Source organism: Procambarus clarkii, chromosome 75 (genome assembly GCF_040958095.1).
Source record: "Procambarus clarkii isolate CNS0578487 chromosome 75, FALCON_Pclarkii_2.0, whole genome shotgun sequence".
Taxonomy (NCBI): Eukaryota; Metazoa; Arthropoda; class Malacostraca; order Decapoda; family Cambaridae; genus Procambarus; species Procambarus clarkii.
Genome location: NC_091224.1, coordinates 24,729,943 through 24,802,031, shown reverse-complemented (window position 1 = coordinate 24,802,031; position 72,089 = coordinate 24,729,943). Strand labels below are relative to the sequence as shown.

The 72,089-nt window shown below is 40.9% G+C and overlaps 3 protein-coding genes and 1 long non-coding RNA gene across 7 annotated transcripts in view; 3 read left to right on the top strand and 1 right to left on the bottom strand.

Moving 5' to 3' along the window:
* LOC123771832 (uncharacterized) overlaps positions 1 to 6,516 on the top strand; it is a 6,861-nt gene extending 345 nt beyond the window's left edge. Inside the window, exons 2-4 of the mRNA XM_069313497.1 lie at positions 217 to 300; positions 3,871 to 4,000; positions 6,212 to 6,516. Of these exons, the coding sequence (XP_069169598.1) occupies positions 217 to 300; positions 3,871 to 4,000; positions 6,212 to 6,288 (291 nt within the window). The 3' untranslated portion in view covers positions 6,289 to 6,516. The remainder of the gene's footprint in view (positions 1 to 216; positions 301 to 3,870; positions 4,001 to 6,211) is intronic.
* An 11,392-nt stretch (positions 6,517 to 17,908) lies between these two features.
* On the bottom strand, positions 17,909 to 31,058 carry LOC123771673 (calcineurin B homologous protein 1). Of its 2 annotated transcripts, none has more exons than XR_011224704.1 (5): positions 30,756 to 31,000; positions 28,410 to 28,558; positions 25,694 to 25,808; positions 22,297 to 23,138; positions 17,909 to 21,985 (listed from the first exon to the last, which is right to left on the bottom strand). XR_011224704.1 is itself a non-coding variant. In XM_045764309.2 (5 exons), exons 1-5 carry the CDS (start codon positions 30,820 to 30,822, stop codon positions 19,362 to 19,364), a joined length of 570 nt encoding a protein of 189 aa, XP_045620265.1. In that variant the 5' UTR covers positions 30,823 to 31,058; the 3' UTR covers positions 17,909 to 19,361. The 2 variants fall into 2 exon arrangements, 1 of the variants encoding a protein (XP_045620265.1); XM_045764309.2 differs by having other exon boundaries at positions 17,909 to 19,506; positions 23,045 to 23,138; positions 30,756 to 31,058.
* A 5,769-nt stretch (positions 31,059 to 36,827) lies between these two features.
* LOC138356901 (uncharacterized) lies at positions 36,828 to 41,812 on the top strand. 2 transcript variants are annotated; one of them, XR_011224703.1, is made up of 2 exons: positions 36,828 to 37,774; positions 40,258 to 41,812. It is a non-coding gene; the product is annotated as an uncharacterized lncRNA (long non-coding RNA). The 2 variants fall into 2 exon arrangements; XR_011224702.1 differs by having other exon boundaries at positions 36,828 to 37,996.
* Positions 41,813 to 50,936: 9,124 nt separating this feature from the next.
* Positions 50,937 to 72,089, top strand: part of LOC123771678 (uncharacterized) — a 32,834-nt gene continuing 11,681 nt past the window's right edge. For both annotated transcript variants that reach the window (XM_069313382.1, XM_045764317.2), the window contains exons 1-9: positions 50,937 to 51,144; positions 60,574 to 62,094; positions 62,261 to 62,432; positions 63,731 to 63,934; positions 64,513 to 64,656; positions 66,572 to 66,666; positions 69,228 to 69,402; positions 70,769 to 70,825; positions 71,555 to 71,656. In XM_069313382.1, the coding sequence (XP_069169483.1) occupies positions 61,139 to 62,094; positions 62,261 to 62,432; positions 63,731 to 63,934; positions 64,513 to 64,656; positions 66,572 to 66,666; positions 69,228 to 69,402; positions 70,769 to 70,825; positions 71,555 to 71,656 (1,905 nt within the window). In that variant the 5' untranslated portion in view covers positions 50,937 to 51,144; positions 60,574 to 61,138. The remainder of the gene's footprint in view (positions 51,145 to 60,573; positions 62,095 to 62,260; positions 62,433 to 63,730; positions 63,935 to 64,512; positions 64,657 to 66,571; positions 66,667 to 69,227; positions 69,403 to 70,768; positions 70,826 to 71,554; positions 71,657 to 72,089) is intronic.

Genomic DNA, 72,089 nt, shown 5'->3' with positions numbered 1-72,089 from the left:
GGCAGTAAGGCAGGTCTGGGTGACCCTTGAGGGCACTAAGGTAGGTCTGGGTGGTCCTTGAGGGTACTAAGGTAGGTCTGGGTGATCCTTGAGGGCCAGGCGCTCCATAGACCTGAGCGAGTGCAGCACTATAGGGACTGGGCCCCGGGAAGTAAGGGTTCCCCGGCACGTGTACTCAGTGGCAGCCAGTCAGGTAACGTGTGTCTCTCCCTACAGGTGGGACCTCAGTGGACCAAGCCGTATGGCGCCTCACACCACGGGGGCCACTATGGTCTGTCTCTCCATGTCCCGGGCCAGCAGGTGAGTCACTATGGTCCCTGGTGAGTCAGCTAACAAATATCTACGTTTTCTATGCATGGTCCGTTAGGTTAGGTGGGTGGCTTGGGTTCTGACGTTTATGGTTACATTAGCACTTTGTGCTGGTTGTGGCAGATGAAGAGAAGGGGCTGGTTACCTGGTTGATACCTGGTTGATGGGGTTCTGGGAGTTCTTCTACTCCCCAAGCCCGGCCCGAGGCCAGACTTGACTTGTGAGAGTTTGGTCCACCAGGCTGTTGCTTGGAGCGGCCCGCAGGCCCACCACAGCCCGGGTATGGGCTGACCGGCTCCAGTATGTGTACAACAACTTACTGTTTACAAAGGTTTGGTTCACCCTCCAACACAACAGTTGTACAAATGTGCAGCACTTGTGCTGGGACCTTCCCGGTTATGTGCCTCTGTAAACCTTTACACCACCGCTCACGGGATGGGTATGGGGTGCATAATAAAGAAATTGAACCGGTCCATCCACTTCTCCCTGGCCCTCTTGACTAATGTTATCTTTAATAATGTATTATATTGCTTTTGTTAATTTCATTTATACATACAAGAGTTCTTACAGTCTTGTACCGTACATTCTAATTACATCACTTACGTAATTACTTATGTAATGACATTCTAATTACTAACTTATATTCTAATGTCACCATAACCATGTTTTAGGCTCCCCGTGGTGCAGTCGCCTTCGTTCTCGACTCATAATTGTGAATTCCGGGTTCGAATCCCGAGCGGAACAGAAATGATTGGGCACGTTTCTATTACATAATGCACCTGTTCACCTTGTAGCAAATATAGGTACCCAACAGGTATATATAGTCACCTTGTTGTGGGGCTGTATCCTGGAGTCTGTAATATGACCTTGGGGGGGGGGGAGAGGGGAAATCTATATAAGCCTAAGGTATAAAATATACACTGGCTGCCTGTCCCCCGACATAATAAATTATTATTATAACAAAACTACACAACATTTCTATCACAATCTGACCAATGAGACGAAGTAAAATATTGGTGTTTTCTTCAAGCCGCTCTTCTCTCTTGCTCAGTCAACTCTATAAAAATAATTATATAGAACAAATACCGAAGTGGTTGAGAGTGTAAGTTGGCCCCGGGCTCCTACTCGGGCCTGTCTGTACCTCCTCCCTCTCTCGCCCAAACTATCATACCCACAACGCCACACAAATCAATTTCATTTGAATGGCGTTTTGGTATCCATCCCTCGGGTCCCGTAGAGACTGGCGGCCTGTGAAGGTGTCCGTCATTGACCGCCTTTTGTCTCGTCTCGTGGTAATTTACCCGTGGTATTATTTCCACGATAGCAACACACTCAGCTGATTGCATCCGGCCGGAGCAAATAGTTGAATATGGGTTACGACCTGACGTCGGTGTTTTCTATGAAGCTTTTCAAGGTAAACTAAAATATTCACAATCAATTAGTATGTCGCCTTACATTGAGGTTACCTTGAGGTGTTTCCGGGGCTTAGCGTCCCCGCGGCCCGGTCGTCGACCAGGCACACATGCACAGTCACATATGCACTTATTAAATAAGCCAATATTGACTATAAGCAAGTGCGAGAACGGTTTGGAGAAAAGTATATACCCTTTACGTCGTCACTACTCTATGAAACAAATCTAACCTAACTTAAGGAAAATAAGAGATAACATGTTGTGGGCGAAGTATATAATGTCATCATGTTCATTGTGGCACAGTTTTAGGCCCTCCTGGGGAAGATACGCAGGTGAGAAGTTTGTGAAATGTCATGATTTTTGGTGTGACAAAGTTCTTCCTGGGAAGTAAAGTGAGGAAATCCGCTAGAAGAAAACGGGACAGTGAACCTTATCTTGAGACTCTGATGTCTGTAACGAAAATGGGAATCTTTACTCTTATATCGAAGAAAACGGGATGTTATATCGAACTTAAAGCAAGACTAATGTATTAGTAATAACACTCTCGTTATTACTATAATTATGTACAAGAATATATAATATATATAAATCAATAAAACATATAAGCATAAAAACGTACAATTAATATTAACTTAGAATGAATGAATCTTATTAATAATTAAATAGTAAATATTTATAAAAGTAGATATTGAGTTGAAGGAATGTATAGAGGAAGAGACAGCCATCTTATTGGTGGTGTGCCACACCTGCAGGTCTTGACCTGCAGTTCCTACTAGCCTCCTGGCAGGTTCCTCCTAGCATGCTAGCAGGTTCCTCCTAGCCTCCTAGCAGGTTCCTCCTAGCCTGCTAGCAGGTTCCTCCTAGCCTCCTGGCAGGTTCCTCCTAGCCTGCTAGCAGGTTCCTCCTAGCCTCCTAGCAGGTTCCTCCTAGCCTCCTGGCAGGTTCCTCCTAGCCTGCTAGCAGGTTGCTCCTAGCCTCCTAGCCCTGGTCTCAAGCACGGGATAAAATCCTTCATGAATACCTGGGATAATCCCCGGGACGGAGCACCGGAGCTGAGAGCTCCTGCATAAATTTCAACTGGTTATATTTCCATCTGTTGTGTGTGGGGGAGGTGGGTGTAGGTGTGGGTGTAGGTGTAGGTGTGGGTGTAGGTGTGGGTGTGGGTGTAGGTGTGGGTGTAGGTGTGGGTGTGGGTGTGAGGGAGGTCGTGTGACAGTGTCGGCGCCATCTGTTGAGCACACCCGATCCCAATTATTTTAAAAAGATTCGAGAGAATAGAACGAGCCTATTCTCTCTGGGAGATCATTTACATATATCAGAAACAGTATAGGTCCAAGGACTGATCCCTATGGGACTCCACTGGTGACGCCTCGACACTCCTAGACCTCACCCCTCACAGTGACTCGCTGTCTTCTGTTGCTTAGGTACTCCCTTATCCAGTGGAGTACCTTCCCTTTCACTCCTGCCTGCATCTCCAGCTTGTGCATTAGTATCTTATGTGGTACTGTGTCAAAGGCTTTCTGGCAATCCAAAAATATGCAGTCTGCCCACCCCTCTCTTTCTTGCCTGATTTTTGTTGCCTGGTCGTAGAATTAAATTAATCCTGTGAGGCATGATTTGCCATCCCTGAGTATGTGTATACTCACCTAGTTGTGCTTGCGGTGGGGGGGGGGGGTTGAGCTCTGGCTCTTTGGTCCCGCCTCTCAACCACCCTTTGGTCCCTGTACTCCATTGTGTGTGTGTGTGTTAAACTTAGACACAGACCGAGAGAATGGAGGTTAATGGAAAGAACAGACCAGACTACCCCCTCCCCCCCCTTTCTCTCAGACAGACAGGGGGCTCCATCACACACAGCTCACACCAAGAGGTAAGACAGGTCACGTCACAATAGGACAGACAGGTGATGGACAGGTACGAGAGACATTAGCCAGGTGTTGACAGCAGATAAAATTTTAGCTTGTGACTTCTAGTTCTGGAATGTCTGCCCTTTCTTCCCATACACTTGTTTTAGTAATTGTTTATTTTATACTTCTCTTGCAGGTATTATCACCACTGTTCCTGCTGCTGCTTCTACTGCTGGTGGTGGTGGAGGTGTGCGGGTGGTGGAGTACAACAGTCTGCTTGTACTAAAGTGTCCACCACTCCTCAGGTAGCGTCTGCTGGCGGGAGTGTGGAGGCGGAGTGTCGCCTTAGTCTGGGGCCCCACCACACCAGCACCTTCAAGACTCTTCGTGTCAGGGTCAGAATGATATCCTACGTCGACAACTACCATTCTGCAGGTGAGTGGTTGTTCTCAGGGGTTGTGAGTGGTGTAGATGGTGGGGGTGTGGGGGGGGGGGTGTCTCCACCAGGTAACTGTTCCCTCTCTTCCAGTTAATGTTATTTCAATGGCAAGTCTGCTCACTCTTTATAGAGTTACTGCCAGTCTGTGGCCAGTTGGCAGCCAAGCAGTGAGTGCTGACCCACCACCTGGCCAGTGAGTGCTGACTCACCTCCTGGCCAGTGAGTGTTGACTCACCTCCTGGCCTCATAACTCAGTGTACTCATCCCATGCCTGCACGCGGGCTCCCTTAGGTGGCCACATCAGTGCTGGCGCCGAGAACGATAGATTTTCAATATTGTTATGTTGTGGCGAGGTTAGTGTGTTGGAGGTGGTGGAGGAGGAGGTGTTGGAGGTGGTGGAGGAGGAGGAGGAGGTGGTGTTGGAGGAAGACTCATTTTACCAGTGAAGTCTTTAGAGGAGACACTGTGGTTCCTGTGGAGTCAAGTGAGAGGTCAAGTTTTCGTCCCATCCATTCCCTGACCTCCGCCAGAGCCAATCTCACGGTCTTTACAACAAATCTATAAAAGAGAGAACAGAATTTCCTGTGTGTATGGGGGCTGATGTCAAGCTCCTGGGACCCGTCTTTAAGGTGTGGGGTAAGACTTCACCCGACGGCTTATGTCTACGTTTGAAGCTGTGAATGAAATGAACTTCCTCTGATCCGGTGTCATCTGTGTAGCGCATTAAACCTACTCACAACTCCAGTGTGTGTCAAGCGTATCAAGGCAGCCAATCACATTGTCGAGCGTGCGCCCCCAGCCACTCGGGAAAGACTACAGAGTCGCCCCACGTTGAGTGCCGTGGCTATCTTGAGAGATCTTGAGATGATTTCGGGGCTTTTTTTTTAGAGTCCCCGCGGCCCGGTCCTCGACCAGGCCTCCACCCCCAGGAAGCAGCCCGTGACAGCTGACTAACACCCAGGTACCTATTTTACTGCTAGGTAACAGGGGCATAGGGTGAGAGAAACTCTGCCCATTGTTTCTCGCCGGCGCCTGGGATCGAACCCAGGACCACAGGATCACAAGTCCAGCGTGCTGTCCGCTCGGCCGACCGGGTCCCACGGTGGCGGTGCCAGCACCACCACCGACGTCGGCCCATCATCATGAAGCAGCTCTGGGCTGACTGACGTAGTGTGTGATCGCCTAGCCCACACAATGCCACTAGTAAAGTCAGTATTTACAGCAACTGATGTCACTCATTGAACTAACATCATTGAGTGATGATGCTTCTAATTAGCGGTTTTGTTAGTGATCTTAGGTAATTCTGAGCCTAAATAGGTTTAGTACTGAGTGACTGTCGGTATGTGCAAGGAGGCTGGTCATACGAGACGTGCCATTCTTGCACCGAAGCATCCCTTATCTGCTCCCCAAAAGAAGGTAAACAGTCAACAATTATGCAAATGTCTGGTTAGTTCCCGGTAGTCTGGGGGTATACCGCACCTGTCTGTGTAAACATGTACACTGTAGACTGCTTGGAGAGGAGGGGGGGGGGGTAATGGACCTGACCTCCCCCCTCCTCCTCCCACACCACCACACCACGCTATATAGGGCGGGGGGGGGGGGGGGGGGGTAGGGGCCCGGATCTCCCCCACACTTTGCAGGGGAGAAGTATGCTCTGGTCCCTCCAGACCACACCTGGTCCCTCCAGACCACACCTGGTCCCTCCAGACCACACCTGGTCCCTCCAGACCACACCTGGTCCACCCAGACCACACCTGGTCCCTCCAGACCACACCTGGTCCCTCCAGACCACACCTGGTCCACCCAGACCACACCTGGTCCCTCCAGACCACACCTGGTCCCACCAGACCACACCTGGTCCCTCCAGACCACACCTGGTCCCTCCAGACCACACCTGGTCCACCCAGACCACACCTGGTCCCTCCAGACCACACCTGGTCCACCCAGACCACACCTGGTCCACCCAGACCACACCTGGTCCACCCAGACCACACCTGGTCCCTCCAGACCACACCTGGTCCCTCCAGACCACACCTGGTCCCTCCAGACCACACCTGGTCCCTCCAGACCACACCTGGTTCACCCAGACCACACCTGGTCCCTCCAGACCACACCTGGTCCACCCAGACCACACCTGGTCCATCCAGACCATCACCATTGCTAATGGCAGTTTAACCAAGCCTAACATTGTCTCTCTCTCCCTACAGGTCCCAAAGCCCTGATCAGAGACCGAAGGCTCCTCGCCATAGTGACTGCTGCCATAGTCTTTCTGGTGACTATGTAGTCACACAACTCTTCTCACCTTAAATATAAATATACTGTAATATGTGACAGAAATCAAGAAAAATATATTATGTACAATTTCAGAAGCAAGTTTTGTCACTGGTGTGTGTGTGTGTGTACTCACCTATTTATGTTTGCGGGGGTTGAGCTCTGGCTCTTTGGTCCCGGTTCTCAACAGTCAATCAACTGATGTACAGGTTCCTGAGACTACTGGGCTCTATCATATCTACATTTGAAACTGTGTATGAAGTGTGTGTGTGTGTGTGTGTGTGTGTGTGTGTGTGTGTGTGTGTGTGTGTGTGTGTGTGTGTGTGTGTGTGTGTATTAATGGTCACTATTGTATTTCTTTATAATTTACCTACGTACAAGTTTTGTATATGTTTGAAGGGGAATTTAAAGAACAGTGTGTACAAATAATAGATAATTAATTGTTAGTGTAATTTCTTTATAAATTCACCACAGCAGGTGTATATCTTATCATGTTGGATACAATTTTGCTGAGTTGTATTTTTTAACCGTAGTTCACTCAAAGTCCTAACATACATACGTGTATATGAATGTACACACACACTTATATATATATATATATATATATATATATATATATATATATATATATATATATATATATATATATATATATATATATTATTGTACAGTTGTGTCAAGAATTGTATGATTCTGCAATTTAAAAGTAATTTAGTCCCGGTTTATCCTGTGTATGTTTTTCAGCGCAAGTATTTTGTATTAAAATACGTATTTATAACAGCATATGTATTTCACATGGTGTATATTGTGTATATATTGTGGTGTGTACATTTCATGTCGTATTATTTACTTGTATAAGTTACAGCATGTGTGTGTCTCGGTGGACATTCATTTTTTACACTGCGATTACCAGTCTCTTTTCAAGGTACAATATTTGTATATATATCGTGTATATCTGTCTATTTTTATTTACAGATGTATTCTTCACGTCTTATGTAGACATACATTTCATTGCCTGCTGAATATATCTATCAAACTTGTAGATATATTCCTGTTTCGTGTGTGTGTGTGTGTGTGTGTGTGTGTGTGTGTGTGTGTGTGTGTGTGTGTGTGTGTGTGTGTGTGTGTGTGTGTGTGTGTGGATCATACATGTAGTCGTGTCTGGCTGTCTTTGTATGTATGTATGTGTACTTTTATTTGTAAAACCACAGATACATGTTTCCTGGGTACTGTATTCATATGTAGGGCTGGCCATGTGTCTTCTATCACGTGTGTATTCTTTGAAACATGTGACTCCCCACAGGTACACCAGACTCCCCACAGGTACACCAGATTACCCACAGGTATACCTAAGTATGCTTAAGTATAACTATGTATATTATATATATATATATATATATATATATATATATATATATATATATATATATATATATATATATATATATAAGAAGGTACATTGGGTTTGTGAGAGTATATAGTGTGATGTGTTTACATTCTGAATTTGAATCTTGTGGAGCCACTAGTACGCACAGCGTTTCCGGCAGGTCCTTAATCTAACAGATAATATTAAGTAGGTAAATTGTAGCAAAATTTATAAAACGTTAACAGATGCATTGTAAGAAAACTTTGAGAGAGATTAGTGGGTATATTAAAGCACATTGATAACTTTGATAGCATTGATGGCTAGATTGATAATTTGAAAGATTAGTAGGCACAATAAAGCATATTGATAGCATATAAAAGATGACAGTAATGATCACAATGGTAAAGTTGAATGGCTTAGGTGCATATATTGGGGGATTGGGCAGCACTAGATACAGTGCGAGTTTAGAGCACTGGGTAGGAAACAATGAAGATGAAATTAGGCAATTTTTGTTTTTGAATAAGGCAAAAGTTGTACAGCTTTTCTCTATATTTTCTATAGACGCATCAGGTCCTTCTGATTCATTGTGTATAAATGGACATGTTTCTTGTGTGTTGGATAGTGTTGAAATGTTTTAATTAAGTATAATAAATGCCAGATGCTACTTCTCCTTCTGCTGCTGAACACCACTGTAAAGTCTCTCTCTCTCTCTCTCTAGAGAGAGAGAGAGAGAGATACTTTTTTAATAGCACGTTATAAACGCTGTCCTGCACACTGTTCGTCTATACCTCCTGCGGCATAGAGTACAATAACACAATAAAGAACACAGTAAAATATCCGTTACAACTGCAAGAAAAATTACAGGTTAGATAACAAGAACCTTTCAAACAAGAGATACTGTACCAGTGATGATACTTTTCAAGACGCTATCGGTTTCTAGGGTGGAATTCTGTTGCTCAATGACAGCCCCTTTCAAAGCTGAATAAATTGCTGATCTGCTAGAGAGCATGCAGAGATCATTTACTGCTAGAATCCACTCAATAAACCATCTAACTTATTGGGACAGGCTAAAATGCCTAAATCTGTATTCTCTTGAGCGCAGGCGGGAGAGATACATAATAATTTACACGTGGAAAATAGTAGAGGGGCTGATTCCCAAACCTGCACACAGAAATAACATCACATGAGACCAGAAGGCATGGCAGGATGTGCAGAATACCCCTGTTGAAAAGCAGAGGCGCAACAGGTACTCTGAGAAAACTCTATCAACATCAGAGGCCCGAGACTGTTCAACACGCTTCCACTACACATAAGGGGTATAACTGGCCGACCCCTCAGTGTTCGAGACGGCTTGAACACTGTGAGGGGTTCAAGCCGTCAAGCACATCCAAGGGGTTCAAGAAGGTTCAAGCACGTTCAAGGGGTTAAAGGTTGATAAGCTTCCAAAGGATACCGGATCAACCAGGCTGTGAGTCATACGTCACCCTAGTTGACCAGTCCATCAACCAGGAGCCCTGATCAGATACAGGGCAGTGGGATCTTTACCCCCGGAATCAAAGCAAGGCAACCTGCCTTTCAGTATTTGCTGAATATATATACGTAACCATATTTGGGAGACATTAGTCCCCGAGGACCGCCTTGAGGTGTTGTAGTGGGCCAGCAATCATGGTTTATGTGTAAGACTTGATATAACTTTTACGTGAAAGTGTCATTCCTCATCCCCCCATTGTCACTTATGGTAATTCCCTTCTGTATAAAGATATTGCTAAACGTTTGGTGATGTTTCACACCTGTTTAGGTTCAGCCTTAGCCCTGGTGCCTTTATTTCGTCCCCCACCCAGAGCTTATATGTTGAAAACGGCATTCTTTTTCTACATGATCGTCGCAATTGTTATCCTGACTGCCCTTGCTACCTCTCAAGCTAGGGCTATGCCACATACTCTTATGCTACTCTTTGACTGTTAACCCCCATGTCACTTTCCCACTCTTGCCACTTTCCTTTTCCCTGTAAGGATAACTTGTTTGCAAAATTCCCTCTCTGTTCACATTTGCAATGTGAACATTTGTTCACATTTTTCTAAATCAGTTGCAGGTGTATAACCATCCATGGAGAGTTTTATCTGATTATGTGAGTGTTGTTTAGTTCCTAGGATGTTAGAGATGGCTTTCCATGTGCTTTTTATGTTGCATTTTGCTTCTTTGAATCTTCTCTCATAATAGGAAAGTTTTGCTTTTCTTATTATACTAGTAAGCATTGATGGGTACCTCTTAACTACAGTACAGTACTTCCTTTTAACTAGGCCAATCCTAAGTTTTTTGCTATAAAACTCTTTATAGTTTACTTACTGAGAATCGGGGGACATCTTTAATTCAGAATGGAAGTGGAGAACCACAGGGAAACTTCCAAAACATAACATGTAATGAGAGTTAATTGACAGAATTAATTAGAGGGAAAAATTAGCTAAACACTAAAATAATTAATGTTGACTTCTTATTTAATGTACCTACTAATCTTTATCAAATTTTCTTGCAATGTACCTGTAAACATTTTTTTCAATTTTGCTAGAAATTACCTACTTAAAATTATCTGTTAGATTAAAGATAATTAATCCTTAATTATACATGCATAGCCCAAATCGCTATGTGTGCTTGTGGCTTTACAAGAAGGTAAAAACATCAATGCTATGTACTCTCATAAACCCAATGTACCTTCTTGTATATAAATAAATATAAATAAAATAATAGATGTCACTACTGCTGAATTTACTTTTTTTTTTAACAAGCTTAGGTATACACAGCAATGTGCTGCTACCCTATTCTATATGAAAGATTACAGTGTAGATAAAAAACTAGCTATAAGTTCATCTAATATTCCCATCTCACAAGATGGTTAGTCATTCATGGAATCAGGAGAGAAAATACCTGCCTCGATACAAAAACAAACCAGCTCTTGACTAAAAATCGGGTGAGAACATAAAATGTAAGGCTGATCTATTAGCCTCCACTAGAAAAATCTGAGTACAGCACAAGAATATCTTCCAATATTCCTGAGTATATGAAGTGATTGCAGAGCTCAAAGTACCTCATACCATTTGGTCTGAAGTCACTTATAACAGGGCAATCACAGATATAGTGTTGGAGAGTATGTCCCAGCTCTTATTCACATAGTTTACAATTGGAATGTTCACCATTAGGGGATTCATTGCCTGCAGCCACCTGTCGTAGATATCGATACCCCAGCCTAATTCTGGCAATTACAATGTCGCACTGTCTAGTGGATGTTTTATGCTGCCTATACATGTAATTCTCAGTTCTAAACATGTCATAGCTCTTTATCCTCGTTCTTTCTGGCCTTTGTAAGTCAGTGACTGCTCCTCTGTCTTCCCTAATTTCCTGAAATATTGCGGCTTTCACAGCAGAGATTGGAATGCTCATATCCAACTCAATTTTAAGCTTATCACATGCAGTTTTAGCTGCCTTGTCTGTGTCGTCATGCTGGACAACGCCTATGAGAGATGGTACCCATACAAATGAGACTGAAACTCTTGCTCTTTGCATTAATAATGTCGTTTATAATGGATGTTACAACATTCCTAGTGTCTATTTTGCATGTTGGGGTTTTAAGGGCCTGAAGAGCTGACTTTTAATCATAAAAAATTACTCCTCCACTGTTCTTCAGTGTATTAGTGGCAAGTTGTAGTGCACCTAATTTTGCATGTACAGTAATTACCTAAGTGTAGTTACAGGATGAGAGCTACGCTCGTGGTGTCCCGTCTCCCCAGCACTCTTTGTCATATAACGCTTTGAAATTACTGACGGTTTTGGCCTCCACCACCTTCTCACCTAACTTTATCCAGCTGTCTACCACTCTGTTTACAAAAGTGAATTTTCTTATATTTCTCCAGCAGCTTTGTTTCATTAGTTTAAATCTATGACCTCTTGTTCTTGAAGTTCCGGGTCTCAGGAATTCTTCCCTATCAATTTTATCGATTCCTGTTACTATTTTGTACGTAGTGATCATATCGCCTCTTTTTCTTCCATCTTCTAGTTTTTGCATATTTAATGCCTCTAACCTCTCCTCGTAGCTCTTGCCCTTCAGTTCTGGGAGCCACTTAGTGGCATGTCTTAGCACCTTTTCCAGTTTGTTGATGTGCTTCTTAAGATATGGGCATCATACAACCACTGCATATCCCAGCTTTGGTCTAACAAAAGTCGTGAACAATTTCTTTAGTATTTCTCCATCCATATATTTAAAAGCAATTCTAAAGTTAGAAACTGTAACATAGGCTCCTCGCACAATGTTCTTAATGTGGTCCTCAGGTGACAGTTTTCTATCTAGAACCACCCCTAGACCTTTCTTTGTTAGAATTCTTTAAAGATTTCTCACATAATTTATAAGTTGTGGGGTCTATGCTCTCCAATTCCACATTCCATAACATGGCATTTATTCACATTAAATTCCATTTGCCAAGTGGTGCTCCATATACTTATTTTGTCCAGGTCTTCTTGAAGGGCATGACAATCATCTAAGTTTCTTATCTTCCCTATTATTATAGCATCATCAGCAAACATGTTCATATAATTCTGTATTCCACACGGAAGATCATTTATGTAGACATTGAAAATTACCAGTGCAAGAACTGAACTCTGTGGTACTGCACTCTTGACATTCCTCCAGTCCGACACATTGCCTCTGATTACGGCCCTCATTTTCTGTTAGGAAATTTTTCATCCATGTTAGAAGCTTTTTCATCCATGTTAGAAGCTTACCTGTCACCCCTCCAACATGTTCCAGTTTCCAGAACAATCTCTTATGTGGAACTCTGTCAAAAGCCATTTTTAGGTTCAGATAGATGCTGTCAACCCAACCATCTCTTTCCTGTAAAATCTCTGTGGCTCGATCATAGAAACTAAGTAAATTCATTACACAGGATCTTCCAGCTCGAAACCCATACTGACTATTTGTTATTATATCGTTTTTCTCCAGGTGTTCTACGCATTTAGTTTTAATTGTTTTTTCCAATATTTTGACTATTACACTTGTCAATGATACAGGTCTATAATTGAGGGGGTCTTCCCTGCTGCCACTTTTGTAGAGTGGAACTGTTAGCCTTTTTCCACACATCAGCTACAACTCCTGTACACAGGGATGCCTGAAAAATCAGTTGAAGTGGAATGCTGAGCTCAGTTGCACATTCTCTCAGAACCCATGGTGAAACTCCATCTGGACCAACTGCTTTGTAAAATATGAATGAACAAATCCACAAGGGCCATGATGAGGGTCCGAACCTACGTTCCGAGATGATCCCAGACGCGCCTTAATCAATTGCGCCACGACATGGTAAGATGTCGTGGAGCTAAGATGTAATGTGTGGAGCTAAGCCAATTATTCAGTCACACTTGTAGTCTGTGTACATATGTTGTCTTTGTATATTTTACAGGCTGCTGCAGTGTGACCTGTTAACATTTGTACAGACCCATCAGTATAAGCATAGTGCTCATGAGGCCGTTAGTTATTTATAAAGGAATCTATTGTTTCAAGTGTTGTTGCTTTTAGGAGTGCTGGGTTTTCCTTGCTCTTTTTGCTGATGGACTTATAAGACACTTGTATTTTGGGGTACAGATACTGTATAATGGAATATCATTGGCTAGTACTTGCTTAGACTCAATTACAAGTATCTGGGAATTCTCATTATCTGCTGATGTACATCTGACCAAATGTAAACTGTGTTCAAAAAATTATTCACACACCCTCCATCACTGTGCAATGGAGTGTAAAAAGATACATGAATTCAGAGTCAATTCTAGTAATAAATGTTCCAGAGATGTGTAAATATGTAATTCAAAATGATCATGTTACCAGAAATCTTAGCCAAATATCCCCAGTTTGCTAACTGTAGATAGTAACTAAGTGATTGTAACCTATCCACTGCTGCCCATTGGATGGGGGGGGCAGTTTGCAGGGCAAACATATCAATTGTGACACTAGCTCTCCACATATGTCAGTTGCTTAATTTATAAACTATACTTGTGGTCGGTCTCGAACATATTGATGATGTGTATTGAATTTTGTAACTAGCTCATCAAGATTGTAAATTGCTTAACTAAATGAATTGTGTGGTTCAGTCCCTAAGCCCATTATGTGCCTCTGTAACCCTTTCCACTACCGCCCACAAGATGGGTATGGGGTGCATAATAAATGAACTAAACTAAGAAACTAACTTCAGTAGTAGTCAGGGAAAAGTAAAAAATTCCAGTTTGACAGCAGGATGCTACTTCTGGAAACTTGCCTTATTAAAATGGCTCATAGCCCAGTCGATAGAGCTATGGCCTCACACGTGGGCTCCACGGGTCGAGACTCATACAATCCAGGTGAATTGAATGTTTATTTCCATCGAAGTGTAGATGGCAATTTTTATGAAATTGGGTAATTTTTGGTTTTACTTTTGAATAAGGCAGCGGTGCAGTCCTTGCACCGCTGCTTTTCCTTATTCTCATATCAGATATAGACAAAAATACAAGTCACAGCTTCGTATCATCCTTTGCAGATGACACAAAAATCAATATGAAAATTACCTCGGCTGAGGACATTGAAAAACTTCAAGCTGATATTAATAAAGTTTTCGACTGGGCATCAGAAAATAACATGATGTTTAACAGTGATAAATTCCAGGTACTCAGGTACGGTAAAAATGAGGACCTTAAACATAATACAGAGTACAAAACACAATCAAATGTACCCATAGTAGGAAAACAGCATGTAAAGGATTTGGGAATAATAATGTCTGACGACCTAACGTTTAAGGAGCATAACCAAGCAAATATTGTGACAGCCAGAAAAATGATAGGATGGATTACGAGAACTTTCAAATCCAGGGATCCCATCACAATGGTTGTACTCTTCAAGTCACTTGTGTTGTCCCGTCTTGAGTACTGCTCAGTACTCACTTCCCCCTTCAGAGCAGGAGAGATTACTGAAATAGAGGGAATACAGAGAACATATACGGCACGCATAGACGCAATAAAGCACCTAAATTATTGGGATCGTCTCAAAGCCCTCCAAATGTACTCACTAGAAAGAAGACGAGAGAGATATCAAATAATATACACCTGGAAGATACTGGAGGGCCAAGTACCAAATCTACACAGTAAAATAACAACGTACTGGAATGAACGACATGGAAGAAAATGTAGAATAGAACCAGTGAAGAGCAGAGGTGCCATAGGCACAATCAGAGAACACTGTATAAACATCAGAGGTCCGCGGTTGTTCAACGTCCTCCCAGCAAGCATAAGAAATATTGCCGGAACAACCGTGGACATTTTCAAGAGGAAACTAGATTTATTCCTCCAAGGAGTGCCGGACCAACCAGGCTGTGGTGGGTATGTGGGCCTGCGGGCCGCTCCAAGCAACAGCCTGGTGGACCAAACTCTCACAAGTCGAGCCTGGCCTCGGGCCGGGCTTGGGGAGTAGAAGAACTCCCAGAACCCCATCAACCAGGTATCAACCAGGTATCACCCAGGCATAGGTTGGATAATTTTGTTAATTCATTAGGGAGTGAGTTCCATAGACTGGGTCCTTTTATTTGCATGGAGTGTTTGTACAGACTTAGTTTGACTTTGGGGATATTAAAGATATATTTATTTCTGGTGTGGTGCTCATGGGGTCTGTTACATCAATCAAGGAAAAATTTCAGATCAAGATTAGTATTTAGGAACAAGGTTTTGTACATGTAAATAGCACAAGAGAATGTGTGGAGTGAATTTGTTTAGCATGTTTAGGGCTTTAAACAGAGGGGCAGTGTGTTGTCTGAGGACAGTTTGTTATAGTTCTGATAGCAGATTTTTTGCCGAGTGATGATGGGTTTGAGGTAATTTGCAGTGGTTGAACCCCATGCACAGATACCGTATGTAAGATAGGGATACCTTAGCACATAGTAGAATGAGAGGAGAGCAGAGTGGGGAACATAATACCTAATTTTAGAAAGTACAGTATATAGTGAAAGGTATGTTTGATTATTCCAAGGGTTTGGTTAGCTTTTTTTGACAGCTGCTCCTACTATGCAACTTTCAGTGAATGGTGGATTTTGACTCTAAGGTCCTTTTCTTAATCAATCTGTTGCAATGTAATGTTATTAATTTGGTAGTTGTGATGCGAGTTGCTATGCCCAACATGTAAGGTTACATGTTTTACATTTGCCAGTCTTATGATCATTTGTGGAGTACATATAGATCTCTTTGTAAGGCTTTAATATCATTTTCATTTCCCACTTTACCATAAATCTTTGTGTCATCTGCAAATCTGATGATGTGGTTTGTGATATTCTCATCTATGTCATTGATGTATATGACAAAGAGGGTTGGCCCCAAAATGGTACTCTGTGGCACCCAACTTACCACATTTCTCCAGTCAGATTCATTCCCGTTTAGCACGACCCTTTGCTTTCCTTGTTTTAACCATTGTTTTACCCCCATTCTATTATTCTTCCATTTATTCCATGTGCTTGTAATTTCCTTGCTAGTCTTTCATATGTTACATATCAAAGGCTTTATCAAAATTCATGTATACTACATCAACTAGAAGTCCTTTCTCTGAGTAGCTAGTTACTGTTTCCAAAAATGTGAGCAAGTGTGTAAGGCAGGAACTATTTTTAGCAAACCCATGTTGTCGATTTTACAAGGATCCTAACAGTCCCTGTGGTGCAGTGGTAAAACACTCGCCCGGCGCTTTGACCTGGGTTTGTATCTTTGCGGGGAGGATTGACTGGGTGCCAGTCCTTAACTGTAGCCTCTGTTCACCCAGCAGTAAATACCTAAGTGTAGTTACAGGATGAGAGAGATACGCTTGTGGTGTCCCGTCTTCCCAGCACGCTTTGTCATATAACGCTTTGAAACTACTGATGGTTTTGGCCTCCTCCACCTTCTCGCCTAATTCTTTCCAACCATCTACCACTCTGTTTGGAAAAGTGAATTTTCTTATATTTCTTCAGCATCTTTGTTTAGTTAGTTTAAATCTATGACCTCTTGTTCTTGAAGTTCCAGGTCTCGGGAAATCATCCCTATTAATTTTTATAAATTCCAGTTACTATTTTATATATAGGATCATATCACCTCTTTTTCTTCTATCTTCTATTTTTGGCATACAATATTTAATGCCTCTAACCTCTTCACGTAGCTCTTGTCCTTCAGTTCTGGGAACCACTTAGTAACATGTCTTTGCACCTTTTCCAGTTTGTTGATGTGCTTCTTTAGATATGGGCACCATACAACCACTGCATATTTCAGCTTTGGTCTAACAAAAGTCGTGAACAATTTCTTTAGTACAGTATTTCGCCATCCATGTATTTAAAAGCAATTCTGAAGTTAGAAAGTGTAGCATAGGATCCCTCGCACAATGAGAGTGCGAAGTAAAATGTTAAAGGAAAACACATTTCAGAACAAGAGGAGGGTTGGAAGCCTTTATCACATAGGTCAAAGACTTGCAAAAGTTCACAAGTGGGAACCTGCCAAGGAGGTCAGGATGGAATGACACTAGGAGAGACATTGCTAACACAAACTGAAAGGAAGGCTTTTAAGCGAGACATCTGAACAGAAAAAGGAAGGTGGTGAAATGGAACACTATGCACTGGAAGGGCAACAGCCAAAGCATGGCAAAAGTGAGAATGAGAGTGCTGCAGAGACCTAGCGAGGTAATGAAGGCAGTAACGATCTTGACAATCCTGGAGCGACAAGGCATCTATTTCAATATACATGCTCTGGATAGGGGGACGAATTTAAATCACAAGAACTGAGGTGAAACCCAACACGGTGCAAAGCATCAAGATGATAAAGAACCGAAGGAGAGGCAGAGAAGTAGGCAGGGCAGCCATAATCCAGTTTAGATAGTACAAGAGAAGAGTGTAAATAGTGTGTGCATCTACCAACTCCTCAGGAAGTACGAAACAAAGATTAAATAAGGGTAAGCGGTTTAGAGCATTTAACTTGGAGGTAAGAGATATGGGGCAACCAAGACAAATGAGTGTCAAAGATTAACTCCCAAAAGCTTAGCAGAATCTTTATACGAAAGGGGACTACCATAGAGCGACAAAGGGGACGAAGAATGACCTGGTTCTGATTAAGTCATAGCACAGGTCTTAGTCAAAGAGAATTTGAAACCATTATTAGTGGCCCAGGATGACATGGCATCAATCACAAGTTGAAGCTGATGTTGGAGATTATTGCTGATGTCACAGCAATAATGCTAGACAAAAGGGTAAATTAAAAACAATTTATACACTAACCCTTTACAGTTCTACTACATGCTCATTCAGTTGCTTGATAATGGGCAACTGATGCTGAGGTTATCACAAGGTACCTGACTAGGAAATATTGTATTATCCACCACACATAATATTACACACATGCCTTCTCTCCATCTTATCACAACAAAATTATTTCCTTTTGGCCTTATAAATTAGCACAGTTTAAATGCTAAATTTCCAAGATTTTTCCCTTGTGTATTTAAATTTAGGTTTGAGAGATATTAAGAGGGTTTAAAATAGGTGAACAAACAATAAATTCTCACCACATAAGCTGGTAGTAGGCAATGCATGAAACGGTGAATACAGTAATTCTAAACAATACATTATAGTACAGTATATCAAAATGTATAACAAAGTATATTCTATCAGAACATATAACAATTTAAGTCATTGCTCATATTTATAGTGAGCCATGTAGATTTTATCTGAACTCTAATATACAATACACATCTGCAGTTGACTTTTTTTTTCAAAGACCAGATTAAAGCCATGATATTTTGTAATACTTTAAATTCCAAGAATAGCTTTCAGCATCTATAAAAAGATATACAGCAGGATCACTTTTTATTTAGTATGGCATAAATAAACACTACCTGTTCCAAGGCTTAAATATTAAGCGAACTTTGAACGTCGCTCCCAAACCACTGATTAAGTAAAATATGAAAAAAAAATACCGATTTTAACATAGTATTAAACATGAAACATTTCATTATTATTGTATATGGAATGGCATATATCATGGCATCACTTTACTACTAAGAGCAATTAAATGTCTAAACCCTCACCCCAACAGAATGAAGTTCTGTATTTGCAGATTTAGGACAGCCTTGCAAGTTATCACATTGATATCATGGACTCGAGTGAAATGTTTGAATTTAAATGTTTACCTGCAAAATACAGAAAACTGAATATATTTTTACTATATAGCATTGTATTTTTAGGTACATATATGAAAAGAAATTAATACCAAAGTACTAAATTAAGACAGCTTTGCTATAAATACTGTGTAGCAGTTTCAGCTGCTATGTAACTTACACTGGAACTTACAAACAACTTTACAACAAGTGCTTGATTTCTCCAGATTTGTTCCACTCATCTAAATCTAGCCACCTTGCATTGTGATTGCTTTTAAGAAAATAAGCCTCTGAAAAGTAAGAAACTGCATCCCCTCACAAAATTAGTTATCGATGTTCAAATACCCCATGAAATTTTAGAACTGCAGCTGAGCAAACTTTTAAATAACTAAATAGTAGTACTATACTTATTTCAGAAAGTATCACAGAGAAAAAAATTCTTCTCGATTATAATCAATTTTAAATTACCAATGAATCCTTTTCATAATTACCTTTTAGCAATTAGTACTAACTATTTTTGGAGAGAGCTTGAACATTAAAAAGTTAATTGAAAGGCATTTGCTTCTTATTTAAGGAACTTTATGGACATCTTCTGTTCAACATCCGTACGCTCCAATGCATCACAAAATTCTTCAAAGCTTATCATCTGGTCACCATCACGATCAGCCTCGATAATAGTACGTTCTGCAATGCTGTTGAGTTGTTCATCACTGTAACACAAATAAAACTTTATTGTATCAAATAAATGTTACAGTACAAAACACAGTACAGCATTGTACTGTATTACATATTCATTTAATTTGTAGAAGGATTGTATAACAAACTGTGGAACAGGGTGACAATACTTTCAAAATGTTTCAAGGAATTCTTTTTCCATGACACGAAAAGTAAATAAAAATACTGTAGTGAAAGTTAATCAATGTCATAAAAAACCAGCATTGATTGCAATTAATCACTAATTTCTGAGCGAGTCTCCCATTGCTCCCTGAAGCTAGCTTACTGATTATAAGTGCCATATTAGTTAGAGTCATCAGTTGCAGAGTTCTTGTTGCCTACTGGGGACCACGAGTCAGAACCTGACCCCCCTCAAAGGGGCACAGGGAGCAATGGCTCATGAACACTTTAAATGTAAAGTTTATCATCATGCCATTGACCAAGGAAGCACCCAGAAAAGTAAGCAAATCAAAATAGTACTGCATGGTTAAAAAATGCAACCAATGCCCTCAAAATATCAAAAGAACCCCTCCAACAAGAAAACAAATGACCAAAATATTGTCCAACCAGCCCCATGCTAGTTAGCTCCACCTCCCCTTTCATTGAGGGGGAGCTGGCCCAGGAGAGCTGGGCCGTCATCAACAAGTTCTTGAATGAAAAAAAAAAAAAAAAAAAAAAACGCCAACCGTAGGGAGGGTGTCAGGGAGCCTCTGGGGGCTCGCCCAGAAATTGGCATTTCATTATGAGGCCAGGTTCTGGTGCTAGTCTCTGGTCGGCCAATGGAATTCTGTGGCTGATATAATCTAGTGGATGGTACACTGTCAGTATGTGATAGCTTCAGGGAGCTACAAGGGGTTCCCCCTAGAAAGGCAATATCAATAGGAAGATGCAAGTCCTTGGGGAAGAAGGGGCCAGGACAATTGAGAAGGGCTGGAACTTGGCAGAAGCACTCATATGGAAGCTAAAATGATGACATGGCCCACAAAGTACTTCAACACAGGAGGAAGCTAGCCCATGGGAAGAAGAAGAGAGAAGTCAACCACCCCAAGGCAAGTTAAAATAAGCCTTCCTTAAATGCCACACAATCCAAAAATAACACCTCTCAAAGATAGAAAGCCACTGGATCCGCACTTGGGCAAACAGGCCAAGTTTGCCCAAATTGTTGGGAAATTGACTGCAGTTGACTGACCAGCTCTCAAATTCACAGGAAGGAGTTCTCATCTATCACCTATTCCATTGAAATATAGAAAGGCAAGAGATTAATTGTGAGAATGCTTTTCAACACTCCCTTCTACACATATGAAGCATAACTAGCCAACCTCTCACAGTATTCAAAAGATAAGTTTATAAACGCCTACAAAGGATATCTAATCAACTAGGCTGTGGCTCAAATATCAGGTTGCGAGCAGCGATGTCGAATGGCCAGGTTGACTAGCAACCCGGCTGTTCGATGCAGGAGGCCTATTGTTCAAGGTTATGTAGAAAACATTACCTTATTTTCTACACACTTTGCAATTAATCCTTACTGATGGCCTTTAGGATTAATTGCATTAGTTGGAGGAGACTTTTTGCATAAATCTAGTCAGAGACCAGGCAACAGGGACAGTGATCACCATCAAAAGGTATACATGACATCAATAAGGGTTAATTGCAAGATGTACAGAAAACAACGTAATGAGTCATATTCAGCTTGTGCAACTCCTGCAGCAATATTAGCTGTATTACCTCTTAAAATAACATGGTTCTTATTATGTATAAGGAATATTAAATCGATTCATGGTGTCTTTCAGGCATTTGCTTAATATTGTGTGCCATATAAAACGTTAAATGGCGAGTCTCTCAGATTAGCACTCCTTAGTTCATAGTTACTAGTGATCCAATGAGCTGTTAGGCTTAAAAATTATCTATTTCCTTCTGTATCTTTTTTTTTCTAATGCTCATTCAGTATATATATCCTGCACAATATATTCTATTAATACTGTCTGAAAAGAATTTGACAATTGGAGCAGGTACAGTTCACAAGTCTTATAAACCCAATATCTTTCGCAATAGAGAAAGGTCGCAAGTCTACTATCATTTCTCCAATAGATTCATGAATTTTGTGTGCTCCGTGGTCATTCATATCCCAAAATTTGACGTTTATTAACGACATCTTTTTAAAGTCAGTTCCTTAGAAAATTCTATGACAACTTTTTTTGGGGCATTAGTTAATATTAGAAAAGTGTATTAGAAAAATTTGGAAGTACTGTACTGCAGTGTTATTTTCTTTTTACTCGTACTTCTTTGCTATGATTTATACTAAAGTGTTTTAGAGCAGACTGTATTAGTTGTTGTAAAGTAACCAACTTTGGTCCTCTGGATATTGTTAAGTCACAGTTGACATATTGCCTTAGATGGGTTGTTATCTGCAATTTTGAATAACTTCTGTGCTAAGCTTTTATGCTCGAGACCAGAATCACTTGCCATAGCTGGGTTCTGAAAATAAAGAAAAATATAATACTATACTGTATTATAATTATAAAAACAAATACAATATAATCATACTACAGTAATATTAGGCTATGTATATTTATATATTAAATTGTTATGGTAAATAATTCTACAGTAAAAAGTGCTTCATATTAACTAAATTTAATGAGGAAAAGTCAGAAAAATGTTTACATGATATAACTTCCCTATTTCATCTAGTTGTTATACTGTATTTACTCTATTGATGACAATGTGAAACAAAACCTAAAATGATTGCAGGGTGTAGTCTGTATGTTTACACAAGTGATACAACTCACCTGATCCAGCAGCAGTGGAGCGCACTACCTGCTCTGTCCCAGAGCTGGCAACACAATAGCGCTAACCATGTAGTTACTTGCAGGGTTGCCCCAGTCATAAAAGCAATACAAAATAAATTTATTCTTAACTTTTAGTGAACAAAATACAACTTGAAGAGTGTAATACTTGATTGTTAATGATAATTTAAACAATTTAATTATTTACCCAAAACTAAAAATTAATTTTTTTATTAAATGTTAAAGAATCATTAAGAATTAGAAATCATTATAAATTTCTCTAGATTTCTGTTACTGAAAAATTCAGATTTTTCAGATTCTCAATTCCAATTAATTGTCCCATCACTTAATTTTTTCAAAGTGAAAAGCATAGTTACCTTGTGAATCAGGATTTTATAGGTGCAATGTGGGAGAAAAAAAAAAAAAAAAAAAAAAAAAAAAAAAAAAAATTGGATACAGATAGCTGCAAGGGTACAAATTGTTTCCTCCTGTCCACATTCATTTGACCCGGGAAAATGATTTTGTCAGGTATCTGTAGTCGACAGATTTAATACAAAAAGACCAAGAAAAATAAGAAACTTAAAACATTATATTTAAGTGTGTTTCAACTTATTGTAAATATCAAATCCACAGGTCCACATAATTTGAGACTATTGGCTATCATTATGGATACTATATACAGTACAATACTAATGGAGCTAATATATACATGAACACACTGCAGAAGGGCAACAAAAACTTTCTTACATACCTAATGTTCTCTCCAACCATCATATGGAGAACAGCAAGAAGTTCTTCCCGAGAGATGCGCTCATCGTCATCAAGATCATACATTTTGAAGGCAACTGGAGGAGTGCTCCAAAAACATTAATACATACAGTATAAAATACATACAGTATTGCAATTCTCAAAACATAATACATCTAAAAGCACATAAATCTATAAGAGATATTGTCTGTCTCGTATCCAAAGTGGGAGGTCAAATACTTCACCCAAATTTGCAGAGGGGAATGGTTTTGGGTAAGAGACAGACATAGCTGGTTGGAGTAGGCCAAAGTTAAATGCTTTAAGAAATATTTGCAATTATAAACACTACCATGCCATTTTCATGGAATCAAATGTGATATATGTAGTGTGATTAATGTGTAATTTTAATAATGATTATAAGAAAAGAAAAAAAAAAAAAAGAAAAATGCCATTCAAGACCCATACAGCTGTTTCAGTGCTGCTTGAGGGAGGAAAACAGGGGGGAAGACCAAGGGAATGTGGTGAGGAGTGGTGAAGAAACCATGAAAAAGGACAGGGGTGTATGAGTGCAAGGACCAACAGGGGAAAGAGACCTGGGTACAGCTGGGTATCCCTTCTATGTAAATGGAAATGTCTGACTGTCAGAGTCAAATGGGAGAGTGGGTAGGCTAGGGAAATAGAAAGTGGGTGGGAAAGAGGGAGGGGAGGGGGAAGGATGGGGAGGAGATACAGACTATCCCAGTCACTGCCAGGTGACTGGGATAGTCCTAGAATTCTCATACAGTTGTACATACATCTATTTTAAAATATGAACATATGGATAGGCTAAAGGTAATTGACACTTTAGGAAAGAGAAAAAGGGAAACTACAGTATAGCATTGGATAATAACTTAAAAACTGTCAAAAAATCTGAATATACCGAACAATTATTAAATGTTGACTAACTGAAGTCGTCTTACAATGAATAAATGAAGCCAAAATTTAACATCTTTTATGTTTGTTTATGCTAACCAAAATATTAAGACATTTTATACAGGTGTATTCATAAATTATATTTTATTTTAGTGTGTTTTCAAGCATATACAGGATCTTTAGGATGTACAATTTGGTTATGTTCCATGATGATCCTTTCAAGCAAGGTACCAGTATCAACAGCATGCAGATATGATAAATCACTTTTTGCAAAAAACAAAACAAAATATATTTCTTAACCTCAGCACTGCACCGCCTTAATTGTGACAAAGCTGTGCTGCGCCAAAATTAAAGTATTCCCTCCAAATTTTATTTTTCTTATATTTTGTTAAAATGAGTTCTATGATCACAGAAAACTAGAAAAAAAGGAGCGTTGTATGTAATGGAATGCCCTTTTCTAGGCGAGCCCCGGAGGTTCCCCGAAGCTAACCAAACTGATGTGTGCTATACGAGGTTGGGGTCATTAGTCACAGGAATCCTTATGCCTAATGGGGCCCACGAGCCAAAACCTGGCCCCATCAAAGAGGTGCAGAGAGCAATGGCCTATGAGCACTTTACATTTAAAGTACTGTACTGTATGTCATACTTGCCATCGACCAGGAAAAAGACCCAAAAAGGTAGATAAATTAAAATAGACCACTGTCTGGCTAACCTGTACAATCTACAACGTAAAAGATCAAAATAACTCCCCGAGAAAGAAACCAAACAAGCAAAACTCCATGCAACTAGCAATCACGTTTGTTAGTGCTACCCTCCAGTGGGGAGGGGGGAAGAAAGGGTAGTGTAAAGACAATAACAATAGTGTACACAATCCAATGTAAAATAATCTTGTATTGTTAAATAAAACCATGTAAAATTGTACCCCGAAAGGTGTAATTCTTGTCCCATGCAGAGCTGGTTATTTTCGCTCCAGCGATTTTGCCAATAACATATGTATACTGTACATATATATTCCTCCCATTATTTATAGGAGAGTAAGAGAGGGTGGTTTTATAAGTACTCTAGGGTACGGTTTTCAATCTTGTACCTTACAAGATGCAGGAGCTCAAGCAGCTGGGACAGAGTTGTCCCAACTTCAGGACAACTCCAGAAGTTGGAGACAACTTCTCCAATAAAAAATCTGCAACTTCTGAAGGCCACTATAGCTAAACTACAAGAGATATAGATTTTTTTATTTGAATTTTTGTGCTTCCTAGGTGCTAATTAACAATATCAAAGCAACAAATAATGTTTTTAGAACAGTTTATTTTTGGCGCACCACAGGAATAATTTATAATTCACTGTTGGGAACAGGAAGCCAGAGTGTATTCATACACTTTAGGGTTTTATCGAGGTTTCCCCCCTTTCCCCCAAGAGTTGAATTACCGACCCCGCCCAGGATGCAACCCCACAACAAGCTGACTAACTCCTGAGTACCCCTACTTTACTTGCTACTAGGTGAACAGGTACATTAAGTGAAAGGAAATGTGCCCAAGCATTTGTCCTGCTCAGGATTTGAACCTGGAATTCTCAATTGTGTGTTGAGAACAAACAACTGTATTACTGGGAATGTCATTATAAAAGATGCGCAGTGCAGGGGTTAACTTGTTCCAACCGTCTACCACTCTGCAAAAACACTTGTGTATGCATGTTACCTTTTTAATTTTACAGGCTAAAAGTTATATTATAAATCATTACTTACATCGCAGCTTTTCTTCTCTGGCATTAAGCTTATTGTCTTGGTTGCGTTTAATTGGCCGGAAGCGAGCTAAGACCCGCACAAACTGACGAAAGTTCACATGATCATCATCACTTTCCTGAAAAAGAAATTCAAATTGCATTTTATATACCATCAAAACTTGTAAGTTATATTGTAAATTAAATGTGTTCTACACTTTTCAGCAAAAATATAATACACAATTAAGTGAAGTCCATCATATTTGGGATATACAGTACAATGATACAAAAATATATTCAGACCATTGGAATACTGTATATCCAATGATCAAGACATATGATTAAATACAAGAACATAGTACTGTATGTATGGTAACCCTACACAATGATAAGAATGCAGTTGACTAGCAAATTTGCACAGGTGATACTAGCAAATCAGCACTGAATCCACTTAGAAAACTGGCAAAATTCACCTGTGTATTTCAATACTTTGTTTAAAAATGCTTACTTGCATTAGTGTTTTGGCAATCTCTAATACTCAGCAAATTGAGGGTTGTCTGTACACAGATATATCTGTGCAGTATCTCTATGATTTTACTTACAGTAGTTTTATTCTCTAATACTGTATTGGAAATCACTATATTTTTTTGGTTGTTACTTTTAATTGGTTATCCATTATGGTTACTTGTTACACAGATCAACAAAATATTTCAGTAGCTTATTTGATAAACAGAGCCATTTATTGCTAGCAGATGTAACCCTTTGCAACCCGTGTACATACCATAAATAACTTGCCACATGTTACTAGTACTCTCACCATCCCATGCAGGGCTCACTTGCCAGATACTGCATATTGCACTGTACTTTTAAGAGTGAACTGTGAGTTAAAAACAAATTAATCAGGAACTATGAATGCACAAGAATTGGCAAATTAATATGATCAAAAGACCAATTTATTGAGCAGGGCACACCTTTAGTACATTCTGTATAGAGAGTGGGTGGAAAGGTTTAACACTTATCAGAGGTAATACCTGTACTATACATACAATATAGCAATAAAATCTGATAATCTTAAAAATACAGTGTGCCAAAAAATAAACAAATAAAAATGTTAAAAATAATATACAGAACTACTGGTACATTGAAAAAGTATTTAATGCCAGTCCTAAAGAGACCATATTTAATATTAGATAAAGTTAGCTGATATATTATCTTATCATTCACCTTCCTTGACACTCATGTGCTGTGATTACAACTGTACTATAACCAACACACAGTATTCCACTTTCATATTATCAATGTAAACTTCATATTTTCAGAGAAAAACATAATATCATTGTATAACTTTAGCTAAACATTACAGTACTAGTGTCATATTAGCTGTGGATATTACTGTATTAGGTATAGTTATTTTAGATTTAAGTTATTTTTTTTCCATACACTCCTACTGTTCGTGCAATATAATGTTAAAGTACAGTATTGTTAAAATGTATAATGTAAAAAATATTATGTTTTAAGTATTTTTACTTCATATATATCTCAAATACTTTACAATGTATTACTTGGAGCATAGTAAAGTATTTGAGATATATATGAAGTAAAAATACTTTAACATAATATTTTTACATTATACATTTTTACAATACTGAACTTTAACATTATATTGCACGAAATGTAGGAGTTTATGAAAAAAAAATAACTAATCTAAAATAACTATACGTAATAGATCCACTACCAATATAACACTAGTACTGTACTGTTTAGCTAAAGTTATACAATGCTATTATCTTTTTCTCTGAAAATATGAAGTTTACATTGATAATATGAAAGCAGAATACTGTTGGTTATAATACAGTTGTAATCACAGCACACGAGCGTCAAGGAAGGTGAATGTATTACCTGGAGCACTTGGCAATGGTCATCATTTTCTTATTAAGGCCCTAGAAGGAAAGTGAGGGGACAAGATTTTTTTTCAAGACAGGGGATGGTTACTGGTGGTCTGAGGAAGCAAATGCAAGCTCTATGTATGTGCAGGACTATTTTAAATATGCAAATCAATAATATATGATGTGCACCATTCCGTGACAGTTACTCCCAACATACATATATGTTTTGCACTGTTTAAGGGTTAACCACTGCACTGCTCTGCATTAAAATACGATACACCCGTGGTGCGTCAAAAATAAATTCTTTCCAAAAAAATATTTTCTTATATTGTTAAAATGCAGTCTCTGATCATGGGAAACTAAAAAAAAAATATTGTATGTGACATCCTTTAGCCCCAATGGAGTTGGGAAGTTGAGCAAATTATGAGCAGTGGAGCACTCAAGGTCTCTAGGCCCCGCCATCCCGTGGGGTGGCAGTTGGCACGAATATAATGTTTCACAATTATTTTGACGTTTCTCATTCGTTTCTTCTCTGTTTTTTGCTGTAATATTATTTAAAAGTGTGTAGTTTGTGGAATTGATATAGTTCAATGTGTGGAACATCGCTATGCTCAAAATTATGGGGCTCATATATGTGACATGTATATTATATTATAAATCAGTTCCCTGCAGTGCCAGTGCAGAATGTCATTTTGCCTGACTATACTGTACACATTTCTGGTTTAATGACACTGGATACTTATCTTGGGGAATAACTTAATAATTCTGCTCTGAAATGTGCCTTTCATATTCATATGAAGCTTTATTTACACTCTGAATATCTAATTTATATAAAACAAAAACAAAATTACTTGCCTTAAAGAAAGCATGAACAATGCGGTCACCAAGAGGGTTAATTGCTAACTCAGGAATGCGGAGGAAATCTTCACGAGACAACGAGCCATTGTCCCCTTTATCCAAACTTGTGAAACGACTGTAGAGTCGTTCTATTTGACTTGGCAAAACTGTTAAAATGAAAAAGAAAAACTTGAAAAAGAGTTAGAGTAGCTCAAAATCTTGTAGACCAAGTAAATCAAAGAATAAAATACTTGCTAAGTTTTAGAATTAAATATAGTGTATAGAATTAAATTTTTTCATATAATACCGGTGTTTACATATATATAATTGTATATATAAATACTGTATATAATTACATACAGTGGGGCTTTCGATTTATGATGGTAATCCGCTCCCAGAGACGTATCGCAAGTTGAAATATCGTAAGTCGGAATTATTTTTCCCATAAGAAGTAAAGGGATTCGAATTAAATCATTATAATTATCAGAATTATTCCTTTATTTTGTTTTTTGGGGGTTATTTTTTCTTTACTTCATTTCAACACATATTGACTCAACTTTTACATATTCGAGTGCGAATGCTAAACAATGTTAATAAAAACATACAAGAATATTAATGAATTAGAACTACCTTATTCATTGTCGATAACTTCAACTTTCAATTATCTCTAAAACTAGAGTTTCAACTTGGCTGTTGCTTTCAGTGGTCTGCAGGCCCACATTCTTGAGGTTAAATGTGTAATTACCCAAGTGTAATTACCTAAATGTAGTTACAGGATGAGAACTACGCTCGTGGTGTCCCGTCTTCCCAGCACTCTGTCATATAACGCTTTGAAACTACTGACTTTTTTGTGCGGTAACTCTCAAGCATCTGTACTGAAGTTAACTGAACCACTGTTGAAATTATACTGCTGATTACTCGCTGTTGTTTAGGATTCAGCTATTCAGAACAAAATGTTTCAAGTAGCATGAGCCATGGTGAGCCCGTAGTGGACTTACCTGGCACAGGAGCGGGGCTGTATCTGTAGATTAATCGATTGATGAAGATTGAGCCACCCACCCACCTATTCATGGCACGAGCATGAATAGCCCATAATGTAGATATACTCCATTCTCGATTGCTTACATAATCGGACCACACCTCACCTAATAGGCTGAGATGAGTGTTAACTGTAATTAGGGAAGATGTATGATCTGTCATTTGTGGATTAAGTAGACTTAGCAAACCCATTTCATTAAGCTAATGAGAGTTTGGAGCGAGTACATTAACATAATACACTCACTACAAGTGAAAGGAGAGCAGTGTGGATAACATAATATTTTATTTTATTTGAGACTTGTTTTGAGTTCAGTTTTTGAGACTTGTTGACTATGTGTTGTATGTAGGTGCTAAAGTTTAGTCTCTTGTCTATGTACAAGCCAAGGAACTTTCCCTCATTTTTAATGCTGATGTTAACATTATCTATCTGAAGTTAAATTTGGTTTGATGATTTACTTCCAAATAAAATATAGTAAGTCTTTTCTTTGTTTAGTGCGAGTTTATTGGTTGACATCCACGAATGGACCTTATTTAATTCGTTATTTACAATATTATTTAGTGTGTATGGGTTGGGGTCTAAATAATGGGAATATAATCAGCAAATAGTATAGGCTCAAAGGTTACACATATTTGGTATACAAGTGACATCTATAAGATGATTATAGGGTCCCAATAGTACAGTCAGGTTTGTTCTTCGACTCACAATTGAGAATTCCAGGTTCGAATCGAGCGAAGAGACAAATGGTTGGGCGTATTTCCTATCACCTAATGCTCTATTCACTTCGCAGTAAGAGTTAGTCAGCTTCTTGTGGGGTTGCATCTTGGGAAGGGTCAGTAATTCGATCTGGGGGGGGAGGGGGCGGCCTCAATATAAACCGAACGTGTATGAATACACTTTGGCTGTCTGGTTGATTGCCTGTCCCAACAAAATGAATTATTATAATTATAAGAAAGGAGAGGTCTTAAAATACTGCCCTGTGGCACTGAACGGTTAGTGGTAGAGTGGATGGAGGTTATGTCATTGGTGGCAATATATTGGTGTCTGTCACAGAGTATAGTTCAGTATGTATGATGGAGTATAGTTCAGATCAAGGCTTCGGATTCCATAGTGGTGAAGTTTAAGTAAAAGGTAGTTAATGTTGACATTATCAAAGACCTTTCTCAGGTCAATGAACTCAGTTTTGTCAAGGGCTGAGTAGATTATATCAAGCAGACTAATAATGCCGGTATGGTCATTCAGGGTGAATGGCTCTGCCCAATAAACTAGCCCTTCAGGGCAAAATTAAATTAAAAAAATAATAGCGTATATAGTTATAGAGTACTCACATCCTGTCTCTGCCTGGATATCCTTGATATCTTGCTCCTGCAGCATCAGACTGCTCTTGTTGCCCATGGTTGCTATGGTCAGACGCCTCACAACACAAGATACCACACCAAGATGGAGAGGAAGGCTGCTGACCTTGTACACCTTCCCTTATACCCGTGAGGAGACAAGTGTGGGTGAGGACTGGTGCAGAGTGCAGCACAACTACCCAACACGTCACCAAGCTCTCACACTACTACACACTACTGACCGTCTCCATCACCGTTGCCACATCCGACATCCTCAAAGTAGCTATTTGAAGGACTAAAAGTAGCGAATTGGTGATAAAAGTAGCCCAATATTTTGTTTAGTGACATAATATTGACATAATTGACATAATATTGGCATAATATTGACATAATTGACATAATATTGGCATAATATTGACATAATTGACATAATATTGACATAATATTGACATAATATTGACATAATATTGACATAATTGACATAATATTGACATAATTGACATAATTGACATTAAATAAATAAATAATAAATAAATAAATGTTTATTTAGGTAAGGTACATACATACAAGAAAATTTTACAAAGATTGTTGGACTTATAGATAGGGCTAGTACATACAATGCCTAAAGCCACTATTACGCAAAGCGTTTCGGGCATGATAAACTTAAATGACAAGCTTAATACTAATTGAGCATAATGAGTAGAATGAAAACAAGAAATGAAAACATAGATGAAAAAGCAGCACAAATACAATTATGTCGACAAACAGCGCTCTTTAAAGAAAAACAGACATTGGTTGACAATAGAAGGGTAAAGTAGGTTACAGGGAATTTATTAGGTATAGCTTCGTTTTTAACTTAAACTGGTTGAGAGAGGTACAGTCTTTAACATGGTTAGGAAGGTCATTCCACATTCTGGGCCCCTTGATTGTAGAGCATTTCTAGTTTGATTAAGTCGTACTCTAGGAATATCAAAACTGTATTTATTTCTGGTGTGATGCTCATGGGTTCTGTTACAACCTTCTATGAAGCTTTTGAGATCAGGATTGGCATTATAGTTTAGCGTTTTATATATGTATAATACACATGAGAGAATGTGCAGTGACTTAATGTCTAACATATTCAGAGATTTGAGTAGGGGTACCGAGTGATGTCTGGGGCCAGAGTTGGATATTGTCCTAATAGCAGCTTTGTGTTGAGTAATTAGAGGACGTAAGTGATTTTGGGTAGTAGAGCCCCAAGCACAAATACCATAGTTGAAATATGGATAGATAAGGGTATATATATATATATATATATATATATATATATATATATATATATATATATATATATATATATATATACTTACTCAATATTACAACCCTAATGTAAGACTATTAACAGTTAAAATCTTCTAGTTAACAGGCATATAGTTATTAAATGAAGTTGAGTGATGTGATGGACATAATCTTGGCTTCATAAGAACGACGCCCGCCAGTGTTTACACTTAGTATCTGAAGGCCCACAAACATGGTCGAACGCACAAAACACTTCACTGTGGACAGTTTTATTTATTTATTTATTTATTTATGCATATACAAGAATGTACATAAGGAATGTGAGGATACAAATATGGTAATTACAGTCTTGTAAAGCCACTAGCACGCGCAGCGTTTCGGGCAGGTCCTTAATCTAAGAAAATTTTAAGGAGGTAAATACTTGCAAAAATTATAGACAAAAAAAAATGAAACATTACATGAAATGAAAAAAAAGCTGAGAGAAAATTGTAGGTACAGTATATTAAAGCACATAGGTAGCTAAGATTGATTGCAATGACAGCTTGAATGGTAGTTGATAAAAAAATTGTTAGGCACAATACAGCAGAAACAATATAAGATTGATTGCAATGACAGCTTGAATGGTAGTTGACAAAAATTGGTAGTCACAATACAGCATATGGCTAGCACATAAAAGAAGACAGCAATGAACACAATGATAAGGTTGTTTGATATTACATAAAAATTAGGAGATTGGGTAACACTAGGTACAGAGCAAATTTAAAGCTCAGTGTACGAAACTAAGAAGATGAAGTTAGGTACTTTTTGGTTTTGCTTTTAAATAAGGCAAAAGTTTTACAGTTTTTCAATTCACTAGGGAGTGAGTTCCATAGACTAGGTCCCTTAATTTGCATAGAGTGTTTACACAGATTAAGTTTGACCCTGGGGATATCAAAGAGATATTTATTTCTGGTGTGGTGATAATGGGTCCTATTACATCTGTCCAGGGAGAGTTTCAGAGCATGGTTTGCATTTAAGAACAGGGTTTTGTAAATGTAGTTGACACAAGAGAATGTGTGGAGGGAGTTAATATTTAGCAAGTTTAGGTTCAAGTTCAAGCAAGTTTAGGGATTTAAACAAGGGAGCTGAGTGTTGTCTGAAAGCAGAGTTAGTTTTTGGGTAGACTCCTATTACATGTACTGTGTGATAGTTATACTTATATATAATAATATGTATTAAGAGTAAACGCTTAACATGTAATATTAATTAATAAAAACAAAGTCAGAAGCTACACGCCTGTCTCTCCATGTCTTATGTGTTAATTTTGGGCGCTCTTGTACTTGTGCGCTAGCTGGCGTTCACAACTGATCTCGCCTTCAAGAACTAGATTTGGTCAATCATAATGATAACAATGTGCATTTATTAGGGGAATAAATTTTTGAGCCCACTCAGAAATAATGGCCCTCAGAAATAATCGAATCATTATAGTAATTATTTTTTGTTGTATTAAAAATATAAATAAAACCCATTGGTACTCTAAATATGAACACTAGAAAACCCTCAATACCACAGGGAAACTTCGCATCTACTGCAGATACATCGAGAATATATACGTATTTGTGAAAAAAAACTACTAGAATTGTCGCTATTAAAGGATCTACTTATCCGAGTTAACTTTACTCATGAACTAGGCTTCGATGGTACACTCTCTTTCCTCCATGTCTACGTGAGAACCTAATACAACTTTCACCACAGAAAGTTATACTAAACCCACCAACACTGGAATGTGTATGAATGGTCAGACAGGTATAAGAGTAGTGTAATAAACGCAATTATACTCAGAGCCCTTACTCATTGTACTGACTGGTATAAAATCTACAAGGAACTGGAGAGAAGCCTTCAATTGTGTTAGCTACACAAATTGAGAAGTCATCACCATTAACTGTTTAATAAATATTAACATAGACAAGGATTTACTCCTAAAATATATTATTTTTGCAATGTTAAATGGGATTCTTGTACTGTGATTTGTGTATTTGTATTCACTGAATTTGTGAGTTCCTTGACGGACTTGAAGAAGAAGGGGGCAGAAATAGCCTAAGCTACTCTATCCCTTTGAGATGTATTTTTTCTTGTCTCAATAAACATACTTGAACTTGAGAAGTCAACACCCATATCAGAAGATATTTAGAAAAATTGTATAACTAACTCCCTTTCCATAAAACTCTATTACAAAATCCACTATGAGCTCTTTTTAATGGCAAAATTTAGCCATTTTGTGTAACAACTGTTATAATCTCATACATTTAATAATCATAGTAATCGAAATATTCATATTTTTTATATACAAGAGATGAAACATCAAGCCATAAGCTAGATCTGTGTGTCGCTCCTGAGGACGTCAACAAGGAGACGAACTTTTAGCAAATACCTTCCTGTGATTGGCTGTTGCTGAGAATGCCAACACTCTTTCTATAAATTATATGCAAACTAAGAGATAAGTCTTTTTGCACAACAATCTCTTTATTTCAAACACAACCTCTTGGTTATGTACAAGACAGAAATTTCCATCTAACTGAATAATCGAGTTCAATAAGAGAACGGAGCATTGTATCATCGATATTAATTGCGTAAGGCAACCCTCACTGATGACGTCACAAGTCAGGTAGCTAGCCCATGTTTCTGTAACAGCCGTTACATCCTGCAGTATTTAATTATCACATTATTAATGCTTATAAATACTTAACCCTTCACTTTTTTGGTCGATTAAAGTTGAAACTGAATATCATAAGCAAGGATGGTGTGCTGAATAAAGATGATTTATTAAGTGGATGGAGCCTTTAGGTGATCCCTTCCTGTGATTGGCTGTTGTGCGAATGTCAACAAAGAATTTCTACCCCTCCTACCCGAGCACAACAACCCGCCTTATGGGTTGCTGTTTGGATATTTATAGTGCGTTGGAAAAAAAAGAGATGGCGCTAGTTGTATTTTGTGGAGTAATTTGTTATAAGTGTAATTTGATGTCAACAGATGGCGTAAGCTGTATCTTATGGCTACTATTGACCAAAGAATTTCTACCCCTCCTACCCGAGCACAACAACCCGCCTTATGGGTTGCTGTTTGGATATTTATAGTGCGTTGGAAAAAAAAGAGATGGCGCTAGTTGTATTTTGTGGAGTAATTTGTTATAAGTGTAATTTGATGTCAACAGATGGCGTAAGCTGTATCTTATGGCTACTATTGACCAGCCAGTTGATAGTGTTCTGTTTTGCCGACAGATGGCATCAGCTGTATCATTATTACTTCCGAATTCCTTTTAAACACTGATCCGCAAATCCCATAGCTTATGTTAAATTTTATTCTATTCTGGTATTAAGTAACAATTACTTTTCTTTTATCTGCCGTTGAGAATATTATTATATAACGTCTGCTTAGGATGAACTGTTCTCTGTTGAGATGGCCGAAATATTATTAAAACAACAAATGATGCATAAAATAACAGCATTTCACACTAAAAATACTTTGATATATTGAAATTTGGTAATAAATTCCAATCTAGGAATCTCTTATGACGAAACTGTACTGTGTTCGCTTTAGCCGGGTATACTGTATATAGTAGTTAATATAATAATAAATCATTTTGTAGGGGACAGGCAGCCAGTGTATAGCCCGGCCGGGGCCAGACTTGACTTGTGAGAGTTTGGTCCAACAGGCTGTTGCTTGGAGCGGCCCGCAGGCCCACATACCCACCACAGCCCGGTTGGTCCGGCACTCCTTGAAGAAAATAATCTAGTTTCCTCCTGAAGATGTCCACGGTTGTTCCTGTAATATTTCTGATGCTCGCTGGTAGGACGTTGAACAACCGTGGACCTCTGATGTTCATACAGTGTTCTCTGATTGTGCCCATGGCACCTCTGCTCTTCACTGGAGTAAGACTGGGTGCTGCCGGGGCTGAACTTTATCAGCCTTACAAGCACAATTTTTTGTTAAATCTTCACAAGGAAGAACAACTGTAAATGTTGGAATAGTTTATTATAACATAGAAGCTAAAGAAACTAGTTCAGAAACTGAGGAAATAATGCTGCCGAAAAAAAACATTAAAAAGTTCACTCATGCTGATTGGTAGACATTCTGGCCAAAACAGGAATTTCACACTGATCTTAATGCTGTTATGTTGATGTGATTATCATAATATAAAGATGTTAAGGCAGGCTGGTTTAGTTCATTTATTATGCACCCCATACCCATCTTGTGGGCAGTAGTGGAAAGGGTTACAGAGGCACATAATGGGCTCAGGGACTGAACCCCACAATTTATTTAGCTAAGCAAGCAACAATCTTGATGTGCTAGTTACAAAATTCAATATAAGTCGTCTCATCAACAATGGGTTCGAGATCGACCACAAGTACAGTTTCTAAATTACGCAACTGACATATGGAAAGGTAGTGTCAAAATTGATATGTTTGTCCTGCACACCGCCCCCCATCCAGTGGGCAGCGGTAGATAGATTACAATCACTTAGTTACTACCTACAGTTAGCAAACTGGGGATATTTGGCTAAAATTTCTGGTAGCAGATCATTTTGAATGAAATATTTACACATCGTTGGAACATTGGTTATAGAATTGTCTCTAAATTCACGTATCTTTTCGCACTCCATCACATAGTGACGGAGGGTGTGCGAATAATTTTGTTGACACAGTTTACATTTGTTTCCATATAGTGAGGAGGGCAGATAAGATAATAACAGGCCGTTTGATGTAGTAATGAGCAGAAATATTCACAGACAGAGAGACAGTGAGAGTGAAGATGAAATAACAAAGAGACCAAAAAATGAAACCCTACTCAGCAAGACTCAAGAGAAGCAATTTAATAGAAGGAAGAGGCTGTTGTTCCCTACAACATGCCGACTGAACTTCCACCAAAAGCTGGAGTGGACGGTACGTCTGGCTAAGGAGTGTATGGAATATGAACCACTCTTCAAGGAGGGTTTTCACCGGCCCTGCATAACAGTTGGGACAGAAAAGGCCGTGGAACGCCTCACGACGGTTGGTTTTCAGAACATTGTGTTGGTTACTCCGGAAGAAGGTATGGTGCACACAAAGATCATAGTTTTTAAGTATCCAACTTATTTGGATCCTGATTGTCTTCTTCTCAACAATGATAGTGTTGTATGGGTAAAGAGGAACAGTGTTCGTGGTGACAAACAAAGCCAGGTTGTTGCCTTGGTAAAGGGTGAGGCGCCGGAAAGAATTTTTGTGCAAGGACTAAGCTACAGGAAAGTTGCAAAATACATTGAGGAGCCCATATTATGCATGAAGTGTTCACGTTGGGGACATATGGCATAGAAATGCCAGTTTGACCCCAGGTGTCGGTATTGTGGTAAGAAACACGACTCGCGAGAGTGTAGAGTCAAGATTGAAAAAAGTGAAAAAATCGTCCCAGTTTGTTGCAGCAGCCACAATGCTGGTTCCTATCTATGCCCCATGAAGCCTCATCTGAGAGAGACTAGGACGGGTCCTACAAGCAGGATAGATGTATCCTCGAAGGAAGGAAAGATCGTGCAGCATCGATGAGTACACTCTCATCGATCGATGAGTTAAGCCGACGTCCTTCCTGCGATGAGTTAAGCCGACGTCCTTCCTGCGATGAGTTAAGCCGACGTCCTTCCTGCGATGAGTTAAGCCGACGTCCTTCCTGCGATGAGTTAAGCCGACGTCCTTCCTGCGATGAGTTAAGCCGACGATGTTCTACAGGTATTATATTTATATTGGTCATATAAATACACGGCCTTTCTGGCCGCGGGTTTATCCAGACGTGTTGTCTGCCGGTGTAGCCCGGAATCTACTGCGGCCCCCCAGGCCGCTGGTTTCTCCAGACGTTTTGTCTGCCTAATGTAGCCACGAAGGTTGTCATAGCCGCTGCCGTCTTCGCTGTCTGCGCTCGGGGGTTCATGTCCAGCCGACGTTCTTCCTGTGGTGAGTTAAGCTGGCGATGTTATTCAGGTATCTTATTTACATTGGCCATATAAATATGTGGTCTTTCAGGCCGCTGGTTTATCCAGACGTGTTGTCTGCCTGGTAGCCCGGAAGTCACAGTGGGCCCCCCCCCCCCAGGCCGCTGGTTTATCCAGACGTTTCATCTGCCGGTGTAGCCCGGAACGTTTCCACAGCCACCGACTGTGGAAACTTACAAGTGTTAATCCCGTTTCTCTAACGAATTATAGTCCAGCTTTATTTTGAGCATACTTTGTTTTGCAATTTATAATTATTTATGTTTGTATTAATTGTAATTATGTTATAATAGCACAGTTTGCCTAGTTTCCTCAGTAGTTACAGTAATTTCGTTTGGCTCTTGCAGTTATTCACGTCGCTTATTTGGTTATATTTATGTTATGCATCTCCTCCGTTCCCTTAATGTAATATGGCTATATATCCACGCCGATTGTATACCCTTATTTTGTACTTGCAGATACCACGTGCCATGCCTTGCCCTATTCATAATTATGTTCTACATCTCGGCGCTAACATGCCTCCTGTTTCAGGTTACCTCGGACTTTCTTTCCCAATCAGCCTCCTTAATTTACTCCGACAGTTGATGCGTTGCTCATGTCGCATGTTTATTTTTGCGTTGCTGTGTCCAGTATGCTTGCCCACTTTTACCCTGCCTTACGTCATCAAGTAAAGACAGCCAGGATGTGCTATTTGCAGAGTTACTAATTAAATTATTAAGTAAAGTCAGACAGGCAGTGCTAGTTGCAGAGTTACTAAGTAAATTATTAAGTAAAGTCAGCCAGGATGTGCTATTCGCAGAGTTCCTAAGTAAATTATTAAGTAAAGTCAGCCAGGATGTGCTATTTGCAGAGTTACTAAGTAAATTATTAAGTAAAGTCAGCCAGGATGTGCTATTTGCAGAGTTACTAAGTAAATTATTAAGAAGTCAGCCAGGATGTGCTATTTGCAGAGTTACTAAGTAAATTATTAAGTCAGCCAGGATGTGCTATTTGCAGAGTTACTAATTACTAATTACTAGTCTTTTGCTGGGCTACCTTTATGCTTCTCCCCTTCCTGTCTAGGTATGTTTAGGTATGGCTAGCGGTGCGCGAGCCGCGGCTTATCGGTTCCTCCTACGTCTGCGTGTCTGTTAATTTTGTTATTGTTGGACTCGCAATTTGATTTGTATTTATTACGGAAAAATTTTTCTCCCGCAATTTACTCTTTGTTTAAGTTTCACGTTCAATTTGTTATTAAGGGACTATCAATTAGGATTTGTATTAATCTATTGCTTTGCCTCTGTGCCTTTAAGTTATTTTCAGCTAAGGTACGCTAGTTGCAGTGCATTCGGGTGGCCCCCCCCCTCCCCCCCACAATTTTTTTTCTCCTCCGGTTATTTCGTCCTATTACACTCGTTTCCCTCATTATATATTCTATTCTGAATTTTGTGCATTATATCTGACCACCCATTCTTCATCGTATCGACAGTACATTAAGTTACATTTGGATGCTACCGAGAAGTTTAGCATGGCCTCGCGCACGGTGTCATGCAAAAAACTGGCCATTCGGCCTTCCTTTCGGCAAGCTCAAGCCAGTCAGTTAGCATGACGTCGGCCAGCTTGTGGTTGGCCAGCGCAGCCAGCATGCTGTTGGCCATAGGTCGCTAACGTTCTTTGGCCATCCGGCCTTCTGGGCTATTTTACTCTTCTTGTTCCTTCGCCATTGTTGTTTCCTACTACGTAATAGTATTCTATTTAATTTTACCTCATCTATCATTAGGTTAGGGGCCCCTTACCTCCAACCGCTATTCCTTCCACTGCGCTCTGCCCGCTTGGCGCTCAATGCCGGTTTCTTCTGTTCCCTTTATTCGCAGCCACGACAAGCCGGAACCCCCCCCCCCCTTCACACCCTACTGCGGCGAGGAAGAGAACGCGAGCCGGATATTCCTCTGATCACCATCAACGCACGCAGCGGTGCCGGGATGCAGCCGCCCAGGGCCTACGTTAATACTATTATCTTCTCTTTATTTGCTGGGCTATATGGCAGTATTAATATTATTCCGTACCGTTACTGTCATTCCAGTATTATTTTATTAAAATATAAATTGTTATTATGGTTTGGCGTTGCTTTCTTAATTTCTTCCATTCTGCGGCACTTGCCGTCATCTGTTATTTACGATATTACATTGTATTCTTCATTGTACGATTATTTACGACATTGTATTCTTATTATTATCCTTATTACAGTTACTGAATGGCAGCTCCCTGCCGTCGATTTCACTTTGCTCCTGTTCTAAAGATGTTGCCGAAGTTCACGGCGTACTAGCTGCGGCTCGCAGACGCTCATTGACAACACAAGACTACACTCAGCGGCCACTCAAGGCAGACTCCTTGGCTTCTATCCAGCCCAATCACCCGTCTGGAGGCAGAGATGGGATAGAGACCAAGGGTAATGTTCCCCGCTCACATTCTACATCCGATTAGGACACAAGCATGTTATAGATTTGGCTTTAAGAATTGGTTCTTATTCCATTTTATTGTTTATGTATATGTTGCTTAGTTGTTATACCCTTTCTTGGTATATGTATTGTTTATATTCAAGATTTATAGTGTTTCGTCTTACCCTGTTATAGTTGCTTTGTGCCTCCTTGCTGTTCTACCGGTTTTCTCCCACCTTTGCTCTTAGCAAAGGTACTTCCCCCTTCCGTTTGCTGGAAGATTCTTAGATTTGTTAGCCCCCCTTCATTGCTCAGTATAATTATTCGGATGCTCTTTATTCATCCAGGATTGTTAATTAAGGTTTCTCTTAATTCCTGCTGCCGGGCTCCCTCCCCCGTTTTTCGTCTCCGTATTGATTCAGCTAGGGTTTCCCTCTCGTCTGTGCTCTTGCCTGTCACGATAACACTGCACGCCGCTTCTGCCCACCCTTACTGCCTTATATCTTTCAGCCCGGGGGAGGTGAGCTACGCGACAAAAAATCGACGCACGCTCCGACTGGACCAGGTATCGCTTACATGGTCAGGAATCAACACTCTTCGGATCCTACAAGCACAGATCCTACAAGCGCTCCTGTCACCAGGCGAGATTTCTCCAGGATCCTACGCGCTGCCCTCTCGGCGCTAGGCTTGACTTCAGATGACTACGCTCCGCACCCAGCTGTCTCGGGACGGGCTCGCCACATCAGAAATAATGGCAAACGGCAGGCGGAAGAGTAGTGCTCACATCCTACGTCAGACGGGACGTTGTTGCTCTGCTACATTGAGTGCCTCACGCGGCCAGCTGGCACTCGCCCTTCGGGGGGGGGGGGGTCCGGCCGCTGGCCTGCGGTGGGGGTGCAGCGCCGGTCCCCAAGTGTCCCGCTGTCCGCAGCTAATACTTTGCCCAGTCTAGGTGCTAGTAAGCCCTACTTGTAGTCACATCCCCTTCTCCTTATCCATTAGGTCTTTTACGGCCTCTTGGCCGGGTACATTACGTGTTATGTGGTCTCTCACTTATTAGTTATTCTTTGTGTCCTGCCTGTTATATCCTAGTGTTATATAATTACTACACATTTGCACTCGGCCTTAATTCTAGTACCAGTTAACCTTTAGGTTTCTGCAGAATTAGTTTCCATGTCACTATAGGCTAAGGTCTCATACTTACTACGGGTGTACCTTTTAAGTTAAATCTAGTCCTTGGAATTGTTACTGTTAATTCTTACTTTATATATTTACTTTATATATTTTAATATAAACGTTATATATTCCTTAAATTATATTTGAAACTTTGTATATTTACATGTTCAATATTAAGTTTTATATAATATCAACTTTGTTAAGTCTATAATATAAACCGTGTTTAATATAAACTTTATATAATTACTTACTTTATGTGAACTTTATATATTTACATGTTCTGCAGAATTTAATCTTCAATAAACTTTAACGCCCCATACTGCCAGTATCTTTCTCCCCCTGGTCAGAAAATGGTCACTGCTTGCATCACAAGCGGGGATGTTTCTGGCGGGGGAGAAAGAAACAATTGCGCAGCGCGTCCCGCGGCGTTGCGCGGGCAGTTTGGGGCCGTATAAATACGGGCGCACAACGGGGCTCCGCCTCACTCCGCCTGCCCTCGCCGCTGCCCTCGCAAAACCCCACCCTCCCCCCCTTTTGCAAGCGGCTGATTTTGTACCCCCGTCATGCTTTGCACAGTTGTCCCGATTGTCTCCCCACTGCATGTGGGAAGGGGGGTGCAGCGCCGGTCCCCAAGTGTCCCGCTGTCCGCAGCTAATACTTTGCCCAGTCTAGGTGCTAGTAAGCCCTACTTGTAGTCACACCCCCTTCTCCTTATCCATTAGGTCTTTTACGGCCTCTTGGCCGGGTACATTACGTGTTATGTGGTCTCTCACTTATTAGTTATTCTTTGTGTCCTGCCTGTTATATCCTAGTGTTATATAATTACTACACATTTGCACTCGGCCTTAATTCTAGTACCAGTTAACCTTTAGGTTTCTGCAGAATTAGTTTCCATGTCACTATAGGCTAAGGTCTCATACTTACTACGGGTGTACCTTTTAAGTTAAATCTAGTCCTTGGAATTGTTACTGTTAATTCTTACTTTATATATTTACTTTATATATTTACTTTATATATTTTAATATAAACGTTATATATTCCTTAAATTATATTTGAAACTTTGTATATTTACATGTTCAATATTAAGTTTTATATAATATCAACTTTGTTAAGTCTATAATATAAACCGTGTTTAATATAAACTTTATATAATTACTTACTTTATGTGAACTTTATATATTTACATGTTCTGCAGAATTTAATCTTCAATAAACTTTAACGCCCCATACTGCCAGTATCTTTCTCCCCCTGGTCAGAAATATAAATAAAACCCATTGGTACTCTAAATATGAACACTAGAAAACCCTCAATACCACAGGGAAACTTCGCATCTACTGCAGATACATCGAGAATATATACGTATTTGTGAAAAAAAACTACTAGAATTGTCGCTATTAAAGGATCTACTTATCCGAGTTAACTTTACTCATGAACTAGGCTTCGATGGTACACTCTCTTTCCTCCATGTCTACGTGAGAACCTAATACAACTTTCACCACAGAAAGTTATACTAAACCCACCAACACTGGAATGTGTATGAATGGTCAGACAGGTATAAGAGTAGTGTAATAAACGCAATTATACTCAGAGCCCTTACTCATTGTACTGACTGGTATAAAATCTACAAGGAACTGGAGAGAAGCCTTCAATTGTGTTAGCTACACAAATTGAGAAGTCATCACCATTAACTGTTTAATAAATATTAACATAGACAAGGATTTACTCCTAAAATATATTATTTTTGCAATGTTAAATGGGATTCTTGTACTGTGATTTGTGTATTTGTATTCACTGAATTTGTGAGTTCCTTGACGGACTTGAAGAAGAAGGGGGCAGAAATAGCCTAAGCTACTCTATCCCTTTGAGATGTATTTTTTCTTGTCTCAATAAACATACTTGAACTTGAGAAGTCAACACCCATATCAGAAGATATTTAGAAAAATTGTATAACTAACTCCCTTTCCATAAAACTCTATTACAAAATCCACTATGAGCTCTTTTTAATGGCAAAATTTAGCCATTTTGTGTAACAACTGTTATAATCTCATACATTTAATAATCATAGTAATCGAAATATTCATATTTTTTATATACAAGAGATGAAACATCAAGCCATAAGCTAGATCTGTGTGTCGCTCCTGAGGACGTCAACAAGGAGACGAACTTTTAGCAAATACCTTCCTGTGATTGGCTGTTGCTGAGAATGCCAACACTCTTTCTATAAATTATATGCAAACTAAGAGATAAGTCTTTTTGCACAACAATCTCTTTATTTCAAACACAACCTCTTGGTTATGTACAAGACAGAAATTTCCATCTAACTGAATAATCGAGTTCAATAAGAGAACGGAGCATTGTATCATCGATATTAATTGCGTAAGGCAACCCTCACTGATGACGTCACAAGTCAGGTAGCTAGCCCATGTTTCTGTAACAGCCGTTACATCCTGCAGTATTTAATTATCACATTATTAATGCTTATAAATACTTAACCCTTCACTTTTTTGGTCGATTAAAGTTGAAACTGAATATCATAAGCAAGGATGGTGTGCTGAATAAAGATGATTTATTAAGTGGATGGAGCCTTTAGGTGATCCCTTCCTGTGATTGGCTGTTGTGCGAATGTCAACAAAGAATTTCTACCCCTCCTACCCGAGCACAACAACCCGCCTTATGGGTTGCTGTTTGGATATTTATAGTGCGTTGGAAAAAAAAGAGATGGCGCTAGTTGTATTTTGTGGAGTAATTTGTTATAAGTGTAATTTGATGTCAACAGATGGCGTAAGCTGTATCTTATGGCTACTATTGACCAAAGAATTTCTACCCCTCCTACCCGAGCACAACAACCCGCCTTATGGGTTGCTGTTTGGATATTTATAGTGCGTTGGAAAAAAAAGAGATGGCGCTAGTTGTATTTTGTGGAGTAATTTGTTATAAGTGTAATTTGATGTCAACAGATGGCGTAAGCTGTATCTTATGGCTACTATTGACCAGCTAGTTGTTAGTGTTCTCTTTTGCCGACAGATGGCATCAGCTGTATCATTATTACTTCCGAATTCCTTTTAAACACTGATCCGCAAATCCCATAGCTTATGTTAAATTTTATTCTATTCTGGTATTAGGTAACAATTACTCTTCTTTTATCTGCTGTTAAGAATATTATTATATAACGTCTGCTTAGGATGTACTGTTCTCTGTTGAGATGGCCGAAATATTATTAAAACAACAAATGATGCATAAAATATCAGCATTTCACACTAAAAATACTTTGATATATTGAAATTTGGTAATAAATTCCAATCTAGGAATCTCTTATGACGAAACTGTACTGTGTTCGCTTTAGCCAGGTATACTGTATATAACAGTTAATAATAAATCCTTTTGTAGGGGACAGGCAGCCAGTCTATACATACATGTTAGGCTTATACCAAGGTCCCACAAAGATGGAACTATGGAGTAAGACTGGGTGCTGCCGGGGCTGAACTTTATCAGCCTTACAAGCACAATTTTTTGTTAAATCTTCACAAGGAAGAACAACTGTAAATGTTGGAATAGTTTATTATAACATAGAAGCTAAAGAAACTAGTTCAGAAACTGAGGAAATAATGCTGCCGAAAAAAAACATTAAAAAGTTCACTCATGCTGATTGGTAGACATTCTGGCCAAAACAGGAATTTCACACTGATCTTAATGCTGTTATGTTGATGTGATTATCATAATATAAAGATGTTAAGGCAGGCTGGTTTAGTTCATTTATTATGCACCCCATACCCATCTTGTGGGCAGTAGTGGAAAGGGTTACAGAGGCACATAATGGGCTCAGGGACTGAACCCCACAATTTATTTAGCTAAGCAAGCAACAATCTTGATGTGCTAGTTACAAAATTCAATATAAGTCGTCTCATCAACAATGGGTTCGAGATCGACCACAAGTACAGTTTCTAAATTACGCAACTGACATATGGAAAGGTAGTGTCAAAATTGATATGTTTGTCCTGCACACCGCCCCCCATCCAGTGGGCAGCGGTAGATAGATTACAATCACTTAGTTACTACCTACAGTTAGCAAACTGGGGATATTTGGCCAAAATTTCTGGTAGCAGATCATTTTGAATGAAATATTTACACATCGTTGGAACATTGGTTATAGAATTGTCTCTAAATTCACGTATCTTTTCGCACTCCATCACATAGTGACGGAGGGTGTGCGAATAATTTTGTTGACACAGTTTACATTTGTTTCCATATAGTGAGGAGGGCAGATAAGATAATAACAGGCCGTTTGATGTAGTAATGAGCAGAAATATTCACAGAGAGACAGTGAGAGTGAAGATGAAATAACAAAGAGACCAAAAAATGAAACCCTACTCAGCAAGACTCAGGAGAAGCAATTTAATAGAAGGAAGAGGCTGTTGTTCCCTACAACATGCCGACTGAACTTCCACCAAAAGCTGGAGTGGACGGTACGTCTGGCTAAGGAGTGTATGGAATATGAACCACTCTTCAAGGAGGGTTTTCACCGGCCCTGCATAACAGTTGGGACAGAAAAGGCCGTGGAACGCCTCACGACGGTTGGTTTTCAGAACATTGTGTTGGTTACTCCGGAAGAAGGTATGGTGCACACAAAGATCATAGTTTTTAAGTATCCAACTTATTTGGATCCTGATTGTCTTCTTCTCAACAATGATAGTGTTGTATGGGTAAAGAGGAACAGTGTTCGTGGTGACAAACAAAGCCAGGTTGTTGCCTTGGTAAAGGGTGAGGCGCCGGAAAGAATTTTTGTGCAAGGACTAAGCTACAGGAAAGTTGCAAAATACATTGAGGAGCCCATATTATGCATGAAGTGTTCACGTTGGGGACATATGGCATAGAAATGCCAGTTTGACCCCAGGTGTCGGTATTGTGGTAAGAAACACGACTCGCGAGAGTGTAGAGTCAAGATTGAAAAAAGTGAAAAAATCGTCCCAGTTTGTTGCAGCAGCCACAATGCTGGTTCCTATCTATGCCCCATGAAGCCTCATCTGAGAGAGACTAGGACGGGTCCTACAAGCAGGATAGATGTATCCTCGAAGGAAGGAAAGATCGTGCAGCAGGATATACATAGCGTCGAGCTAATGATAGACATTCTGCAGCCCGTCTCACTAAAAGATAGTGCTTATAGCAACCATTTGGTCAAACGTACAAAATTTCACTATTACTGAACAATTTGGAGGACGGTGATCCAGACAACTTCCTCAGAAAGTGAGATATAACGCAGACAAGGAGCAGCTGTTTCAAGCTCATCAAGCCACGGTGTAAGACTGACAACAGGAGACGCTTGGATGATTGATTGATTGATGAAGATTAAGCCACTCAAAAAGTGGCACCGGCATGAATAGCCCGTAAGTGGTGGCCCTTTTGAGCCATTACCAGTGTCATACTGGAGATCTGTGGAGGTGCGACTGCACACTGATTGACGGGAGATGTCTCCCGTGTGAGGAGGAGACACTTTCTTACCCACAGGGTTATAAACCCATGGAACCGCCTACCTGCCGAAGTCAACCATCTAGTATAAAAAGGCATCCCCCCAGAAAAGAAAATTATACACATGACAAGATGCTTAAGGGGTGGACATTAACAATGAGAAGAGCTCACAGGGATTGGAATAGGAATGGTAGGACTGAGGAAGGGAAGAATGCTTTACTGGCAGTTGCTAGGCTGTGTGGGGAGAAGAGAAAGGAAATTAGGAGCAAGTATTGGCAGGAATTTGCAGAGAAAGTTGGGAGTAACAGAAACTTGAAGGAAATCTGGCAAGACGTAAATAAAATAAGGGGTAAAAAGCACAATTTTGTTGCACATCCAGACCCGCAAGGAATTGCAAATGGGCTCGTAAATAAATGGGCGGAAGCTGCCAAACTTAGTTCATTACCCGCTGTAACGAGAGAGTCATTAGATTCTTGGAAAGATCTAAGAAAGGATTTTATACTTATAACAGGTAACAGTGGTGATGTCACTTGCACAGGTATTACCAGAGAAGAACTAATAACGGCGATTAAAGTTGGGAAATCTACCGCACCTGGGGAGGATGGAGTAACTTATGAAATACTTAATGAACTTGCCACTATGACGAAAAGCCCACTTTTAGACCTCTTTAATATTAGTTATAAAGAGGGCAGTATTCCCAGTAAATGGAAAAAAGCTATGATCATCCCTATCCCTAAAGCCAATGGAGAGTATAGACCTGTGTCTTTAACCTCGTGTTTTTGTAAAATGATGGAGAGGATCATTTTAAATAGACTTTTATATATAATAGGTGATCAGCTGTCTAGTAATTTGTTCGGGTTCCTCAAAGGAACAAGTACCTCTGATTGTATTATTAAATGTCTAGCTAATGAAAATGATTATTATAGAATTTTCATTGATTTACAAGGAGCTTTTGATAAAGCCAACAAAGAGGTTATTTTATATGAATTAGCTAGTCTTGGAGTTAAAGGGAAATTATTGCGCTGGATAGGGGATTATCTTTACGAAAGGAAGGCTCAGGTGTGGTATCAAGGTTGTATGTCAGGTGTGAGGTCTTTTGAACTCGGCACACCTCAGGGAGGAGTGTTGAGTCCCACCCTGTTTAATGTACTAATGAATAAGATAGCATCTGAGAGATACTCAAATGGGGTAACTCCGATCATATATGTCGATGATATTTTGTTTCAGGGCAAAGATATTTCAAAGGTTCAAACAGTGTTGGACAATTTCGGAAACCTGTGTCACCATATGGGATTGGTGGTTAATGAAAACAAAACTAAGTTTGAATGTAGAAGTCGGAGCCCCATTGTTTTGAAAATAAACGATAAAAATATAGAGAGAGTTAATATATATAAATATTTAGGCATATATGTTGGATATACCCATGAGAGTTCCTGGGAGTTAGACAGCTGTTAGAAATAGCCTAAGCTACTCTATCCCTTTCAGATGTATTTCATTCTTGTCTCAATAAACATACTTGAACTTGAGTTATTCACGAGTGGGGTCGTCGGCCACCTGGGGTCCACTGGTGATAGACCAATATTGGCGAAACAGACTGATTTCGTCTGTTCTTCGTTTAGTGGGGTCATCCGGGGTCATCGGCAGACCCACTAGGGGATGACCTCGCCCCACCTCTGCAGTCATTGTGATTCTCACTCTTCCATTAGCATGTCCACCATATATTTCCAACTTTCGCTTCGTCGTGGGGTAATCTTGCCATACGAGGTGTGGAATGCCCTGAGCGCGAGGCTATATAACACTTGGTGCCTGGGTTCGATGCTCGCGTTATATGTTTATTACATCCCATACACTCCCCATTAAAGACTATTTATAGCATTTTGTGGAATTCAATTTAAAATTCTTGCAAAAGTGTGAAGGAATACACATTTTAACGTATTGAATTATGCATTTTTTTTCCATTGATAAAATATTTTGGTTTCCCATAGTGGGGGATAAAAAGCTAGTTAGGCTTATCAAGGTCCTCCCCCCCCCTTAGGTCAACTACTGACCTTACCCCGCAGGATACAACCCACAACAGTTGTTTGACTCCCAGATAACTATTTTACTGATAGGTGAAGACAGGCATCAGCGTACCTAACTGTCTCTGTCCTGTCCGGGGATCGAACCCTGGACCTCGCGGTTGTGAGCCGAAGGACCATATAGAGGACATGAGCAGAGGAGGTTACAGTGTATTGTTTTTAAGCAATACAGTGTAGAGTGTATTGGCAGACTTATATGTTCTAGTACTGGTTATATATATATATATATATATATATATATATATATATATATATATATATATATATATATATATATATATATAGCATTAATTACGTCCTAATTTAACACATTTTTTTGTGTTAAATTGTTAAATTTGGTCATTTGTTTATCATACAAATAAATTATTATTATTAATAGTTTTTATTATTATTATCATTAGTATTGATAATAATAATATTATTCTATTATTACTTTTATTACTAGTTATTTTTATTATTACACGCGTGACGAGGGGTGAGCGACCAATCAGAAGACAGCTTCACTATCTCCCTCTGACAATAGTTAATTGCACCGCAGTTAATAGTATTTCGCTAGTTATATAATGTCTTTAACTTAAATGTAGAGCTGGGCTGGCTTATATTATTCATGACATGTGTATACATTATTCAATGATCCCACAGTTATAGGTTTTATGAAGGATTTTGTATACTGTGTATGAATCACTGTTATCTGGTGAACTTTGAGCCTGTAGAGTTTTTGATAACTTTCAGACTGTTCATAATGTACAATATCTGGCTTTTATACGTATTTTCCGCTCTCTTTTTCATCTATAAAACGTTTGTCAACAGCTGTATATAGTTTCCTGTCAGTAGGCTGTCAAGCTTCCTGTCAGTGGGCTGTCAAGCTTCCTGTTAGTGGGCTGTCAAGCTTCCTGACAGTGGGCTGTCAAGCTTCCTGTCAGTGGGCTGTCAAGCTTCCTGTCAGTGGGCTGTCAAGCCTCCTGTCAGTGGGCTGTCAAGCTTCCTGTCAGTGGGCTGTCAAGGTTCCTGTCAGTGGGCTGTCAAGCTTCCTGTCAGTGGGCTGTCAAGCTTCCTGTTAGTGGGCTGTCAAGCTTCCTGTCAGTGGGCTGTCAAGCTTCCTGTCAGTGGGCTGTCAAGGTTCCTGTCAGTGGGCTGTCAAGGTTCCTGTCAGTGAGCTGTCAAAACTGACATATGTCCCCCTGTGCCTTTTGACCGCCACTTACTGTGCCTACCTGTGCTAGTGCCAGTATACCCAGTACCCAGTATACCCATTGTCAGGTCACGGTGTTGTACAAGTATACTGATGTATGTATTGAAGCATGTGATGAAATATTATAACGCGAAAATGCAAGAATTTAAATTTAGTATTTGGCAAGAGTTACGCTACATAATTTTAACGGTTCTTTCTATAACAACTTGCCACTGTACGATAGTTTCCTGGGTGTTAATTTAGGTTGTTAATAATTATGATTGACAAGTCACTGAGCTTGTGTACCTTAAATACCTTTAAGGTATTCACTATATTGTGGGAAAAATAATATTCGGTGGCAACTCCACTATGAAGGCATGCCAATTTAGTATTATTATTTATGCTTGGTGTAAATTATTCGTCTACTCCCTGATTATACACATATAAACGGGTGGAAATATGACATAGGTAATGTAAAATATTGTGGAAATTGATGTGAATGAGCCAGGTGGAGGTATAGATATGAATAGTTGGGATGAAGGAAATGTGTGGCAAGTGTGGCGGGGGGTCGAGGGGTGGAGCAGGGCAGCAACTGGCAGCTTGACGGTAGAGGTCGAGGTGGGGTGACGTCTGGTCCAGCTGGCTCCCTCCCAGCTGTGCCTCACTCAGCTGGCTAGGTGTGGTCTGCACACTCCATGTAAACAAACATTATACAAGCCCCTCTAGGACGTGCAAGCCTTCCTTACTAGTTCAGAGACTATCAGCTTATAAATCTCGAGTGGCTGACGAAGTATAGGCAACTTAAAAGGTAAGGAACAAGTTTTGTGAGTGATTACCGATTTTTGTCATACAGGGAAACTTTGTGAGTGATTTAACGTGGTTATACATGCTGCTAAGCTTAGAGGATTGACTGGATTGGTAGTAGAATGTGTGAACCTCTTGTTATAACGAACATGTCTTAAGTTTATCATTGCCTGGAGGTGGTAGAGTATGATTACTGCTGGCATAAGTCACTGGACGAGGTTGTGGTGGCCGGGGGAGAGAAACGGTAAGAGCGAGAATCGTCTTGGATAAAAATATATCCATGGAGATTTTGAATGGAAACAGTAGAGCAGAAGCGTTGTAGAATCTGTAGTGAGTGATGGACACGGCCTTGACCACTACCTGAGAGAATGTGAACATCTAAGTTATTAGAAATGTGTAGAACAATAAACTCCACATTGAACTAGGAAAACTGTTGCATGTAGATATTAGGCACAAGTGACAGTATGAACAACCCAGCGGATTTCCTTTTCTTTAAAAAAATAAAAGTAGGCGGTGGCGGGGAATTTGAGTACTCGTAGAGTTGTAGTCAGCTAGTTGTACTTGCGGGGGTTGAGTTTCGACTCTGTTCCCGTCTCTCGACTGTCAATCTACTGGTGTACAGGTTCCTGAGCTTATTGAACTCTATCATATCTATATTTCAAACTGTATGGAGTCAGACTCCGCCACATCACTTCCTAATGCATTTTATTTCTTAACTGTGACACTGAAAAGGTTCTTTCTAATGTCTATGGCTCATTTGGGAACTCTTCTTCCACCTGTTCCCCCTTGTGAGTGCCACACGTGGTAAATAATGTCTCTACCTACCCTGCCAACTCCTTAGAATTTTGTATGTAGTGAGCATGTCTCCGAACTCTCGTCTTCCAGCGACGTAAGGTGCAATACATGTAGCCTTTCCTCGTAACTCGTGCCTATTAGTTCTGGGAGTAGTCTAGTGACGTACCTTTGAATTCTCTCCAGCTTCTTGTGCTTGACACGGTATGGACTCCATGCTAGAGGCACACAATGGGCTCAGGGACCGAACCCAAAAATTAATTTGGCCAAATCACTTAGTCTTGATGACCTAGTTAAAAATTCAATGGACATAGTCACATCAACAGTGGGTCAACCACAAGTAGTCTGGGGACATGGGAGTTAAGAGATGGGGTGAAGAGTAGGGTTGTTGTTGTTGTTAAAGATTCGCTACCTGGAACAAAAAGTTCCAAGTAACACGGGCTATGGTAAGCCCGCAGATAGTTATAAAAGAGTAGGGAAGAGAACCGGGTGCATGTTGGTACACCTTCTATATGTTCGAGGTTGGAGGGGAGATGAGGGAAGGAGGAGTGGGAAGACGGGTGGAATGGAGGGGGGGATAGAGGGGAAGTGTCCCGGGCACTGCCGGGTAGAGATAAGTGGTGATGCCTGGGAGGGATAGGAGAATATAAAGTAACGAGGGCGATGGTGAGGAAGGTGGGGGGGTTGGGTTGGGTTGGGTTGGAGGAAGGAGGTCAAGAATGGGGGTATTGATTGAGGAAGATTTTTAAGGGCGACCAGATGACTGAAGTTTTAAGAGGGTACACAAGAGGATATGGTGGAACCAGTGGGTGCGCGAGCGAGCCAGAGCGAATAAAGTAATAGTGAGAAAATGTAGTGTAGCAAGGGGACATTAGTGTGTGTGTGTGTGTGTGTATTTACTCAACAATCAATAGATGTGTTTACCCTGTGTGTTGTTCCTTGCCCCTGACCCGCCCTCGCACGCCCTGGGTCCACCAGAATCCTACCACAAGTTAATTTGACTTTTGTTCCGAGGCATATTATTGGGGAGCGTCACTCGTCCTGTGATTAGGCTACCGTTGTGTATTCACCTAGTTGGATTTGCGGGGGTTGAGGTTGGGAGAGAAATAATTTTAAATTATTTTAAACGGCAATGTGTGTAATGTGAAGTCGGTGATGATTCTAGCAGATTCTCTGTGCGGACCTTAAGGGCTTTTTATTTGTTTTACATGTGTACTGCAATTTTACAAGGTATGTTTATATTTCTTTGTGCTTATTTTAAATCGGATTTATTTTAAGTATTTTATTTGCTTATTTTATTTTAAATCTTATAAGTTATTAGTTAAATTTAAATAATTTTAAATTTTAAATGGCATCATTCTCAACGGATGTAGGTAGCTGATTTGTATCTGTCGATAAATAAATGATTTTTTTAAACTGTTCTGTTGCTGGGCATCTACATGTACAGCAAAACCAGGTGACCGGTACTTAATAGGACTGGTGATTACGTCTAGTCTGGCGAAGAGGGTAATGGGAGCCAATTAGGCCATTGAACCATTGCCATTGAGGATCTGTAATAGTAAAGACCTGCTTGTCTTGACCACTTTAATCATATGTTAATTAAATTAAACTTTTTTTTTTTTTATACTTTTTTCTTTCCGTAAGCTCGCTTATTCTTCAGTTCTTATGGGAGGGGAAGGAGGCATTCTATTAACGGATCTATACAATTTGATACTGTATCCCTGGCGGGTTATTTTTTTTTTTTTTGTATGTTGGATTTGTTTTAGTTTCTTGGTTATCGAGCACAACAGCGCCTCAGCCCGGTCTTCATCTTTTGTATAAACAAAGGTTAAATTGCAGCCCACGTAAGCAGGAGCTTCATGAGGTCAACAGCCTGGCCTCAAACAGTGGCTAAATGTTTGGTAATCCAGCCGCCAAAACCCCTGTTTATGAATTGAATTCACTTTACACACAACTAGGCTCGTCAATGGAGCGGCCAACCCCACAGACGCATTTATCACTTCAAATAGCAATGTAAACAGCATGGCTAGCATTGTTACTTGCTGGTGATCTTGACACGCCCCAAGTTGTTGCTCGGCAGCATGGTCTGGGACGGACCAGACAATTTTTGAGATATACAAGAGTTGTTACATTCTTGTACAGCCACTAGTACGCGTAGCGTTTCGGGCAGGTCCCTGGAATACGATCCCCTGCCGCGAAGAATCGTTTTTTCATCCAAGTACACATTTTACTGTTGAGTTAAACGGAGGCTACAGTTAAGGAATTGCGGCCAGTAAATCCTCCCCGGTCAGGATACGAACCCATGACAAAGCGCTCGCGGAACGCCAGGCAAGTGTCTTGCCACTACACCACGGAGACTGTAAGATCGGTAATGCTGTGGAACACCATTTTTAGTACGTGCATGGATGACATTACCATTGCAGGTCATGGTGCTCTGGGCACAGAGGTCCACCACGTTTCCTGCGAGGCACGAGGTTTCCACGTCTCTGTAAATTGGTTTCCTTACACGAATCAACAGTAGCCCAAAGGTACTTAAGAATTCAGGCAACTGTAGCGTGCCTTATGGCGTAAACGAAGCGGCTCTCAATTACACACAGAAATCACAATAGCGTGATGCATCAATGAGCGTAGCTCAGTCGATTAAGGCAGTGTCTGGGCTCATCTCCATGTTGGAGTTGAAAAACATGACTTTGTAGATCAATTGGCCAATGAGGCTTGCAGGAAAGAAAACATTGATTATGACTTTGGACTATCTAATGCAGTTATTAGAAACATACAAATTAAAGAAATTAATTCAGATTTAGAAGAACTAAGAAATGCACAGAGACCTGAAAGCTGCAGTATTAAAAGTTATGTCAAGTTCTGTAATAATAGGTATTTGTATGGTCAGCACAGTAATCGGACCAGGCAATGTGATGTAGTAATTGCGCGAATTCGCCTTGGCTATACACACATCTGGCAGGTTAGTGAGGCTGAGCCACTACCAGAATATTCAGATTGTAAACTCTGATAAACCTTTAATGCATTCACTAGAACACTATATTGATGAATGTGAAACCGTAAAGGACTTTAGACCTCCTGGCCTATTGTACCACCAACTGTGTAACTATTTTATTGACTCAGGTGTTCTGGACGACATCCTAACAATTTACCCAAAATTTGCTTGTCCATTTTAAAGAATGAAGAACAATTTTTATTTATATTCTAAGCTGTATCACTTATAAACCCATCCCTGTCCTTGTGTGGCAGTGCACAATAGAAAGTTGTTTTCACATATCCACACATTAAAACATTGATTGTAATCATGATATATATGTACTTCAGCCTACAGTTTAGACCTATTGTCTTATGTATGACCCTCTGTCCTGCGTGACATTGAATACTAGCATTATCCTCAATTTAATAAGACTATCAAAATCCTCAGATTAGGCAAAATTGTAATTAATTTTGTCAATAAAGATGGTAATAATAATAATAATGGGCTCATCTCGGACGTAGGTTCGAATCCTCGTCACGGCTCTTGTGGATTTGTTCAGCTCTCAATTATATCCACCCAAAGTCAGTTATATATGCGTTCCCTACGCTTGAAACAATAGTGATCCCACATCTATTACCCGATAACATAATAGTGGTCAACCCATTCAAGAACTTTGTGATTAATTTGCAAAGCTTCGTTTTCACATTTGTGATGTGCTGCTCTATACCGTTTGTGACATTATTTCTCTTCCATGGGTAAAGACAGGTTTTGATAGACGACTCTTGCTCTTTGTCTTCCTCTCTGGTTCGCTGTCTTGCTCTAGCACCCTTGAGGTCATCTTGAGATGATTTCGGGGCTTTAGTGTCCCCGCGGCCCGGTCCTCGACCAGGCATTCTTTCATATTTCACACACTTTTCCCACAGCTGTCTTTCCCTCTGAAGAGAGGGAAGGGAGGTTTTGTCCGAAATGGTAAAAATATATGTTCGATCTGGCCTTGTACCAAGTATCTTGCATCTAGATTATTCCCCCTCGCATCCATAACACAAACTCCACATCCCTCAGAGTTTGCCATATGTATCCTATACTCGGTAAATATCCCAAGGCCATATTTACCGGGCTCCCGGCACCTCAACGGTTAGATATATGGCCGTCGCCGCTATCAACAGGGCTGCCAGGCGTAACATATACCTGTTTTCTTGAATTTTGTCGGGGACTAATGGCCGCGACACGATCCTCTGTGGGGAAAGCGCGGGAAAAATTATGGATGCTCACTTGTTTTCTTTTATCTTGTTGGCGGGAAACTTGGTTTGTGTTGTGTTTTTAGAAGATGTAGATTTGTTTAGTTCACGCATCTATTTGGTTATATAGTTTAATAGTACTTTTGTTTTCTGTCAATATTTTGAACTTTTAAAACGTTTTATCTTGATAGTAGCAATTCTGGAAGTTGGATAGACAGTTTATTCTTTTGCTGAATCACTTGATATAAGACTATTTATGTATTTGTGTACATTTATTTATGTATTTATGTATGAATATTAACAATTGTGTAACTACACAGGATTCACTTGCTTGGCTAAACGATTGGGTTCAGTTTCTGAACCCATTATGTGCCTCTGGTACACTTTCCACCACCACCCACGGGATGGGTATGGGGGGGTATAATACATAAATGAATCGGATTCTGGACATGTCAATATATGAAACCCTAATTGGGCGTCAGTGGAAGCCTCAACATTAGCCTCAAGATTCAGTTGAATCCCAGGTTGCAATGTTTTTTTTACTGTCGTGGCGAAGTGGTCTAAGGCGTGTGCTTAGAAGTACCCAGTGTGCAGGTTCGAATCCTCCTCCTCCTACGGCTTCTCCTTAATTCTCTCTCCGGAAGTTAGGCTACCGTGTTTTCAAAATGATTTAACTTCTGTTCATAACATTATTTGTATGCTTCAATTGTGAAATATATTGTGTATAATTTATTATTGTTGTTCGTACGTATATCATTTCGGTTGATCCTTTTCTGTAGTTTAAAATAGTTTAAGCATTGTGCTTGGGCGTTGCCGGCGTTATTGAGCCGTCATTCTCTGCTTGTGTGGGTGGAGCGTCGCTGGAAATGGTCACGAGGGCAGGCTGGTGTGCTGGTGACGAGGGGAGGGGGTATTTTTATTGGTTACATTACCGTGGCTGTCAGGCGTCAACCCGTCCTCCTAACACAGCCTCGCATTTCGACGTACTCTTAAGGCCAAAAATCGTCGTACTAGAAAATGGCGGTATAACTCAAGATAGGTGTTGATGCAGCCCAAATTGTCTCGTTACTGCACCAGATAAATTTCGTCAGTAAATGTAACCAGTCCAGCAACCAGGAGGCCTAGTCGAGGACCGGGCCGCGGAGACATTGAGCCCCAAAATATTCGCAAGATAAGACACTTTTTTTTGAATCGGAAGTTTATTTTTTTTCTTGAAATTTGATTATGATTGTAGAAAGAAGCAAGTCGGTGGGCCAGCCGACTTGAGAGCGTAACAATGTCCAAATTTTTGCCGTTCTTTTAGGATTTTGACGGTTGTCTGTATTTAAAATGCAGGTTATCAAGGCCCAAGTGTTAAGTAGGTGGAGTAGCGCCGTGGTAGAGGACCCCAGACTTCGGGGAAGTGTTGAGTGTCCGTCCTCTCCTCTTGTGGGAGACTGAAAGGTAGCCTGTTGAGTGGATCTGTCGTGGGGGGGGGGGGCTCTTCTGGGGATCGATGGTGATGTGGAGAGGCTCCGTCGGGAGGGACGGGGCTAGAAAGAAGAGGGGAACTACCAAATGGCGCAAAGAAAAAACGGAAAACCTAGAGGTCTACACTAACCCCACCAGCTCCATAACTGGTATAGCCAGCCCTCCAGGCTGAAAACCATCATGAAGACCCCCATCCATCGCCAAATCTCTAGTATCAGCCACTGATACAGATAATGGCTCCAAAGAGCCTCCACTTACGGGCTCGCCATAGCCCGTGCTACATGGACACTTCGTCCTGAGTAGCTAAATCTGAAACCACCACCAAATAACACCATTGACAAATACGTTCGTAACGTTTAGGTTAAGATGCTGAATGAGTGGTTGAGTAATTGAGATGTGATTTTTTTCTTTATTAAGTAACATACAATATAAAGATCATATTTACATAAATTTACAAGGGAAAATACTACATTTATATATTTTATAAAATTCTCGGTAAACCAATTTTTCGTATCACCGAGCATGAGCCGTAAACCCCAAATGTTATACCCGATCCTGTCTCGCAAGAACTTCAATACTGTGTACCGAGTAACCCTCCTGCCTGCCTATCCACACACACAAAATTACAATCAGAAAGTAGCATAATTAATATATTTTTAATTTTATTGCATTTTATGTCAATGAAAGATTAAAAACCTCATTAACTCGACTCTAATACTTGGTCCACATAAAGCTCTTAAGTTTCTGTAATCCAGTTTACAAGAACAACTTTCTGCTTATTGAAATAAAATATATGCATATTCTTAATTCAGTACATTGGTCACAGCTATTGTCCTTAATGCCCAAGATCAACAAGCTATCATTTGTAGGGAAGGTCTTATGAATATGGCGTTTCAATACCTCGCGTTGTTGTTTTTTAGATTCAGCTACTCAGAACAAAAGTTCTAAGTAGCACGGGCTATGGTGAGCCCGTAGTGGACTTACCTGGCACAGGAGCAGGGCTGTGTATGAGCTCACGTTGTTTTGGAGCAATAAATTTAACATGAAGGTTTGCCCATATTACTCGCTAGTTGGATATGCCGCCTCTACTACAAATACAAATATTTATTCAGGTAAAGTACATACATACAAGGTGAAATACAAAAGTTGATGGATTTATAGATAGAACAAGTACATACAATGCCTAAAGCTACTATTACGCAAAGCGTTTCGGGCAGGGCAGTACTCTAGGAACTATATGGCACTATAGTTCCATAAATATATAAATGGCAAACCTCGTTTGCCATTTCCACATATGAACGCCAGTCAATATCCCTTGATCAGTACGTAGGTAGGCTTACTGAAGCATGTCATGCCTTTATTTCAACTCACTTATGTGCAATTGATGTTCTAAGGAGGATTTGTAATATTGAAGGTTTTTTAATGAACAGTAAAGAAGTGTATGATATTCTGCTCCCACAAATTGTGGCTCTGCTCTTCTGTCCAAGAAGCCAACAGTTGCCTTGGCCACTGAACTGCTCTAGCACAAATGTTTATCTTCGTGTCAGGAAGGCTGAGGCGGATGTGGGCGGCTAGGGAGTCGGCGGGCGATGAGGCTTCCGTCATAAAGTGGGGCGGGCGGGCGGTGTTTTAGTACTAGCCTATCGGTAACTACTGGGAGTTGAGGTCTAGCTATTTTGAGAAAAATGAGTAGGGTCCGCGAAGAAGATTCGAACCCGCGCACTTGGTACTCTGAAGGATACGCCCTAGACCACTACACCACTACACCACCACAAGTTCAAAAGGAATGCAACCTGGGATTCGCCAGAATCTTCTAGGGGTACTGAGCCTTCCACTGACGCCCAAACACGGTTTCATGCATTGCCCTCCCCAGGATTTTCACCTCCAACGCTTTTTAAATGCACAATGAAACCACATTGATGTATGAATGGGGAAATCAGTAGGAGCAGTGAGTGGTGGGGGATGTAGAGTGTATATGGGGAGGGGGTTGGTGGTGTACGGTGATGCTAATGTTAGTCTGCATTTAGTAAACAGTTTACGAGTTCAGAAGCACTGAGAGGTTGTCTATTACAATAGCAACCTTGGGTAAAGCACGACCTCGTAATGTTTCCAAGCTCTTAAATTGTTTACTAAACTAAGCCGCCAGGTTGATGTAGGTCTTGAAGAGTCGCCGCACAAATACTCTGGTGACTGAACAGATCCACAAGGGCCGTGACGAGGCTTCGAACCTACGTCCGAACCCTTGTGGAATTGTTCATTTGATGCATCACGCTATTGTGATTTCTGTGTGCTCTGGTGACTCTTGGGGATGTTATAACCTTTTCACAGTCTTTCCACACTAGGCTGCTCTCTGAATTCCTTGCTCTGGAAATGATATTAAAATTTATTTTTTCTAGACTTAAAATGGATGGGGAGGTATGGAGTTAATCTTGCATCTATTAAAGACGTAATCGCAACATGCCCAATCTGATCTTTTATATTTTGTTGAAGCATTTTCAAACGTTTTCCTTTAGATTGTAGAGGAAAATGATGTAATGAATTTCAATAAAATTATGTAAATTTAAGTTTGATTAAGAGAGTAGACTTATGAAACGAGTATTAGTGTAAGCCAGTGAATACAAAATGTCAGTTTAATTATATGAATATCTATGTAATATTCCATGGGCTAAGTGCTTCATCCACTATGTTTTTTCAAAAAATCTTTTTCTGTATAAATAAAATGGCGAAAAGTCTCCATCTAATTCCCATGTATCAAACTCTGGCTACTTTATTTTGACTTTTTTGCTAATTAATTTTATTACTGAATTGTCTTGTAATAAAATAAGTGAGTATTATTGTCGGTGTTACTTAGTAGTTGTATTATGAACATCTATGAATGAACTTTGTTTTCAATTGGAAGTTAGAATAAAAGTTACAGTATCTTGGTACCGTGGTTAACTGATCTGGTTTCTTGCAGGTTCCGTCCTCTTCAGTGCCAGGCGTCGTCGGTGTCTGCCTGTTCCGTCTGAATCACCTCCTCCTCCTCCTCCTGGTATTGTACCTACATACACAATTACGGATGTGACGCTAGGCGCACTAATCTCTTCACTACTGGCACAGTTTTGCTTCCGCGAGCACACTTCACTTTCATCAAGAGCTACAATAATGTGCACCAATGGTTGATGCTGGTTGTCTCGTACCTTGAGCTAGCTGTGTTTATATGCTGATTTATCCTCGGAAAGTGCGTTGCTTTTTGACAAAATACTTTTGGTTTTGTTTACCATAGAAGAGGCTTGCTACGCACTCTAAATGCACCAAGAGACGGCATTTGGGCAGAGACTACTGTAGCTGCTGGAGCCTCGACCCCAGACCTTGTGTTTACACAGGCTTGCCCCGTCTGATCCTGGTTATTATGTGAAGGTTGACGCCACATATTTTTGGTTACTCTCCCAAGTCTCTGCACCCGAGCTGTGACCTCTTCTCGCCGTGTTTACGTCCCGTGCAGTAGACAATCACCTCATGGTCCTTGAACGTCGTCACTGATGCGGCCCATTAACCCAATCTGCTGCAGTCTCCCCACCCCCACCAATGGACCCTCCCAAACACTTCCCCCACCTTGCAATATGTCCGCTATTGTGACCCCGGCGGCCCCTGTGGCGGCCCCTGTGGCGGCCCCTGTGGCGGCCCCTGTGGCGGCCCCTGTGGCGCCCCCTGTGGCGCCCCCTGTGGCGCCCCCTGTGACGGCCCCTGTGACGGCCGCTCTGGCGCCCCTTGTGGCGGCCCCGGCGGCTGCTGTTACGGCTCCGGCGGCTGCTGTGACGGCCCCTGTGACTGCCCCGGCGGCCGCTGTGACGCCCCCTGCATCAATGACGGAAGTGAGGGAAGTGATGCAAAGTTGCACCACCAGCGACCCCGTAGATTGCGAGCCTTCAGAGTTTAGCAGCACCACCACCACCACCACCACCAGTAGTAGTGATCCTGTAGAATCTATTATAGGTGACGATGCAGGTTTCAACACACACTCTAGTCATGGGATAGTTTTATTACAGCCGGTGACATCTCAGCTGGCCCCAAGTGCACCCATAGCCGAGGAAGAGGACCTTGGTGGCACCACACCAGGATCTCAAGGGTCACCCATGAACTCTGCTGACCACAATGACCCCCACAATCTACCCAAGTCAGCTGTTGTTAGCAGTCCTCAATTTGTAGAAGAACTGGTGCCATCTGAAGCAGCAGTGGATACCATTGACGGCGCCATCTACACCTATGGTCCAAGTGCTCCTGACTTGCCCCCATATTCGGAAAATTTCCTCTCGCCGTCGAGCCAAAGGATGAATGAGAACAGAGGCATTCGTGCCCTGGTCCAGCCCAAGGTGCGGGAGGTCCGTGTGGGTGTGAATTTGGTGCGTGCGGCCAGGAGGTTGTTGTCGTTCCTGGCTAGTGTGAATAGTCAGCCAGCCCTCTACCGGGGTCCTCTTGTCACCCAAGCACTTCGCAGGCGAGTCAACTTCTCACATTTTTGAATGCTTGAAATTTTAATTACATCCCAATTAACTTCAATGCCACATAGAAGACCTGTTAAAGTTGTTCTGGTTAAAGTAAGGAAATGGAAAAGTTTATGTTCATCTGTGTTATTATTTCTTGATGACAATGTATATTGGCAGGTATGAGGAGTGCTGGTTGCCGCTGGTTGGCCATGGGGAGAGTAGTGGCATTGCTCCCCCTGAGGACGTCCACTGGGTGTGGCTGGTACACATGCTGGCCCCACAACACTACCACCAAGATTGTCTCAGTGTTACCGGCACCTGCGTCCCTCACAGACTCATGACCCCCAAGGTATTAACACCTCCCTCCTCCAAGTGTAGTCATTTACCTTATGGATCATATACTCAGAGCTTGAGCTCTCTTCTTGAGGTTATCTTGAGATGATTTCGAGGCTTTTAGTGTCCCCGCGGCCCGGTCCTCGACCAGGCCTCCACCCCCAGGAAGCAGCCCGTGACAGCTGACTAACACCCAGGTACCTATTTTACTGCTAGGTAACAGGGGCATAGGGTGAAAAACTGTGCCCATTGTTTCTCGTCGGCGCCTGGGATCGAACCCAGGACCACAGGATCACAAGTCCAGCGTGCTGTCCAACCGGCTCTTTGTGACATTTTTTTTCATATTTGGTGTTGGCATGTTTAGTGTTGGTGTATTAGTCAGAGGATGTTGATGTCATTGTGTCTGATAGACTTTCCCCACCATACTGAGTCCTAGCCAACATCTATCATCTTTAGATTCTTCAGTCTAGATTTTTAATTACGTGGTTTCAACTCCTAGCTTGGCCTCCCTCTTGTCTTATTATCCTAGCCTCTCGTGCTGTACCTGGCTTTGTTCTTGTGTTTTATGATGGCAGTAACACCTTGGTTTACTCATTTTCCTAACCTGCCGCTTAAGAATGTTCACACTGTTACTATGGATGAAAGTACAAAATATGAACGGCTACACCCAGAGTCCACATTTTGTGATATTAATTTTGTAGAGGGCCTAATAAATTGGGCAACAACCAAACGAACTTTTCCTAGAACAAATCCACAAGGGCCGTGATCTGTGTGTGTAACTTTTCCTAGGCCTAGTATAGTGCATATATGTATTGAAATGAGCTTAAGATTGTATGTTAGGCCTAGGACAGATTAGGTTTATGTAGTTTCATTTTTACTTTTTTCCCTTAAAAAATTAAATACAATGTAAACAAAAAAATTACACAATCCATACATTGTACACTTCACCAATAAATACTGCAGGTTCTAACATTTTTGAAGGATGGTTTGCATATTTCATCATTGTTTCTGTCCCAAGAAAGTTATTGAATCATCTTGAGTACCCTTTAAACTTCGTGAAGCATGTTTTTGGAAGCCTCAACCTTGGCTGCTGTATCAAAACAATCACTTAGGTTCAAGGCCTAGAAGCTGAAACCTTGTATAGGTTGTTTCCCTCATTGTAAATTGGGAAAACCTGCAAGGTTTGTTAGAAATCCAGTTTCCAGCGTCATAATGCTTAATAATAAAGCTAATTTTTGTAATGATGTCGATATGTATTAAATTAAATGATTCCACTACTGATGACAAATTCGTTTGCATTTTTCTTCACGACAGGGCTTGGAGAGAGCCCGGGAGAGGGGGAAGAAATTATGGGAGGCCGCGTATCCCAGTGAACCCTGGGAGGTAATTCTGTTCGAGGATGGGAGAACAAGCGTTACCACCGACCAGGAAGTCAATTGTAATGATAGTACTGCCACGTCTCGGATCTCGTATGACCTACGTGCTGCTGTGGAGAGACAGGGAGCATTTTTCTATCAGGTAGGTGTAGCGTTGCTTAGAGGGATCGGTTATATAGAGGCTGAATTGTGGAAGGTGCACTGTAGTGTGCTCGAATATATCACACTATCACTCACTCCATTGTCATGAAGTGACAGGAGTGTTAAATTCTCCTGCTCATGAGCACATTGTATGCAGTTGCAAGAACAATGTGCTTTCAACCACTCGAGCACAAACCTCCATAATACTTGGGGATGGAATTGATGTAGCTCTCGACGTAACCCCCTAATTTGACCTAACTAGGGGGTTAGGTCAAGCTATGTAGGGGGTTAGTTTGACCTAACTCCTCGTTAGGTCAAACCAAAGCTTCTATAAAGTGGTGGTGCTCTCAAAATAACTACCAATGATAAAGGAACCATATCAGGGTACACAGTTCTGGTAGCAAATGAGGTTAGACTTTTTCTTCTGAATTAGTCACATATGCTGCTGGAAGTGACGGACTGTAATTGTGATATGCTGTGGTGGTGTGTGCATGGTTTGCCTGTTAATGGTCTTATGCTGCTAGTGATGTATGCTGCATACACCTGACTGAACAAGTGCATGTGTGTTCTCCCTGACAGGTGTGTCTTCCTCATCACCGGTCGAAGGGCTTCCTGAGGTACAGTGAGCGACGCTACAGGCAGTTCCTGGCACTGAAGAAGGCCTGTCCGGACCAGTTCCTGGTCCCCTGTTACGACATGGATGTCATGTGGCATGCTCACCAGGTAATGCTTCATAGCATTTATCATGTTTATTGGAATGTGCCAGGTAATGAGAAATATGAGCGTGCTGAGCAATGATTAAACATTTTCCTGTTAATTTGTGGGTGATGAGACACACTCAAGGCGAAGACTAGGTTTGAGAACAGTATCGAGAAATCTCAGGTAATTAAATATTGAAAACTTGTAGGTGGTGATTAACATGTTAATGAGATGCAGGTGATGACACAAAGTTGTAATAGTGGTAGATGATGATAGCAGCTCGTGATAAGTGTACTGATAGTGTCGGTTAGTATTAAGAGCTAGATGTTGAGTATTTAGGATAATGCTGCATTTTTGAATTACACGAGAATTAAGTCTTAAGACTTCTGGGGAGAAAAAAAAAAAGAATTTTGTTTTTCATTTGAACATGGCATGTGAAAATCTCTAGAAAATTGACTTTTGATGTTCCTCTTCTGCATATCGGATCTTCCCCTTGAGTAATTTGAAGAAAAGAATAACTGTCAGAGTAAGCTTAGTTGCTAATTTTTGTGTGATCAGTGAGCTAATTAGCTCGTTAATGACTAAAGATCTAATCAGATAAGCAACAATATTAAGATTTTCATAAAGGTTTACATAATGGCATGCATATATAAAGGCATGCCTGGGGTAAGTATGACGCTGAGAGCTGTACTCACACATGTAGTACTCAAGATGGATGATTGATGAAGATTAAGCCACCCAAGAGGTGGCACGGGCATGAATAGCCCGTAAGTGGTAAAAAAAAAATTTCAGTTCTGACACAGTACTCAAGGTATTTCTCCGGTTTATATATATTTCAAATCTTGCTTTCTTTGAGATAGGATTTGGCATGAGCTCTGATGTTCCTAAATTAACTAAGCTGTTATCGTGCATCATTTGTGCGTTAGTGTCTTGTCTCTAAATCTCCATTCTCTCCACCCTCTCCTTTTACGGGCTATTCATGCCCGTGCCACCTCTTGGGTGGCTTAATCTTTATCAGTCAGTCACCCTTTCCCCCAACAAATATTTCAACAAATAATAAGTTTGAGATCAAAAGTGCAGGTATTCTGCAAGAGTTAACTAGCTTAACATTGCTTCGGCTTTACATATCTACTGTAATTATTTAGATAATTAGTTCTCTGTAGGGGGACAGGTGAGATGAGAAGTGCAGGGGAACGGGAGGGGGACAGGGAAAAAGGTGGGGGGGGGGTAAGGAAAAGGGGCGGAAATAAGGGAAAGGCGAGAGGTGGGAGACGGGGAAGGGGGCGGGCGAGGAGGCAGTGTGTTTTTGGGCGGGAAAATGGTGAGGGGAAGGAGAAAAGGGCAGAGGGAGCATGGGAACATGGTGAGAGGGGCAGGGGGCGAAGCGAGCAAGGGAAAGGGAGAAAATAGGGTCATACGCAAAGGGTTTCCCCACAGGTGAGGGTTTGAGGAAGAGGCATAGGGGCTGCTCTTCGGTTTATGTAGGCGAGTGACAGGTGACACAGGTGGACTGCCACTCCCCGCCTCCCCCCCCCCCTTCCCTCCAGCCTTACGATCCCATTAAATGGGTAATTAAAGAGGCACTGGCACGCCTTTATGGCGCTATTCCGGCTCTGACGCAGTCTGTTATCTGGGCCGATTCTCACGGGGGGTTTCAGCAATGTTTGTGTGATGGTTTGTTTTTCTTGCGTCTTGAACCTTCATAGGAAGTAGTTTAAACGACCAGTCTTCTCGCCGAACCATCAGTCACTCAATCTCCCCCCCCCCACCCACCCACAAGAGCTCGCTCTTCACCCACAGTTACATATGAGAGAATCTGAATGATAAAATCAGCCGATATCCAAAATTTCATGTTATATCTAGGTTACAGGGTATGTAGTACCTTGACACATCGGGAGCATGAGGTCAACATACCCACTAACGCTGATGGTCGTTACAGGTGCATCCCGTCGTGTACAAGAACGACACGGAGGCCCTACTAGGCAAGATCCTGCCCCACGATGATTCGGTCAACGACAGATCCCCAGGCTCCAGGTAGGTTAGGCGCCAAGGGATACCTGGTCAACCAGGCTGTGAGTAGTGCGTCAGGCTGCGAGCAGCCTGGTTGATCAGTCCAGCAACCAGGAGGCCTGGTCGACGACCGGGCCGCGGGGACGCTAAGCCCCGGAAGGTAGGTAGGGGGTGGGGGACGTTTGAGCGGGAACAAGACCTGTACGTCATTATATCGCGGAGGCGCCAGGCTTTAGAATACAATGTTTTTCATTTTCTTATTATTCGGTTGTCAGTATTTATTGCATTTTTATTTGGTATCGCTCTAAATAAAATTATATTAAACACAATTTACTTAAGAAGTTGGATATTTATCTAATTTTTTAAGGCCAAGGCTTCGCGTGCCGGAGAAAAAAAAAAAGTAATTTGCGTGTCATTTTTTGGCAAGCGTGCCCAGGACTGCCTGCCCTTAGTCTACACTTCCTTTAAATAAAATTAAATCCAAAGTATAAAAAATAATCGGTGATTTATCGATAAAACCTGAACGTCTTACGGTCTGACAAAGCCTAGCGACAGCTTTATTAGTAATGAAATATCCTTACTCGCCGTGGTATAAGATAATGTAATGGTATGCATATGCGGACGCATCTAACCTAGTTTTGGTGTAATTTGTAACGTTTTGGGGCCCAGTTGGTGATGGTGGTATAGATTCAGCTACACTGAACTAAGTTCCAAGTAGCTATGGTGAGCCCGTAATGGACTTACCTGGCACAGGAGCGGGGCTGTAACTTGGCCCCCCAGTTGGCAATGATAGCAAGTTTATACTGAGCCTTGCCTGCCGGGGGGGGGGGGGGGGAGGGGGGTAGTCGTGGGTGGTCCCATGGCAGAGGGGGGGGGGGGGTTGGCGAATTTAACGTCATGCTGTAGAATACCGAGACTCGGGATAAGTAGGAATCACAATTTAATGACAAAGGAAGCAAAAACAGCTTTAGGAAAACTGTAGAGATTCCGGAGCCTTGACAAGATGATGCAACAACACTGCGTCTCTACTCGGCAGGATCTAGAATGTCCTCCTGTACCACTACACACCATAAAGAAAACAAACATGTAAAACCATACAGCTCAAAACAAGGCGCTAAAGGGTTGTAAAACACCGTCCACCATATGATCACAGTCCAGGAACTCCTGAACACACCACAAAACATCAGACCACTGCACCAAGCCACAAGGGTGTGGAACACATCAGTCTTAGAAGACCCAGTGGTTGAGAGAATACTCAGATGAGCCATCTCATTCGCACGGCTGGTGGCCCAAGAGCTTGAATCTACTCAATAGAAACCTAGCCCCCACAGTACATAATTCAAAGCTGAAATACACAAGGATATCACCACGGAAAAATTACTCGGTAAAACACAAAACGTAGACAAGCATCTCGGTGTGAATATTACAGTATTCATCTATGAACATCTATACTTGTTGGAATACAAGTGAAGAATCTCTCAAACACTGGAGGCTGCCTGACAAGAGCGCAAGCTTAGCTTTAACTACGAAACACACACATGGCGTCAGCAAGGCAAACAGACAGCCCGCCTACTGTCATAACATTCTTCCACATTTCTCAAACTTTTCCTCCTTCTGTCCATCGCTAAAATTGTCGAGTGGAAATTTGTCGAGAATTACACATTGGTTGTTATTTTGGTAGTGTTCTCGTGATCTTCCTCTCCTTTGTTCTACACGCCCTCTTTCGTGTCTTGTGCGTACAACCTGATGAATAATTCGTAGATTTTTTTTTGGCCGAGGGTTTGGGTGGGATGGTTCTCTCCCCTGGTCAATACGGCACACGTAGCTGACATTTGGCATGTCGTCGCTTCTCCCCAAAGGTCAACTTTACATATCACTAATTATAATTTAACAATTTCACTCTGATTTTTAAGCCACGGAAGTATTAGGTGCTATACTTTGTGAATACCGTCGACCGTCACATTTTGACAAGAGTGTAACACAAAACAGCTTATTGTGTTTGGCTGACAGGCGCCACAATCTTGTGGCGCCTGTGAGAAGTGATAACCTGCAGCCTCTGCTTGGAGACTGCTCTCGGAGAAGCAGTCTCCGTATGTACTCATAATACACGCACTCACACAAACTCTGACTTGGTTGAGTCATAAAGATGTTAGAAAGTTTTGTTTTAGCGTAAGAGTAGTGGGAAAATGGAATGACCTCTAGGAGCAGCTTGTAGAAGCTAACTCGACTCATAATTTGAAAAGTAGATATGATAGGGAAATAGGTCAGGAGTCATTGTATTAGACAACCGGTGGATAGAAAAGCGGGGTCCAAGAGCTAATGCTCTTAGGAGGCACAGTATAGCCCGTTCAGAGTAGCTAAATCTAAAACAATCTCCAATGTTCGATCCTGCAATCACAAAATAGGCGAGTACACACACGCTCACTTGTACATGGTTTCCACACTTGTACATTCACACACTTTTGTACACATGATGTGTGTATGTACACAGGCATCTGTCTCCCTGACCCCTTGCTCCCTATATACCAAACTATGCTAACTCTCCAACCAATCTCTTTTAATGTTTCCTCGTCTGCCACACGCAGGCTGGTCTCTTCAGATGGTGAAACGCGCGCCTTGTGGAGCTCCGCGTACGGTACCACCTTCAGGAGGGAGGGCTCCATGTACCGTAGTGACCCCCCGGCATCGTACCTCTCGCCCGTACCCCGCAAGGTCACCCACGCCGCCCATGCCTGCGTCTATCACTGCCAGATCACCAAGGTCAGTAAATAGGCTAATTGAGCTCGCAAATTGGGTGGAGGGGGAGTGGCTGTGACTGATTTCAAAGGTGAAGTCAAATGGGGTTTAATTGATGGTACCATTGTCTGATGATGATGAAGCTTGGATGAAAAATTGTTCTGTAAGTCAAATTACTATTGTGAGCAAATATGCAAATGAGTTGATACCTCGCCCACAAATCTGGAAAATGGAGAATCGACGACGTTTCGGTCTGTTCTAGAGGCTTAATAATGGTCCAGGACGGACCGAAACGTGGTCGGTTCTTGCTTTTTTGACGTGTGGGTTGAGCTTCGACTCACACTCGTCTGCATATGCAAGTGGGCTTTAGTGGTTGTTTTAATCAGTACTAAATCACCAAGGTGAGAAAACTGGAAATTCCTTGGAAAATGAGAGGAGTACTTAGCGGGAAATTGGCTAACAATATGTTCATAAGTTGGAAATGGGTTAGGTAATAACGTTGGAAAATAGTTTTAATAGATTAGAAATGTTTGTCACCGATTTAGATAATCTGATTATTAAGTTGATAATAGGATATGCAATCGGGTGAGTACTTAGTATGAAAGTTTAAATTGGTTTAATAAACACAAGATGGAGGATTCTCCTTTGTTTATTGGTCCAGGATAAGGGCCAGGGGTTCTTAAAGTACTTAGATGCTCACTTACGAAGACACTACATCTTTCTTATCATTTCTGTTTTTATTTATGAAACAGTTTAAGAGCCTACAAGCGTCAACAGAGTTCTATAACAAATACGAATTTTTGAAGCTAGTAACCTATTTAATACTGAATCGTAGCCAATGTAATTATCAGGAGAAAACACCAAGCCATTTATACCTTGAAATAAATGTGGTTAAGATAGGAGCAGATATAGGTGAGCGAGCTCAAACACTTGCTCCATTGGCGTTCCAAGGTCGGCCTAGGACAAGGGCCGTGACGAGGATTCGAACCTACGTCCGAGAGCATCCTAGACGCTGCCTTAATCGACTGAGCTACGACATGGTAAAAGAATTGCAACCGGGAAATCAGTCCCGGTTGCAATTCGTCATTGTTACTAGTCAGTAGATGGGCACCGAGGATGGGGAATGTTGACATAGCTAGGCGGAAGTGGGGAAGTTGTTAGATTCAGTTACTCTGAAGAAGTTCCAAGTAGCACGGGCTATGGTGAGCCCGTAACTTACTGGCACAGGAGCGGGGCAAGAAGCATGGGCTATGGTTAGCCTCCCGGAAGTGGGGAAGCGGCCCAGTTCATTTATTTGGCCTGGGCACTCCTGCCTACGGTGGGGAAAGAAGAGAGTTGGGGAGGGTGACATGTTTGATCTGTAGTAACAAGTGTTTGTGTCCACCCGCAGCTTGCGATCAGTGGCAACGCACCTGACGGACCCATCAAAATAAAGATCAAACACGAGGTGAGTTGCTTCATAATTTTTTATGCATGTTTGTGTGCACGCTTGGGCGTGCTTGCGTGCGTTTGCGGCCCAGTGTGTGAGAGAACTCTCGTAAGCTTGCGTGAGGGAATTTAATCTTTTGGGCCTCGCCTTCTAGGCGAGCAGTTACTGTGTGAAGCATGGCGAGTCCCACGAGTGGGTAACTTGCATGTAACCTTGCCAAGCAATAATATGCTAATGTACGCTATCCTCGGCCTAATATCGTACAAATGTGTTGTTCTAGGTCTGGAAATTAACAGTACAAAACTAAATTTTTGGTGCAACTGTGTGTTTGACCAAATACAGTAGTTGCTACAAGTACTATCCTTACTGAATTTGGCCTGTTGTATTAACATCAGGACTATAGTAATATCAGGACTATACATCAGGACTATACATCAGGAAATATTTAATCATATTTCTCATTGTATATTGCAATTTTTCACTGCCGAAATTAGAAGAGATATATTCCAATTTGTTTTGTATAAGTTGAAAACGCATAAAGGCTTGTGTTTGTAAAGGATACGAGGCAAGATACTGGGTCTGGCACAAGTCATTGTATAAAATATTCTTGGTAACTTCTCGTAGGCTGTTGGCTCTACCTTGTGCTACCTGGCTAGAGTCATTAAGGGATGCCTGACTACGGGCTAGGGTGTTAAGAACACTGTTGAGACGGTACACAATGCTAATATGATTTTTGTCTTCCTGCAGGCGAAGAAGGTGGCGGAGTTGAGTCTGTTCCACGAGCAAGAGAAAGGTGTGTCTGAACATAATGTGTCAGACCTTGGCCTCTCCTTCTCCCTCCACGACCATGTGAGTACCCGCTTGTTCCTAACCTGCTAGTATCTTACCCAATTGTTTGTTGGGATAATATTTTAGTTCCTGGCCTAATATTTTGGTGCTGAGGTGACGTGAACTGATGCGCGCGGCCCCACACACATTTTGAACAGCTTCACATCAAAGTTTGAAGGCACGTATGGAGTAAGCGTCAACTGATTGATGAAGATTAAGCCACCCAAAAGGTGGCACGGGCATGAATAGCCCGTAAGTGGTGGCCCTTTTGAGCCATTACCAGTATCAATAGATACTGGAGATCTGTGGAGGTGCGACTGCACCCTGCGTGACGGGAGATGTCTCCCCCGTGAAGCATCAACTCTGTAGCTGGTCTTCAAGTGTGCCCGTCAGTGGCTTCTGGGTGATAAGGTGTACCTCTTTATGCCACTCCGTGCTTGCCTTGTTGTACTGG

Bases quoted from the DNA above. Each gene is read 5' to 3' on its own strand.
- LOC123771673 (XM_045764309.2), bottom strand. From the start codon at position 30,822: ATGGGCAACAAGAGCAGTCTGATGCTGCAGGAGCAAGATATCAAGGAT. The intron at 28,559-30,755 runs GTGAGTACTCTA...TCATTTTAACAG, and splicing joins TATCCAGGCAGAGACAGGAT to TTTTGCCAAGTCAAATAGAA. The intron at 23,139-25,693 runs GTAAGTAATGAT...GCACTCCTCCAG, and splicing joins CAGAGAAGAAAAGCTGCGAT to TTGCCTTCAAAATGTATGAT.